General features: G+C 38.9%; 5 protein-coding genes across 8 annotated transcripts; 4 read left to right on the top strand and 1 right to left on the bottom strand.

Annotated features, from left to right (window-relative positions):
- The first annotated feature begins 767 nt into the window (after positions 1-767).
- On the top strand, positions 768-3004 carry LOC114455179 (protein BTG3-like). The gene is made up of 5 exons (XM_028436232.1): positions 768-850; positions 1468-1643; positions 1861-1998; positions 2696-2837; positions 2933-3004. The coding sequence occupies exons 2-5, from the start codon at positions 1471-1473 to the stop codon at positions 3002-3004; spliced, it is 525 nt and encodes a 174-aa protein (XP_028292033.1). The 5' UTR covers positions 768-850; positions 1468-1470.
- Positions 3005-17984: 14980 nt separating this feature from the next.
- Positions 17985-21597, bottom strand: LOC114454771 (uncharacterized). Of its 4 annotated transcripts, none has more exons than XM_028435523.1 (6): positions 21456-21597; positions 21065-21354; positions 20244-20428; positions 20050-20143; positions 18358-18542; positions 17985-18261 (listed from the first exon to the last, which is right to left on the bottom strand). In XM_028435523.1, the coding sequence occupies exons 1-4, from the start codon at positions 21549-21551 to the stop codon at positions 20061-20063; spliced, it is 654 nt and encodes a 217-aa protein (XP_028291324.1). In that variant the 5' UTR covers positions 21552-21597; the 3' UTR covers positions 17985-18261; positions 18358-18542; positions 20050-20060. The 4 variants fall into 4 exon arrangements, with proteins under 4 accessions (XP_028291324.1, XP_028291325.1, XP_028291326.1 ...); XM_028435524.1 differs by having other exon boundaries at positions 18358-18539; XM_028435525.1 differs by having other exon boundaries at positions 20055-20143.
- A 1324-nt stretch (positions 21598-22921) lies between these two features.
- On the top strand, positions 22922-25183 carry LOC114454785 (protein BTG3-like). Its single transcript, XM_028435552.1, has 5 exons — positions 22922-22991; positions 23680-23855; positions 24001-24138; positions 24833-24974; positions 25070-25183. Exons 2-5 carry the CDS (start codon positions 23683-23685, stop codon positions 25139-25141), a joined length of 525 nt encoding a protein of 174 aa, XP_028291353.1. The 5' UTR covers positions 22922-22991; positions 23680-23682; the 3' UTR covers positions 25142-25183.
- Positions 25184-28142: 2959 nt separating this feature from the next.
- LOC114455178 (homeodomain-interacting protein kinase 1-like) lies at positions 28143-30097 on the top strand. Its single transcript, XM_028436231.1, has 6 exons — positions 28143-28155; positions 28724-28899; positions 29009-29185; positions 29317-29535; positions 29871-29949; positions 30075-30097. Exons 1-6 carry the CDS (start codon positions 28143-28145, stop codon positions 30095-30097), a joined length of 687 nt encoding a protein of 228 aa, XP_028292032.1.
- A 22920-nt stretch (positions 30098-53017) lies between these two features.
- Positions 53018-56210, top strand: LOC114455175 (cysteine/serine-rich nuclear protein 3-like). The gene is made up of 5 exons (XM_028436229.1): positions 53018-53233; positions 53517-53667; positions 54916-55175; positions 55310-55402; positions 55830-56210. The coding sequence occupies exons 1-5, from the start codon at positions 53189-53191 to the stop codon at positions 56208-56210; spliced, it is 930 nt and encodes a 309-aa protein (XP_028292030.1). The 5' UTR covers positions 53018-53188.
- Positions 56211-71672: the final 15462 nt, after the last annotated feature.

Genomic DNA, 71672 nt, shown 5'->3' with positions numbered 1-71672 from the left:
TTTCAATACTGATCAGTGTTTTTTTTCTTTCTGTAAGTTCTAAACACTAGTCCAAATAAAACAAAATATTATGAACAGAAATACTGTCAACCTCCTATCATTTATTCTCACCAAAACAAAACTGACATATGTACCAATCAAAAAAAAAAACTCAGTAAATGCAAAACAAAAAAGCAAAAAAAGATTCAAATCCAATAAGCTTGTGCTTATATAGTCAATAAATGATATTGTTTCATAAAAATATAGTCCTTAAAATGTTTTTTTGTTTTAAATAATAAAAAAAAAAAAAAATGAAAATTCTGGCCTGCAAAACTAAATTATGAAGCTCTTTGTGTACAAAAATAAATTACCATCCTTTCTGAAGCTACTTAGCACAGCAGCTAACTAGCGATTAGCTTAAACAGCGATTAGCATGATAGTAACATTCCCTCAGAAAATACAACTTAACAAGACATTAAAACGTATATTCCATGACAGTCAATTACAGTACAGTCAGTGTTACACCATGAATATTTTCAGCTCACCTAGCAGGGAATATTTAAGTAGACTGTATGAAGCAGGCACGGATGGAGACGACAGACAACACACGTGTCTACCACAGCTAGAACCAGCTGAGCATGCGCAGACTCTGCGCCGGTTGCCATGGTTTTTAACTGTCGTAAACACAACTAATCAGAAGATGAAAGCAGCTTCTGAAGTAGTTCTAAGACAAAGTCTGGTGATAAACTACATGTTTTATTCTCCCCATTTGAGTCAATAACTAAAGACGGACACAAACAAATAAAGTAAGTGTAATATTTTAAATATGCATTTTACATTGTGACCACCAGAGGCTCCCCGTGAGCAATGTGTGAGTTTTTACAGCAATATGACTTTTTTTTTTCTTCCAGGATTGAATTACTTGAGTTTTGTCAGATTAAGTTTGGTTTTAAAACAAAGGATAAAATTACTTTTTTTTGTGTGTGTAAGTCAGTTTTAATGTTGGCATAATTTTACATTCATAAGTGCAGACAATGAAACTTGTAGCAACGTTTTTCAAAATGTCTAATTATTTTTTTTTAATGGATAAAAAGTAAATTTAATAGGCAAGTGTTAAATTAGAGTTTGTTTCTCTTCCTTTGAAAATAAATGATATTCTTAAATGTATCTCACCTGAAAGATATGAAAGAAGATGTGTGTGTTTGCTGATCACTCAAAAGACTAAAGAAATGTTAAATAATATCTAACTATATAATGATTTCTTACATCAAACTTTTGATATTTATCTGATTAACTGTTCAGTTTGTGATATTCATAGTAACTTTATGTTATTTACATGTAAGCAAACAAAAATGTTGTGGATTTTATTATAGGGTTGGGATTTTAGGTCAGGATTCTGGTTTTTTATCTCTTGATATTTTTACACTAAGTTTGGTTTTATTTGTTTTATGTATATCATCATATAAGTTTTTATTATTTTACTTATAGAGGATGAGGAACGAGATTGCAGCGGTGGTTTCCTTCTTGAAAAGGCTGGTGAAATTAAAGAATAAGGTGGAGGTGGAGAAAATGGATTTGTTTGCTGAGAGGCTAACAGTGGCGCTGCAGGAGAAGTTTGAGGGACACTGGGTCCCTGAAAAGCCCAGCAAAGGCCAGGCGTACAGGTACGCTCAGCGGGACACCCATGGTTTGTGGGTCATTCCGTCTCTTTAAAAGTGAGATAGTTGAATAATTAAGGAACAATTGGTAAACATTTCAGAATTCTTTAAGACCAAAGTGCATGTGATGTCCTGAAAATGTGTTGAAATGACATGGAGTGACCCTAGCTGTCCTCTGGTCAGCCTCAGCAGCTAAAAGCGCTGATCCTTGTGTGTTTTTCAGGTGCATCAGAGTGAACGCGTTCCACAAATATGACCAGGAGCTGCTGCGTGCCTGCAGTGAAAGTGGGGTTCACTACGGTGACCTGGGGCTGCCCTGGGAAATCACTCTTTGGGTGGATCCAGGAGAGGTTTGTGGCAGGTGAGGAACAAAAACACACAATTATTCTTCACTCTGTTTTTTAGACTTTCTATTGCTAGGTTTAGTTTATTGGTTTATTCAGAGCATAAACACTATACACTCTGGTCAAACCAAGCTTATGTTTAGCCCCACCCACATTTGACGTCTGTTTTACAAAATACAATATTAGTTGATAATCAAGAAAAATTACATACATTAAAGCCTCTGATTATTTGTGATCATGGAATTCATGTTCTGAATCAGAAAATTCAATCCAAACCTTTTTAGTTTTTGCTTTTTATTTAAAATCTGGTCCCAATATGACATGGAAATGCCTCACATGCATGTTTTGGGACAATATCATGCATATACATGCAATTATTCTTCCAGCGAGTGTTACATACACAATCTTGATCATAATCTCACTCTATGTAAACACATGACTGGGTGGGATTTTGCGCAAAACTTGAGTCCAAATGAAAACAAATGACACAGACTAAACCCTCATGTTTTGAGACCATAACAAACATTTCCAAGATATTTTTCCTGTAAAATGGGAGGCTGGCCGTTTTAACATTTATTCTGATATGTGGGAGGGGTCAGATATTGGTATGTTCATGTCAGATATGTGTGTCTGGGGTCATACTATTAAATTAAATGGTTTGTCATTGAACTGACATGTTTTTTTTGTGTGTGTGTGTGTGTTATTGTTGCACAGGTACGGAGAGCAGAATTTCCATTTCTCAATTGCCACATTTTCCTCCGATAAGGATGAGATGACATCGGACTATCACTCGGGTTCATCTGATGAGGGGAGCACACGTTCCTCCCCCCTCACCATCACCAACAGGAAGTGCCAGGTAACCCAGGGAGCAGAAGCCACACCCCCCTCACTTATTCTTAAACTGTTGGTGCTTCTGTGTTTGAACTGATCTTCAACCTTTTCTTTCCCCAGGCGTTAAATCCAGATGCTCCAGCTTGGGAACCCAAAAAGAAGCTGTCAGGAATGGTTCATAAAATTCCATAGCCTCAGCACAGCTACCGGTGCCTCCTCCACCAGAGCCAAGGCCCCCCTCCTTATCTTTTGAGGGTCTTTTTTATTTTCTTTTTTTGAACAATATATCAATGTACAGTAAGGGTCTTTTTTATTTTTATTTTTTTTTAAACAATGTACAATAAACATATGTCCAATTTTACATTTTCTTTGATTTTACTTCATAAACATTAAACAGAAATTTACTGAAAAAAAACTACACAGACAAAACATTTCAATAAAATTAAAAAATAAAACTCATATGCCTATAAATAAAAGTAAATAAGTGAACAAAAATAAAGAGGGTTTGAGGAGGAGAGGGGGTAGGGGGAGTCAGTGGGGTATTCAGAGGCTGTAGTTGTGGGTCTTTCAAAGTAATCCAGGAAAGGGCGCCATAATTTATCAAATTTATCTTCAGATCCATGAACTGTGTAGTTAATGTTTTCCAAATCCATACAGGACATAACATCTTTTATTCATTGTGAATGTGAAGGGGCCGTGGAATCTTTCCACTTAAACATTATAAAATCTCTGGCCTATAATAAAGAAAAATGTAGCACTCTGAGCTGCTTTTTTAGCAAGTTAAGATCCAGGGCTACACCAAAAATAGCACAGGTTGGATCTGGCCTAATTTGGTGATGCAGGATATTGAAAATTGTGTGAAAAACTGAGTTCCAAAAATTGACCAATGAAGGACAGGACCAGTACATGTGAAGCAATGTACCAGGTGCTCTACCACACTTTCCATTAGTTGGGTCCACATCCGGATACATGCGTGCTAACTTAGCCTTGGACAAGTGCACACAATGAACTATCTTGAATTGAATGAGTGTGTGTCGAGCACACATTGATATAGTGTGAACCTGGCCAAGGATAGACTCCCACATATCATCTGTAATGGTAGTATTTAAATCATGTTCCCATTTATATTTAAACGTATCAACAGAAAAACATTGTAAATGTGAAATTAAGTTGAACAGAACCGATATTGCTCCCCTAGAGGTTGGTTTGACTGATAAATAGTTGTCGACAGAATTATCTGGAGGTTTTTGAGGGAATTGTGCTGTCATACTCTACACATAGTGTCTAACCTGTAAAAAATGACAAAAGTGAGTAAAGGCAATACAAAATTTGGTTGAAAAAAAAGAAAAATTTGGAAATTGTCCATCTAAATATAGATCAGCGAAACATTTTAAACATTTTCTGTTCCAAATGTGAAATACACTATCCGTCATTGAAGGAACAAATAATTGATTTGAAACAACTAGACTTTGAAGTGAAAAATAATTGAGACCAAAAATCATCCTAAACTAAAACCAAATTCTGAGAGACTGATGGACTACTATATTATTACTAGGTAAAGACAAGACAAGAGGAAATGATGAACCTATAGTTGCAGGTAAGGAAATATTATTGTCCACATGAGACTCCATGGTGACCCAAACGGGGGAAGATGGTTCCAAGTAATAGTGTTTCCAATACAGCATCGACCTGATATTTGTGACCCAGTAATAGTATTAAGAAGAGTTTTCCTCAATCTTGGATGTTTAACATTCCAAATAAAAGGCCTTCTTAACATCAATGGGAACATTTTTATCATTAAATACAATTTAAAAATGGCTGATCTATGTCTTTTCTTTTTTAATAAGTTTTTATAGCTTAGATACTGGTCGTTTTTGAAAAGTCTTTTGCAATTTAGACTGTTATAGTTTGTATCACCTGAATTAAATTGTGTATTTAAATAAGAATACCACACATGGTTAGAAGTAGTGTATTATTTTTTTTTTTATTTTTTTTTATTTTTTTTACTTTGTCTGCACGTGCTGAAGAAGGTCAACTCCACAAAAAGTGCAATCTTTTTAAGACAGCAATGCATGTTTTGTTTAATATATTTATTGCATAACTGAGACCATCACCAGCCCTCCCTAAGGAAGGGTAAGAAATACTTTATTAAAAGGAGGATATAAAAAGAGAGGGCAGTGTTACACTTAGGTGAGGGAGAAGAGAACAGGGAAGAGGGAGTCAGGGTAGGAAATGGAAAGGGTGGGGAAGAGTTGACTGCTTTAAAGTGAGAGTGAGATGTGATGTTATAGTTGTGCATATTGTGCATATTGTGTTGTATAATCAGTTCAGCCAGTCTGGTGACCAGTGTGAAGAAATTGAAGCAGGTGACACAGCACCCAGCTTAAATATAATGGTGGTGGCCGTGAACAGTGGTGGTTATACCTAAAACTGGTATTTGGGATCAAAGTGTCTAAGGTTAAGCCCAATATGAGCTTATACCACAGCCCAAGGCATGCCAGTGCATCCATAACCAATGTATGTGCAAGAACCTGGACCCAAAGATGACGTCAGGCCGGCAAAAAAAAGTGGTTTTTGTGTTTTTTAATCTTTTAACTCGTTGGACATTGAAGGAAAACATTAAAATGCTATAAATTATGAAAAAACTTAAGCATAAAACAAATGTCTAAAGGTGAATCATAAAATTTAATTACTAATTTGTTTAAAAAATGTCTTAGAAGTCATTAATGTCAACTTTTAGCCTCAAACAATAATCCGATTAAATTTGGGCGTCGCCATTTTAGACGCTTCTTACAATTAACATTTACATATTTGTCAACTCAGGACAACTCTGTATTTCTGCTAGCATAGAAAGTATGGATAAATTAGATTTAAATCCAACGTTTTGGTCCTTAGGTGTCATCCTGTGCCTTGGACAATATGACATTTTTCCCAAAAAGAGCAGAAACATTACAAGGGAGGGATTTTGACGTTGCACTTACAAGGAAAGGAGAAATTGGAATATGGGAAAATGCCATTAGAAAGCCAAATTACATGCATATTTTTGATGTCCTGTCTTTAGAACTTAAGTATATTCTGTATTGATACACACACAGGTACTCAGTGTATGTATTAAACAGATTATATTTAATACATACACATTCTAAGTATAATTAGGCCAGTGGTTCTCAACCTTTTCAGCCCACGACCCCCATGAAGATTGAAGAACAGTCATGTGGAGACAGGGCCGTCTATAAGAAGGAATAAAGGGGAGAGATTTTTGGTGTTCATCCATAAAGTCAGCAAAATGATGGTCCATTGTTCTATGAATCTAACTACATTTATTTATCTATCTGAATTATATTTACTGTTATCCAGAAAGTTTTTCATTATTTGCACCATATTATATAGTCATCTTAAATATGTAAATCCTTGTTTTAATCCAAAACAGCTGACGTATCTGACACACACACGCACGCACACACACGCTTTTTTTTTTTTTTCCTGCTTGCTCTCGGAGGAGACGGACACTATTTTTCCCTCTCCCTCATTTTCCCTGCTTGCTGCTCTTTTGTCTTGTTTTGTCTTGTTTAAATCTAACAGGAGCCTCTATCAGCATCCCAATCCTGAATCTAATCATGGAATTGATTATCTGGTCTTTCTTCGCTTTTGGTCAAATTTCTCTACTAGAAGGACAGGCAATGGGAGAGTTCACAAGTCCTGAGGATGTGGAAGACGTCCACCACCAGATTAGAATGTATGATATCGGGTCTTCTGCTGATTGGATCTGGCATTTTCCTGAATTATCGCAAAATTGGATTACGTTGGCAGCACTATTGGAAGCCGCAGTTAACGACGAAAGGAGCCAAACTCTCCGAACTCTCTCAGATGGATTCCACCGTGGAACTTTAAGAGGAGGATAGTTTGTCACAAAGGATATGGCCACACTATTGAATTACTTATCGAACTGACCAGGAACAGTCGGGCTGGCAGCCATGTTATGGCTAGCTCGTCTCAAAACACCTTCTCCATTCTCATTCTCCCCCCCCCGGTCCTACACCTGGACCCAGCTCTGCCAACGAACTCTGGAGGTCATCTCTATGTGAGAGTCACTTTCACTCCCCCTACATCACTACATATCCTGTCTTTGTCACCTTCTCCTCTGGCTCCAACCCTCCTCCCTCTCAGAGATTGGGCAGTAGGGGGCGCGCCATAAGGGCAGCGCCCAACTGTGGCTGACCTGCGAACTACCCATCCTAAAGATCCATCCCCTGTGCTAACGTGCTGTTGTACTGAATTGAATGTTGTGTTTGTTGGTTTCTGTCGCAATGTTGCTGAAGAGTTTTTTTCATGATCCCAAACTCTGCCCCTCTCTACAAGGGCCTAGTTTGAGTTTTGCCTTTTTTATCTCTTCTTCCTCCCCATCGTTGTTATCCCATTTCTCATCTAAATAAGGGGCGCCGCCCTTGTAGCGAACTGCAGTTTTCCCGCTCTTGCGCTCCCATGTTATGATTGTCTTTTCATGTTTTCTTGGACGGGATGAAACTGAAATGTAATTTTGTAGCTTTGTAACATGTGCAACGACAAATAAACTTAAGTCTAACTCTAACACACACACGCACACACACACACACACAGGGATCCATCCTGCTCTCAGGCCTGGGGCTGATTCCGGGAAACGAGGAAGTGTGTGGGAAAGTGAAAGTGAAAAGTGAAAGCTCGTGAGGAGAGGATAAAAGCTGAGCTTCACAGCATCAGAAGATCAGACTGAGGATCTACAGCCATGATTCCTCCACCTGCTGCTCTGCTGTCCACAGCCCTGGCTCTGATGGTTCTGATGGTTCTGATGGTCTATGGTGCTGAAGGTACCAGGAGTCTTATTCATCTGGTTTATATACAGCTTCTATTACCTAATTATTGCCTTTTTCTTATTTGTTTGCTCATTTGTTTGTTAGAAGGATTACGTGAAAAATATTAGATTTTGACAAAATTTTCACCAAAGTTAGACCTTAGGACAGTGCTTCTCAAAGAGTGTTTTATTTGTATTTTTTTTAAATAAAAAAATACAAAATTAAAAAATGCCACCTGTGATCATTGGGGAAATTCCAAAATTCCTCTCAGTTTGTTTTTGACCAAAGATTTAAAGCTCTATGGAGGATGTTTGACTCTGAGTGATCTTATTTTAAACATGTTATCATCAGATGTATCAAACACATTCTACATTATTATTAATTAACGTGATATTTAAACTCCCCTTTGCAGGACATCCAGCCGCTCGGTCTGAGAGGTGTCTGTGTACGGGGAGGAGCTTGGTAAATACGGCTCAGATGATCCACCAGAAGGACTTAGAGACAGTCCTCCAGGATTCTGTCCTCCATCGACCCAGCATGTTCTGCACTAAAACAGAGATCACCATGTGAGTGCTGATGCAGGGAGAACCTGCATACCTCTGCCAGGGTTGGGGTCAATTATAATTGTAATCGTGTAATTGAGAATTAATTACAATTTTCGTGTAATTATATTTGGAATTGGAATTATAAAAATGCATTGCTCTCGTAATTGTAAATGAATTGTAACTGAGTTCAGATAATTGACTTTGTAATTGAAGTTGCCATGAAAATTCTATAAAAATTATCAATAATAATTTAAAGCAAAACTGGGATTATTATAATAAAATTACAATTAATATTTAATTATTAAAATATGTTACAGATCAAGCTTTCCCACATTTCACTATTTAAAAAAAAATTCTAGCTTAATACTCACGTAAAAAAAGGCTCAGATGCCCCCACCAAAAATATTAAAACCTATGTTTTCATTGATTATTAAACCTAACAAGGTTACCAAGCAGTAGGAAACATATTAGATGATAGATATTTGTTTTTAGTGTATTTTACAGCTGATTTAGGACGTTATCATAAGAGATGCTAACAGAAAGCTAACACAAGAGGAAGGTTAACATTTGTTAGGTTATTTATTTCAGGCTTATTAATTGTGATTCATTATAATTGTACTTTAGCAATTGAGAACATAATTGTAATTGACTTTCTGAGGATAAAAATAATGTCGTATTTGAACATGAGAAATTAAAAATGTAATTGTTACTGAAAAATGTAATTGACCCCAACCCTGACCTCTGCTGATACACACAGAGACAGGTCACACATCAGTGTGTGTGTGTTTATTTGACATGCCAACGTCTCTCCTCAGTGGAAAGAAATGCGTCTCTTCTTCGTCTCCGTTGGGAAGGTTCATCATCAGGAGGAAGGACGGGCGAGAGCCTGGGTCGAGGTGAGGCTCAGCCTCTGATTGGCTGTGACCTTTGGAGTCTCTACCCAACGACGCCCTGTTGTTTGTTTCACCTGTAAATATTGCTGTTCAAACTATGATGAAGAATAAAAACCATTTGAATGAGTCTGTGTTCCTCATTCTGTGCCTGCAGCTCCACCACACGGCCAACAGAGGGCGTCCTAAACATTTCCTTGGATTGAACACCACCTCAGAGAAGTGGTGGGAAATAATATCGCTTTATATTTAAAGCTTTGTTCATAAAGATAATAAATATACCACAGAATCGATATAAGTTTATTAGTGGTGGTACTCAATGGAAAAAAATAATCTAATTAATGAATCTTGATTCATCTAAATTTGAGAAGCTATGTTTTTCCATTTTAAATGGGTTTTGGTTTATGACTGAATCAATGAAAACAATAAATGAGCTTAAACAACAAAATAGTGTTTATTATTTCCATCACTGAGTGCTAACATGATGTGCAATATGAATAAAGAATATTATGATTGCATTTATCACAAAGTTAATTTAACTGGCTTTATTCATGCTTTTTTAGATTTTTTGGTAAACTTTCTAAAACAAATGTGTTTTTGTGTATTTAAATAAAAACCTGCACTTGGTAGAACATTCCAGAGAAGTGGAAACTGAACAGTGCAAAATAGCCATTTTGATACCACAAGACTTTTTTATATATATATCATTAGTTTGTGATCATTATTGATTGATATTATGATGTGTAACAAACACAGAGTAGCCAGGATTAGTGCACAAAAGTGACAAGATTCACCAGCTCAGATATTTTTATACTGCATTTTATTTATTTATTTATTTTTCTTCTTATTTCTCTTGATTTTCTTTAAACTGCATTTCATTTGAACTAGATTTATATTTGACAAAGTGAAAGTATAGAATACAGTTGTTTAAGATTTTGTGTTTTTCTTTATTTAAAAAATAATAATTTAAAATTTTAAAATATATTTTAAATCAGTAATGGTTATTATTTATTTATTACTTGACACTTCATGCGACCGCATTTACATTTCAGGCGTTGAAAAACACAGAGTTAGAATATCTGTGATATGAAATAAACAGAGCAACTGATGAAGCTGATGAATTTAGTCTGAAATAGTCTTTCTACATAACAGTTCATAAGTTGGGTCAGACAACGCTATCTGTAGCACCGCTTCTAGCCCCGCCCACCACCGAGAGTGGTTGACTGGCCATTACAATAATTTATGCAATTTAATTCAATTCAACTATATTTATATAGCGCTAACTACAACAAATGTAATCTCAAAGCACCTGAAACAGAAAAGAGAGAGAAGAGCGAGGAGAAGGTATAGACTGCAGAAAAACATGATACAGTATTAGCAGGTCTGCCTGCATGGAAACACCTGGTGCTAAACTATGTGTGAGTGGAATGAGAATGAGCATGGGGTGGACATCAGTCAGTGTAAATGGTATGTAAGCAGTGTGATGGGTATACATTGAGGTTCAGAAGTGGGAGGTTGACTGCAACCCGGCACTTGTCTGACTGGACTTCACCCATTACAGCCCATTAGAGCTATGTGTAGATGGTGGATTGTGTTTGAATATAGTGTTAGTGTTCTACTATAGAATCTTAGTTTTTAGTTTGCTCATTTTTTAGGTTTAGGGCTTTGATCCGAGCTGTTGGGTTAACGCTAATATACGGTATATGCTTTAGCAAATGAGGATAGTTTTGAGTTGATCAGTTAGCAACACTGTAAAAACAAGCTAATGTTAGCCTGAAAGTTACAAAACATCTTCAAAATAAAACCCATGACAAAATTAATTTTGTATACTTTTCTAGTTGTTTTGTGTTATTGTTGTCAATCTGTGGGAGGTTTTGTTGTTGTAATTTTTTGTATCCCAATTGTCATATTGTGCATTTTTGACCTAATTGTGAATAGTTTTCTAGTTGTTTTGTGTGTTTTTGTAATGGTTTTGTGTATTTTCGTATCATATTCCTGTCCAAGTGCTGTACATTTTTTGTCAAACTGGATGGATTTAAGCCGAAGACGAAAAATAAACCCAAATAAAAACATTTTGCTCAGATTTAAGGCTGGTTTGTATGTGTTTTGTCTAAATGGGAGGATGTGATGTTTCCTGGCTTTGTTTCTAATCAGACATGGGGCCAAAAAGACACAAAACAGCAAAAAACACAAAATTACTCAAAACATATAAAAATTTGAAAAAAATTGCACAAAAGCACAACAGATGAGATGCACACACATTTACTCACAAAAAACAAATAAGACAACAAAAAAGAAAAATAAACAAAATGAGAACAGAAATGACTCTGAAACACAAAATGACAACAAAAATACACACGATTACTCATAACATCCAACACAAAATGCACATACTGACTAACAACACACAAAGCAAACACAAAAACTACAGACATGGCGTAATTTTTGGCAGCTACCAAAATGACAGAGAACTATACAAAACAGCCAAAAATATGCAAAATTACTGCTAATACGCAACAAAAAAAAAATCACAAAATGAGAGAAATGCATACAAAACAGAAATACTAGGGCTGTAGTCAACAAGGGGAATCAAGGAAATGGTTGGTCGACGAAGACTATGGCACACGTAGCGGTTAGTCGACCAAAAAAAAAAATAACTAAACTAAATATTTGACAATAATGCTTTTTCTCCAACATAATAAACAATAGAAAATGAAATACAATAAACAGGAACTGATTCCCTGAGAAAACTATATTTGTATGCATTTTATGACATCACTGGTGTTTTATGAGATTGAATGTGATCTCTCCTTTGTATGTATATAATTTGTAAATATTGTTTGTACATTGTAAATATCTCTGTAAATAAAAAATAAAATAAAAAAAGTATTCCCTCCTTTGGCTCCTATAGCTGGTGACAGCGCCTACACAGTGAATCTCCTATTGCTTTCCCGTCTCTGCCTCGTTTAAAGCCAAAATAGTTCCAAATGGACTTTTGGAGTTTGGTTTTTTGAGCAAAATTAGTGATGCCACTGACGACAACGCCGCCGCGGCAAACTCGGGACAGGAGCTTCTGCCATGAGTTGTGTCGTGTTTGTGACTGTAAGCCATGCGCGTGTCCAGGTGAGACAGAACTCTAGCTTGTTGTTTGTTTTGAAGCAAGTTCCTGTTGAAGCGGAGCTGTCTTCAGTTCCTTCATGCCGGCAGAAACACATGAACAGCCAATCAGCTAACAGACGGCCACACCCAGCATGCAGAAACAGCCTATCATAACTCCGGACGTCACCAGAAACAGGCAAACAGCCAATCATTCAGCAGCTGTGGAGTTCGGTTGCAATGGTTGCCATGTTGGGATGTTTTCAAGTGAATAGTGTGCAGTGAGCTTAGACTGTGCAGTGAGAAGCCAGAAGGAAAGTAGAGGCAGCCACTATGTAGCGAAACTGGCACCAGTAGTATCGTAATCCACGATAATACCATTGTGTAGAATTTATAGTATAGTAGGAACCGCTACAATTTGGCACCGCTGGGTACCGTGGGTATCGTGAGTATCGAGCAACTGTATTTATAGGCCAATCTCCTCTTTTGGACACCGAACATACTCATTTTTTCCAACGCTGGATGGGTTCACTAACAACAACAATCCAGGTTGATTGACAGGACGTTGGGACCAGAAGTCCTTGCCCACACAAACTGTGACAGGAAGTTATTAGACTCCATATTGTGCACGTAGCCAATTACCAAAACATTTATAACATAAAAAATGGCACAACTTTAAGAAAGTGCACCTAACAACTACAGAATAAGACAATCTGTTGGGGTTTAATTAAAGCAATGGTTCAGTGTTTTGTAACGTGTTAAAGGATGTTTAATTACTCCAAAATGTTGCACTGTACACTTAACATATTATAATAAGGCCGACTGTATGTTAAAGCAGCCGGTTTTAAAATTTTAAGGCTCCAAAATACTACTGTACCACATCGTCCATCCAGCCATACTGTACATATACTCTGATATATATATATATATAGAGAGAGAGAGAGAGAGAGGGTTTGGTGCAGTAGTAGTTTGGAGCCTTAAGACTTTAAAACCGGCTGCATTATATATATATATATATATATATATAATATATATATACAATTTTTCTACTGTATTCCATGCCTTCTACAGTAAATAACTGACCACAACAGAGGCCACGAACCTCAGTTTTAAAATATAAACTTTCAATGAAAATGTATAATTCAGTATGACACCATGCAGTAGAGGTATGTAAAAAATAATAATTAAAAAAAAAAAAAGAGAATGAATAAAAGCTTTGCATTATTTCAATACTGATCAGTGTTTTTTTTTCTTTCTGTAAGTTCTAAACACTATTTGTGTTTGTTTTATCAACATGATCTCAGAGCGGTTGGCATGGTGATGATGATGATGATGAGAGTAAAAATCCCTTTTTTAACCTTCAGTGTTCAGTCTGCAGCTCTCAGGCTCAGGACGAGTGGTTCAGAGCTTGTGATCTGACTGGTCTTTTTTTAACCACTGGAACACGTCACACATCCAACCAGCCAACATCCAACCAGCCAACATCCAACCAGCCAACATCCAATATCCACTGATCCTTCTCTTCTCCCGTTACAATCCTGCTCACTTTGTTGTCTCTGCGTTAATGTGTGTAAATTATTCCTTCCAACTTTGTGCTTCACATTAACCAATTGACTGACGTTGTTTTTTTGTTTTTGTTTTTTGTACATGCGTTTGTTATTAATGTCTTTTCCTGTTATTGATGAAATGTTAACAGGAAAAATGATTGGCTGAAAGAAAAGGAGAATGACTGTTTCTCTGATCTGATCTTTTTTTGTTTTTACACAAGATTTAAGAAAAAAATGTATGCAAACTGGTTTCTTGCTTGTTTTTGTGTGTGTGTGTGTCAACTGAATATCAAATGTTTGGGATTTTTTTTTATTTAGGGAGAAAGAGGGGACATTTCTGTATTTTAAACCATTTTTTATTCATTTAATGTTCTAATTTTCTGAGATTTTAATTTGGGTTTTTATAAGGTGTAAGCCATAATCGTCAGAATTATAACAAATAAAAGCTTGAAATATCTCACTTTGACTCCAGCTCAGAACGTAGTTTTTCTCAGCATTGGTTATCTAGTGTCCCTCTTCTATTTAGCATGAAACACGACTTAGAATGTGTCTTTTTTTGTTAACGCACGTAATTATGACATAATTGCATTTTTTATTTTTTTTTAACTGTTGCTGGCGTAATTGCAATTTAATTGTTATTGAGTTTGTAATTGCAATTGCCATGAAAATTCTATAAAAATTGTCAGTTATAAATTAATGCAAAACTGGGTTCTACATCAATGTAGTTAACAATTAATAAAATATGTTTCATATAAAGCTTTACCACATTTTACTATTAAAGGGGAAATATTATACTTATTTTTCACCTTTTAAAACAGTTCCCTGAGGTCTAAATGACAAATCTGTGCTGGAGTTTAAACAAAACATAACATGAATCAAGCAACAGCAGAGGTTTATGACCCTGTATAATCCAGTTCTTTCTGAGTGCTCCATTTTGGGAGGTGTGTCCCTAGAATTGCAAAGACCTCCCACTCGGGGAGGGTATTTTCTTTCCAGATTTAGCTTGTGACATCACAAACTGAGAAAATTTAAAATAGGGCACTTTTCTCTGTGTTGTAAGACTTACACAAACCACAAACAAAGGACTGGATGGTTTATTTGGTCCGTGTACTTCGCGGACATCCGATTTTTGATTAGTAAAAATGAAACGGACAACGGAAAACAAACCGTTTCCCATGTTTCTATTTGTAATAAAACACCAAAAAAGAAAAACAAACTGATTTCCCGTTTTTTATTTGATGATGGAAAATAGATAATGAAAAACGGAAAATGGATCCGTCATCCGTTATCTGATTTTATTTGGGAAGGACCAACACTTTTTTTTTTTAATTCTTCTTCTCTGCAGCCAACCGTGAACCGGAAGTGTTACGCGAAGAAGACGAGAAGGTGAACGTCGGCGGGACAAGGCTCGGGATTTAAAATTATTATGTCTTTGGATGAATATCCGAGTTTTATTTTGGAAAAAAGAAGATATGGAATGTTTTGCGGGGATATTGCGGCTGCTTTATGTACCCATTTCGGCACAAGACGGGGGTTTTCTCAGAGGAACGTGCGGAGATGGTGTGCTGAGCAGGGGCTTGTTAGGGACTTCTGTTCTGATAGCCAGCTTGCAGCTGAAGTCACCCAAGGTATTGCAGAGGTAAGGCTATTTTTCTAAATCATCACCGTATCTACTAAAGGACTTATGCTTTACCATTCATATAAAACTGTAGCTTTTGTTGTGCCATCTTTTCCTGGACGAGTCATGCGAAATTTAATGTCCCTCAACTCTCACCTGCTCCCACAAATGGGAAAGCACAGCAGGTCTGGGGTGAATTTAATCCCAAACATGAAATATGTCATTACCACTTGTGACTAATGCTTCATCAAAATCATAACCGCCTTATCTTGTTCTATGTGGGACCAGTAGTATTTATATAGAATTATGGATACTCCTTGTATTTGCATTCAATATTACTTGAAAATTATATACATAATAATCATGTGTATATAATATATATCCCTTTGCAGAAAACCCTTTAGTGTGTTTCAACAAAGGGTAAACAAGCTTAAATGCTATCCAAATGTGCAAGAAGTGTGGGGAAAATATCCTTCTTTTTTTTTTTTGTATATTTGACCTCTCCCCTAGACCGGAAAATCCTTTGGCCGCAAAATGATGACTGGCTATCTGTCTTCTAAAGGAGTGAAAGCATCTGAGGGCAGAGTGGGCAGGATGCTGCAAAGTGTTAATCAACCCTACCACACTGAAAGACAGCAGGTAAGGTCACAATTGTATTGTATTCAATTAAACACAGTAATACCATTAAGAAAATTAAAAATATATATTTTATATTTTAGGGTGTGTTACGGCTGAATTTACGGTTGACCTCATTTGAAGACATGATTCATTGCTCTGGCTGAATGATGGAGTCCAGGAGAAGCATTGATGATTTTATATAAAAATAGTTTATTCTAAACTAAGAAAAAAGGTACAAGATGGAACAAAATTAGCGTCCGTCCAGGCGGACGTCCGAAGGAAGTGCCGCGCCCTCTAACAGTTTCAGCTTAAGCTTTTTATACAGATAAGAAAAGGTCCCAACAGTGAGAGACAAAAGGGAGGGAGTCAGATGCCCATAGTGGAATTGTTGGAGGATGATGAAGATGTTATGAGAAGGTTCTGCTCCAGTCTTTATCTGTCTTGATAAGTGTGTGCGTCAGTGTATGTCTGCATGTGAGCAGAGATTCTGGCTTGGCAGAGACTGTGCTGCACTGAGAATAATACGATCTGTACTGTTTAATCATGATTCAGCTGTTCAAAAGTGTAAAGATTAATGGAGTCGTCATGTATTAAAACATGACAAATTGTACACATGAACATACATTTGAGGATATGATGATGAATATAAAAATGACCATAACAGGTGCCAGAAATCTGAACCCCATACCCTACAATGCAGAATACATGGGTCACAAGCTGCATGTAGATCAAAATGAAAAGCTAAACATGTTTGGAGTGACCCATGTAATGGCTATCGATGGTTTCAGCAAAAAGGTTGTCGGTCATTCTACCATGGCAATAAAAAACAACATTATCATTTATGAGGATGTGTACAGGTAAAATAATCAATCATCAACTGTCATCATTCAGTTTAGTACATTTATTTGATTTTTGTATTTTAACTGAACATATCTCAGGGTTATTATAGTTAAATGTGTTTGAAAACCAATATTTTATTCATCTGTCTGCCTGTTGTTCCACAGACCTGCTGTGTTTTCTTATGGACTTTGGGACCAGGTCAGAGTTGACTGTGGAACAGAGTTTTATTTGATGCTGTTCATCCAGGAGAAGCTGTCAGAGCATCGACACAATGTTCAAAGGCTGCCCTACCTTCAGACAGTAAGTCAATCAATCCTGGTGTCTTGCAATGGGTGCTTACTTATGAGAACATGCAGACCAACTCTACACATAATATCTACACAGAACCATGTGATCAAAAGAATGTGGGTTGAGGTGAACGCGCGTGTCAACTACCCACTGAAGACCGCTTTGGTTCAGCTGGTGGACCAGGAAGAACTGGACATGGAGGACAGTTTATCCAAGTACTGCGTCTCAAACCTAACCTGCCAGATGCTAAGATTGGCCTCACAAATGTAGTTTCAGCATGGAATGCCCACAGGATCCCAGGTATTTTTTTCTTCTTACGAGATGAAATGTACAAAATATGCAAGTTAGGTTTTTTTTAATTTGCTTTTTTTAATTCTCCGATACAGACACCATATCACTTTGTTTCTGTAATATAAAATACAGTTTTTGCTGTTGAGATGGATTCTGAATGGGAACACATTTACAATGAACTTTAGGTTTAGAAAAATAACGGATCAAGGTTAAAAAAAAAAATGTATCAACTCAAGGATCTGTTATCTGATTATTCAGTTTATAGATTCTGTCCTGGTGCCACTGATCCCCTGTGTCTGTTCCAAGTTTTTGACGAGAGCAAAATATTGACTGAGCATTTGAGTCATGTCCTGTCATCAAAACCTGGAAATCTGCAATTTATGTTTATATTAATTTCATTGAAATTTTGGATCCAAAAGAGTGGCATGATTATGGCCAAAATTATAATTATATTGATCAATATTGCTTTACAGTTAATCACAATTATTTATCACTTTGAGGAAAACAAACAATTTTTTTTTGTGCACTAATTTTAAACAAAGTGTGAAGTTTTCAGTGCAAAATTAGGTTTTAAATTAGAATTATATATATAAATAAAAAATATCCCACGATTTTTGAATTATTTAAAGGCTAACTGATTAAATACACTAGAGGGCAAAAATGAGATTAATAATCAGGTTAATCATGATCAAAATCATGATTACAATTAGGATGTGATTAATGGTGCAGTCCTAATCTATCACTAACTCTTTAAATATTATTGCATTGTCCCATCTTGCAGGAAAGGGAAAGACAAAGATCAGAAGTTGTCAACCACTGCTCTACACATGTTTGGCATCCAAGCAGAGACTCACAGCAGGTGGAAACCATAGGTTGCTTCATCACAGCTGTAAGGTTTAAACAAAGAAAAGAAAAAGTGCAAAAAAGAGCATCAACTGGTTATCTTTTGTACAATACAATGACCTAATGTTACATATTCTTACCTCTACAGATCATACAGGTGAAGGCGTCCTTTATAGGAGTCATAGTTAGAGATTTTGCCACTGCGCTTTTGGCCTTTGCAAGCTCAAACAGCTGGTTTACAGATGAAGTGATGTCTGGGAGGCTCTCTGCAGCTTTTTTCAGGTGGTCCATATTAGAAATGACCTCTTCTGCTTGGGACCTTCTACTTAAATGTCAGACAAATGTCAAATTAAAGATTTTAATATACATTATTAACGGTGCAACAATTAACATACAGCTGGGCAATATGAATGGAAAATGTATCATAATTTTGGCATTTTCATATTATTATGATTAATAATCAAATTTAAACTAAGATAATCAACATGTGAAACCTCATAGAGCTTGAAGTTTCACACATTTGTCATGTTTCGGTGGTATTTTGATAAAACCTTTACATATCCTAAAAACAGTGAGCAACTCCTTTCAAACAACAAGACAAAGTGTTTCCACACAGTGGAACCCAAAGGAGGCTCTATCCTTTCTCACATCTTCTACATCAGTGGTTGTCAAACGTTTTTCACCAAGTACCACCTCTGAAAATACTTTGCTCTCCAAGTACCACCATAATGAGCAACATTGAAATACAGTAGCGTAGTAGGCCTAAATAGTTATTAAAAACTTTAACACCTACTGTAACATTACACACAGTTTGAACAGTAACACTGTTTAAATATAGGAAAATAAAACACTTGAATAATGAATCAGATACATTTGAATGCATTGCTGTCTTAAAAAGATTGCACATCTTGTAGTGTGGAACTTTGACAGTATGTGCAGACAAGATAGAACAATAAATAATAATCACAATTTAGAGTACCACTAGATGGAGGCCACGTACCAATAGTCGTACGCGTACCACAGTTTGAGAATCATTGGTCTACATGCTTTGTTCATTAGCAATTGTATCACAGACAGGCTGACTGAGTTCAGTTAAGTCTTTATCATTAAAAGCACTTTAAAAACACATCCATCTAAACTACTGTGTTAGTGTCAATGTCTTATTTCCACATATCAATAGAATCCATTGACTACCTTTAAAAATTATTTTTGATTAATTTCTGTCACCCTGAAGATCAACAAGCTGAGCACAAATCGATGGGAGTAGAGCAGTGATTCTCAAAGTGTGGTCCCTTAGTGGTCCGCGAGGTGACAAGTGCACATACCATGTTTAAAATGAAAAATGGAATTATTTTTTTTTATTTCAGTGTTTCTTAAACTGCCTGTGACATGTGTTTTCAATATCAACTAAACTAGAATTTAAAATCACAAAAATATTATTTTTGTGGCATTGTCTGATTTGAGCAGTGCAGTGGACCAGTTTGTGACCCTGTTAGCATATATTTTTGGGGCCATTTTGAGGTAAGTGGTCCGTGAGTGTTTTTTATGTATTAAGTGGTCCTTGGTCTGAAAAAGTTTGAGGAACACTGGAGTAGAGAGCATAGGAAAATAAATAAATTCATCGATCAAATCCATGAATCATCACACCCTTAAAACCAACATATTACTTCAGAATAAGTGAAGTTACTGTCCTACAGTGGACTGTGACCACCAGCATACGTCACACCCAACTTTAGGGACAGTTTTTCACAGTAGAAGAATTGAAATGGAGCTCCTCTCTGTGTGTGTGTGTGTGTGTGTGTGTGTGTGTGTGTGTGTGTGTATATAATTACCTTACTTTAGGTCATCTTCCATTCTGGAACTCCACAAAGTCAGTGTCAGAGATAGCGTAGATTTTCCTGGAGTTTGAAGCCCAGAACTTGGAATCTTAAGAGTCATAAAATTTGAACCTTACTTAAATAGCAATCCATGCAAAATAATTTTAGATTTATTCCAAAACCACATATTTTGTGATCATATAACTTACTTCTTGAGCCTTCGCAGTCTTCATTAAATTGGCTGTCCGCCAAAGTAAATGGCTCATCAGAATCCAAGGCACCCTGCACCTTTGCGGTTATTCCCTCAACAGTTGCCTCATCTTCCAAAAAGCAAATGTCAACCGCCATGGAGGTACTGATCTTGCCGTTCACCATTTCACCAATACTGATTGACCTGGGGATAAATCAGATCAGATGATTTTAAAATCACTATTGAGCGGCTGGTAAAATTGACAAATAGAAGAAAGTTGAAAATTAAACAGAACATTAAACATTTAAACCTAAAACAAGTGCATGAGAGATGAACATTACAACTTCTCTGAGGTACTGCTTGATGACACCACTAGGGTAACAGGTTGTACTGTGCAGTCAGTGCATTTAAATAAATAAATAATAATAAATATATATATATTTATTTTATTTTTTTTTAAGTACATTTTAATGAAACCATAAAACATCAAAATATATTCCCTGCAAGTTTGAAAGAAAATAATTTAACAAATATTAACTGGATTAAAAAAAAAAAAGTATTTACTTATTCAAGTTTTTCTTTCTTGGCTCTTGTACATATAATTAATTTAACAAGATGACATATGATAAAGTATTTATCTTTTCAACCGAAGCAATGTTGTACAATTACAGGAATATACAACTGAATAAAAAACCATGCTATGTAGACACTATTTATGTTAAAATTAATGTCCCTCAATAAAAAAGAAGAAAAAAAGTGTGTTTTCATGGCTAATATGACCACATATCACAGGATGAAATGATAGCAGGTGGAATCAGCTGCATAACATATGAACAGTACCTGTGAAATGATTTTTGAGGAAACCTTCCACGAGCTCGTGGAGCTCCATGTGAAGCTGCACTCCCAGTAGAAGAAGATGAGGCTTGGTGCATGAAGCTGAAGGGGAAAGTGGGCGGAGGAGTGGGTGAAGGTGCTGGTGCTCTGCCTGCAGGTGACTGACTTTGCTCTGGCTCTCCGTGGACCTCGTAATGGCCGCGGTTGGACATATACAAGGTGGAAAAATGTCCTGCTGGCTCAGGCATAATGGCTCTGTTTGCATCGTCTGTAAGGTACAGACTACTGCGACGGACCTAGTTGTTTGGGTAGAAAAAAATAGTAACGAAAACGAACACCAAATATAAACTTTTACTTGAAACTCTAGCTAGCTATTGTTGAAATTGTATTACTGTACCTGAAATACTCTGCAGATGTTTTCCACAGACAAATCGCCATCCTGTAGGGTAATACGTTTACCGCCCCGAAAGAGCACGAACGTGTCACTCTCCATGTTTAAAGCACGGTTAAATGTATACTACCGGAAGTAGTTGCTCCGCTCGTGGTTCCCCAAAAAAAAAAAAATCATTACGTTAAAATCGAATAACAGATGACGGATCCATTTTCCGTTTTTCATTATCTATTTTCCATCATCAAATAAAAAACGGAAAATCAGTTTGTTTTTCTTTTTTGGTGTTTTATTACAAATAGAAACATGGGAAACGGTTTGTTTTCCGTTGTCCGTTTCATTTTTACTAATCAAAAAACGGATGTCCGCAAAGTACACGGACCTTATTTCACATGTTGTGTGTTGGTGGACACTCAAGTTACCTCATGTGTTCAAAAACACTGCAAAAGTGGATTTTTCATAATATGTCCCTTTTGAAAAACAAAAAAATGTAATCAAGAGGTATACACAAAAAGGCTCAGATGTCCAAAAATATTAAAACTTATATTTGCATAGATTAGGAATAGATAGGAAAGAAATGAGATGATAGATATTTGTTCTAAGTATTTTGTACAACTGAATTAGGACCTGTTATCATCAGAGATGCTAACAGAAAGCTATCCTCAAAGCTGTAAGTTTGACCACTCATAACATAACATAACATAACATAACATAACATAACATAACATAACATAACATAACATAACATAACCAAGGAGCAGATGACTTCCGGGTTATGACAGCAGTTTACTATCAGTCCAAATAAAACAAAATATTATGAACAGAAATACAGTCAACCTCATATCATTTATTCTCACCCAAACAAAACTGACATATGTACCAAGCAAAATAAAAAACTCAGTAAATGCGAAACAAAAAAGCAAAAAAATATTAAAATCCAATAAGCTTGTGCTTATATAGTCCCTTTCTCAGCTCATGTTATTAAAAAAAAGTAGATAAAAATATAGTCCTTAAAATGTTTTTTTGTTTTAATTAATAAAAAAAAAAAAAATGAAAATGCTGGCCTGCAAAACTAAATTAAGAAGCTCTTTGTGTACAAAAATAAATTACCATCCTTTCTTAAGCTACTTAGCACAGCAGCTAACTAGCAATTAGCTTAAACAGCGATTAGCATTATAGTAACATTCCCTCAGAAAATACAACTTAACAAGACATTAAAACGTATATTCCATGACAGTCAATTACAGTACAGTCAGTGTTACACCATGAATATTTTCAGCTCACCTAGCAGGGAATATTTAAGTAGACTGTATGAAGCAGGCACGGATGGAGACGACAGACAACACACGTGTCTACCACAGCTAGAACCAGCTGAGCATGCGCAGACTCTGCGCCGGTTGCCATGGTTTTTAACTGTCGTAAACACAACTAATCAGAAGATGAAAGCAGCTTCTGAAGTAGTTCTAAGACAAAGTCTGGTGATAAACTACATGTTTTATTCTCCCCATTTGAGTCAATAACTAAAGACGGACACAAACAAATAAAGTAAGTGTAATATTTTAAATATGCATTTTACATTGTGACCACCAGAGGCTCCCCGTGAGCAATGTGTGAGTTTTTACAGCAATATGACTTTTTTTTTTCTTCCAGGATTGAATTACTTGAGTTTTGTCAGATTAAGTTTGGTTTTAAAACAAAGGATAAAATTACTTTTTTTTGTGTGTGTAAGTCAGTTTTAATGTTGGCATAATTTTACATTCATAAGTGCAGACAATGAAACTTGTAGCAAAGTTTTTAAAAATGTCTAATTATTATTTATTTTTTTTTATGGATAAAAAGTACATTTAATAAGCAAGTGTTAAATTAGAGTTTGTTTCTCTTCCTTTGAAAATAAATGATATTCTTAAATGTATCTCACCTGAAAGATATGAAAGAAGATGTGTGTGTTTGCTGATCACTCAAAAGACTAAAGAAATGTTAAATAATATCTATCTGTATAATTATTACTTACATCAAACTTTTGATATTTATCTGATTAACTGTTCAGTTTGTGATATTCATAGTAACTTTATGTTATTTACATGTAAGCAAACAAAAATGTTGTGGATTTTATTATAGGGTTGGGATTTTAGGTCAGGATTCTGGTTTTCTATCTCTTGACATTTTTACACTAAGTTTGGTTTTATTTGTTTTATGTATATCATCATATAAATTTTTATTATTTTACTTATAGAGGATGAAGAGCGAGATTGCAGCGGTGGTTTCCTTCTTGAAAAGGCTGGTGAAATTAAAGAATAAGGTGGAGGTGGAGAAAATGGATTTGTTTGCTGAGAGGCTAACAGTGGCGCTGCAGGAGAAGTTTGAGGGACACTGGGTCCCTGAAAAGCCCAGCAAAGGCCAGGCGTACAGGTACGCTCAGCGGGACACCCATGGTTTGTGGGTCATTCCGTCTCTTTAAAAGTGTGATAATTGAATAATTAAGGAACACTTGGTAAACATTTCAGAATTCTTCAGCCTCAGCAGCTAAAAGCGCTGATCCTTGTGTGTTTTTCAGGTGCATCAGAGTGAACGCGTTCCACAAATATGACCAGGAGCTGCTGCGTGCCTGCAGTGAAAGTGGGGTTCACTACGGTGACCTGGGGCTGCCCTGGGAAATCACTCTTTGGGTGGATCCAGGAGAGGTTTGTGGCAGGTGAGGAACAAAAACACACAATTATTCTTCACTCTGTTTTTTAGTCTTTCTATTCCTAGGTTTAGTTTATTGGTTTATTCAGAGCATAAACACTATACACTCTGGTCAAACCAAGCTTATGTTTAGCCCCACCCACATTTGACGTCTGTTTTACATAATACAATATTAGTTGATAATTAACAAAAATTATATACATTAAAGCCTCTGATTATTTGTGATCATGGAATTCATGTTCTGAATCAGAAAATTAAATCCAAACCTTTTTAGTTTTTGCTTTTTATTTAAAATCTGGTCCCAATATGACATGGAAATGCCTCACATGCATGTTTTGGGACAATATCATGAATATACATGCAATTATTCTTCTATAAATAACGAGTGTTACATACACAATATTGATCACAATCTCACTCTATGTAAACACATGACTGGGTGGGATTTTGCGCAAAACTTGAGTCCAAATGAAAACAAATGACACAGACTAAACCCTCATGTTTTGAGACCATATCAAACATTTCCAAGATATTTTTCCTGTAAAATGGGGGGCTGGCCGTTTGAACATTTATTCTGATATGTGGGAGGGGTCAGATATTGGTATGTTCATGTCAGATATGTGTGTCTGGGGTCATACTATTAAATTAAATGGTTTGTCATTGAACTGACATGTTTTTGTTTGTGTGTTATTGTTGCACAGGTACGGAGAGCAGAATTTCCATTTCTCAATTGCCACATTTTCCTCCGATAAGGATGAGATGACATCGGACTATCACTCGGGTTCATCTGATGAGGGGAGCACACGTTCCTCCCCCCTCACCGTCACCAACAGGAAGTGCCAGGTAACCCAGGGAGCAGAAGCCACACCCCCCTCCCTTATTCTTAAACTGTTGGTGCTTCTGTGTTTGAACTGATCTTCAACCTTTTCCTTCCCCAGGCGTTAAATCCAGATGCTCCAGCTTGGGAACCCAAAAAGAAGCTGTCAGGAATGGTTCATAAAATTCCATAGCCTCAGCACAGCTACCGGTGCCTCCTCCACCAGAGCCAAGGCCCCCCTCATTATCTTTTGAGGGTCTTTTTTTTAACAATATATCAATGTACAGTAACAGTCTTTTTTATTTTTTTTATTTATTTATTTTTTAAACAATGTACAATAAACATATGTCCAATTTTACATTTTATTTGATTTTTTTTCCATAAATATTAAACAGAAATTTACTGGTAGCCAGCTGCCTAACAAAACAAAAACTACACAGACAAAACATTTCAATAAAATTAAAAAATAAAACTCATATGCCTATAAATAAAAGTAAATAAGTGAACAAAAATAAAGAGGGTTTGAGGAGGAGAGGGGGTAGGGGGAGTCAGTGGGGTATTCAGAGGCTGTAGTTGTGGGTCTTTCAAAGTAATCCAGGAAAGGGCGCCATAATTTATCAAATTTATCTTCAGATCCATGAACTGGTTATTTAATGTTTTCCAAATCCATACAGGACATAACATCTTTTATTCATTGTGAATGTGAAGGGGCCGTGGAATCTTTCCACTTAAACATTATAACTTCTCTGGCCTATAATAAAGAAAAATGTAGCACTCTGAGCTGCTTTTTTAGCAAGTTAAGATCCAGGGCTACACCAAAAATAGCACAGGTTGGATCTGGCCTAATTTGGTGATGCAGGACATTGAAAATTGTGTGAAAAACTGAGTTCCAAAAATTGACCAATGAAGGACAGGACCAGTACATGTGAAGCAATGTACCAGGTGCGCTACCACACTTTCCATTAGTTGGGTCCACATCCGGATACATGCGCGCTAACTTAGCCTTGGACAAGTGCACACAATGAACTATCTTGAATTGAATGAGTGTGTGTCGAGCACACATTGATATAGTGTAAACCTGGCCAAGGATAGACTCCCACATATCATCCGTAATGGTAGTATGTAAATCGTGTTCCCATTTATATTTAAACGCATCAACAGAAAAACATTGTAAATGTGAAATTAAGTTGAACAGAACCGATATTGCTCCCCTAGAGGTTGGTTTGACTGATAAATAGTTGTCGACAGAATTATCTGGAGGTTTTTGAGGGAATTGTGCTGTCATACTCTACACATAGTGTCTAACCTGTAAAAAATGACAAAAGTGAGTAAAGGCAATACAAAATTTGGTTGAAAATAAAGAAAAACTTGCAAATTGTCCATCTAAATATAGATCAGCGAAACATTTTAAACCTTTTCTGTTCCAAATGTGAAATACACTATCCGTCATTGAAGGAACAAATCGTTGATTTGAAACAACCAGACTTTGAAGTGAAAAATAATTGAGACCAAAAATCATCCTAAACTAAAACCAAATTCTGAGAGAATGATGGACTACTATATTATTACTAGGTAAAGACAAGACAAGAGGAAATGATGAACCTATAGTTGCAGGTAAGGAAATCTTATTGTCCACATGAGACTCCATGGTGACCCAAACGGGGGAAGACGGTTCCAAGTAATAGTGTTTCCATTACAGCATCGACCTGATATTTGTGACCCAGTAATAGTATTAAGAAGAGTTTTCCTCAATCTTGGATGTTTAACATTCCAAATAAAAGGCCTTCTTAACATCAATGGGAACATTTTTATCATTAAATACAATTTAAAAATGGCTTTCACTTTGTGAAATGTAAATCTAGTTCAACTAAAATGCAGTAAAAATAAATTAATCTGAGCTGAAACATGATTCTTGAAAAAAAAAAAATGTCTTTTGGGAAATTCTTGATATCAAAATGGGGTCACGATCCAAAAAAGGTTGGAACCACTGCATTAATTTTTTTTTTCAATGCAGACAAAGGGGGGACTTGGATTCAGCCCACTGCTGTAAATCACTACCTAATTTAGTTGTAGAATTTCTGATTCCCTCCAAATCAGAGTCATTTTATTTGTCACTACACAAAGCACAACAATGTAAAAAAAAAAAAAAAAAAAAAAAAAAAAATAGCAGCCCTCATAAAGAGTGAATATATATATATACACACACACAATGGCCAATGTAAAATAAAAAAGACAAGATGTGGTATGGACATGGATATTTACATATGAGCGTTCAGTAAACAACAGCTCTAGAAAAGAAGCTGTTTTTCTGGGATAGAAGCTGCAAATACACAGTCAATGAAGATGCACATTATTTCCAGAGATCAGTTTTTCCACGCCTATATCACATAATCAAAGTCAATTTAAATCTGATATTGTTGTAAGTACAGTAAATTTTTTCAAAATCCTGCAATTTTCTTCAAATTGTTCCCCAAAATTTCACCAAATACAGTATATTTTGTGCTGCTCCCGCCTTTGCCTTTCGAACCCAAACCGAAACGGTTCGAATCATGAGGCAATGTTGTGGTTTAGCGCTGGATATGAGGGTGCGATTTACAGCCCATTTTCTCTTGCAGCATAAAGTTTTACAATAATTGTTATTAATGATTAAATACTTTTAAGAATGAGAAAACCATTTCAGATGAAAAGGTCAGGATGTCTGAAGAGTATTAAATACTTATTGTTGCCAAAAGTTAGTCTGCTATGGATTCAGATATGTTGGCGTTATACATACAGTATATGTACCACCAGATTTTTAATATTAATATTTTAATTAGGAAAAAAACATGTGATCGTAAAGGGTGTGTTTCATATGTACTATACATTTTAAAATTTTAAATTTTTTTTTCTTGGGGGGGGGGTTGCAATGCGGCACCCCACCAGCAAATGGCACCCTAGGCGGCCGTCTGGTTTGCCTGGCGGCAGGGCCGGCCCTGAATATAGGAAAAACTGTCATGATGTGTTTACTTGAAAGCCAATGGTTGCCATGGTTGCAGGATGAAAGATAATGAAGAGATGAAAGAGAACCAGAACTGCAGTAGCTACTCTCAGTGCTAGTGGTTAGATTGGGAACTGTCTCTCTTCTGAGTATCAAATCGTAAAACTAGCATTTTTATAAAGTTTGAAAGCTTAAACTGTGAAAACCTAAATGAGGAATGGCTTCAACAGGTAAGACAGACTATACAGACAAAATATGAGGATGAAATTTTATCTGCTAAGATGAAAGAAAACTGTACCATTGTCATGAAGGGAATCACTACATTTAAATATATTTAATTATTATTATTAGAAAATATTTACTCGGGTTTCAAATCATGAAAAAATATTTTCCTTGAAAAAAAAAAAAAAAACAGTTCAATATTTGATATAGCTAATGCTGTTAGGAACAGTTTGAGAGAGCCTCCAGACCCAAAGGTGTGTACTTGTAATACATAAAATAAGAGTGTTTGACTTCAATGTTTACAGAATGGATGTCATATAGCATGAGGAGCTCTTGAAAACTGAGACCATGTATTACTACCTACTACTACTATACCTTTTAACTGTGAAAAGTAACATGGGTTATACTCTGAGTGTATCAACAAAAAATGAGGACGTCCTACACATGCAGTCAGTGCTGACAGGACTTCTTATAAGAAGTAATTTTCCAGGACAGGATGAGATTTCCTTGTTTGTGTGAGTCTTAATGTTTGAATTCTGAATACTAACCATGTGCTCTGTCTGTCCACTTTAACAGCACATCCTCTAATGGTAGGGCAGGTCCTCCAGAGCAACTCCACTCATTACACCATCCTCCAATTTATTGGAGAAGGCAGCTTCGGAGAAGTGGCAAAGTGCTGGGCTGATAACAGCAGCAGCGCAGTGGCGGTAAAAATTCTGAAGAAGGAGTTTTTGCAAGACATAGAGGATGAGGTAGGTGTTTGGATCTCTCCTAGTTTTTGGGCCTCCAACAGGACTTTAACTATGAACTGTTGAGGTACAGCGATATAAAGGTGATCTAATAGTGCTTCTTTCCTTTCAGGTGTCCATGCTGAAGACCATCGGCTCATTGAATGCAGACAACATCAATGTGGTTAAATTCTACGAACAATTTCAATACTTGGGCTATAACTGCCTTGTCTTTGAGTTGTTGGACGTGGATTTATCCCATCTAGTCTGTTCAATTAAAGTACACAATATCCGCCCCATTGCAGAGCAGGTAAGAATGGTTTTAATCCCATGGTAATGCTTGCTAATTGATTTATGAAAGCTTGAAGTGCAAACCTGATCTTAAAAATCTGAATAAGAGAAACTATTCTAATCACGTCTTTTCTAATTGTGTCCCTATAGCTGTTGGTGGCATTGCAGGGACTAAAGTCTGTAAGGGTCATGCATGGCGACATCAAGCCCGACAATGTTATGTTGGCTGACATAGACGAGGATCCAGTCAGAGTGAAGCTGGTTGACTTTGGAATGGCTTCTTCATTCTCTGCCATCTGTCCCGGGATGATTCTTCAGCCCATCGGCTACAGGTATGAGGGTGTCACCCTGAATAACTTCTGTGTTTTTGTAACAAACCTCTGTCATTATAGTGTTGGTAGTTAATGCTAAGCAACATTTTTCTAAAGTGTATTTCATTCATTTTGCGTCGCAGAGCCCCAGAGGTTTGTCTTGGCCTTCCATTTTCAGGGGCCATTGACATGTGGGGAGTGGGCTGTACGCTGGCCTTTCTCTACCTCAATGATCATCTCTTTCCTATCCACTGTGAATACCTCATGGTAGGTCTTTTCTTTTTTTATACATCATCCCTCCATCCATTTAATGACACGTGTTCTCTTTTCCACATGTATAGTAAGTCTTGAGTAACTGCCCCTAATGTGTGTAATTGTGTTTTCTTTCTGCAGATGAAGTGCATGGTGGAGATGCTGGGCATGCCGTCGAAATACCACCTCCGCTTTGGCATGTACAGCCAGAGATTCTTTTGTAAAGAGGATGAATTTGGCACACAATGGAGGCTGCTGGTAAAGCATAGTTTTCATTGTTGTTGAACCTTGATTGTTGCCCTAAACTTCTCATAAACCCTTTTCATTGTTGTTGTGTTTCCACAGACCCCAGAAGAAAACTCATCTAGAAACAAAAAGAAAGCAGAGGAGTGGCCCAAATCTCATGCTCATTTCTCATCATTGGATGACCTGCTCTATGTAAGTGTTCTCTACGGTATTTGAGTTCAAATACTTAGTAGAGATTTCTTCTTTAAAATGCAACCAACCTTAAAAATGCGTTAATAAACTGAATTTATTCACGGTTTCTTTTTTTTTGTTATGTCATGAGTAAGATAAGTGTGAACTTGTGCAATGACCTAACTCTTATTTTTTTTTTTTTTTTGAATCTAGATCTCTGAAGTAGAGGATGCTGAAGAAATGGAAGACAGGAAGGTGTTCATCGACTTCCTAAAAGAGTTGTTACATCTGGATGGGGATCTGAGAATCTCTCCTGTTGAGGCTCTTCAGCATCCCTTTATCACAGGGTCATACCTGAGCCAGCCCAGGAGCCAGACAGCAGAGAATAGTGAGTGACTGCACTGTGGAGACAATCACGCACATGGTGATCAACTAGTTGTTCTATTGAATTTCTAAATAATCTTTTTTTTATTTTTCCTCCTACTAAAGAAATGGATGACATTACTCTTTCATCTGGCCAAGATGGGCACAGTAAGAAACATGAAACAGAAAATGGGGATGATGAGTCCCCACTGTCTCCTGCAAACAACAAATGTGGACATTGTGAGACACATGTATCAGAAGATTGGATTGAGGATGTCCCACGTTTTCCTGTGAAATTGTTTCCCTTTTCCAATTGGACCTAATGCAGAAGACGTCTCCTTCCCCGCCTCCAACTCTATGAGGTTCTCGGGCAGATTCCTGAAACGAGTTCAGAAGTTCTTCTCTCGACTTTGGACAGGGCGTGCTGAACTTTTAAGAGAGAGAGTGAGAGAAAAAGTGAGAAAGAGAGAGAAAGCCAAAGAGAGAAAGCAAGAGAGTGAGAAAGCAAGAAAAAGCCAGAGAGAGAGAGGGAGAGGGAGTGTGTCAGTAAAGAAGTTCTTCTCTCGACTTCAAAAAAATTTTTCAGGTTGCTTGTCTTCCTCTGTGAAGGAGTAATTAGTTTTTATTCTTTGTTTGTTTAGTTCTTTGTATAATTGCATGGTACATGTATATTTGTAAATAAATGTATTGAATGAATAATCTAGATCTCAAACCTTCTTTATTTCCACACTACTTTTCGTCATTTTGACCCTTTTCAAAATATATTTAGCCACTGATACAATAATAGATCATATATTTCATATATTTAGAATTGGTAAAACATTTGAATGGTGGCAGAGGGAAAGAAGTTGTTTTTGTGTCTGGAGGTTCTGGTCCTGATTGACCGAAACTTTCTTCCTGAGAGATTGAAACAGTTTATGACTGGGGTGCACTGTAAAAAAAATTCTGTCAAAATTACGGTAATTCACTGGCAGCCACAGTTGCCATTTTTTCACCGTTAAAAATACAGTAATATGATCTGTTAAAATTTTTACAGAATACCTTACCGTATTTTTAACGGTGAAAAAATGGCAACTACAGCTGCCAGTGAATTACCGTAAATTTTACAGAATACCATACCGTATTTATAACGGTGAAAAAATGGCAACTACAGCTGCCAGTGAATTACCGTAAATTTTACAGAATACCATACCGTATTTATAACGGTGAAAAAATGGCAACTACAGCTGCCAGTGAATTACCGTAAATTTTACAGAATACCATACCGTATTTATAACGGTGAAAAAATGGCAACTACAGCTGCCAGTGAATTACCGTAAATTTTACAGAATACCATACCGTATTTATAACGGTGAAAAAATGGCAACTGCAGCTGCCAGTGAGTCACCATAAAAATGACGGTAACAAATGCCATCTTATTTACAGATAATTGCCTTTAAAACTACATATCTTCTGTCTGGATTAATGTATTTTCCTGTAATAAACACATTACAATTGTATTTAGCAATACAGGGAATTTTATTAAGTTCAACAGAAAAATACCTGTAGCTTAGCTGCCAAACTTTCACTGTAAAAATATTTACAACGAACGAGTTGAAAATATAGGGCAATATGGCAAAAAATGTATAACATGGATGATAACCCTGGTATGCATTTAGATGTTATGCTTTACAACCAATGGCCGCTGGCTGCTCAGCTTCGTGACCACGGCACTAGAGGCCGCCATTTGTCCCCCATTGCTGTAGTACCTGCATACAGTATAGTCAGCCGCTAGTCTCCCATTAGAAAGCTTTAACTTTAAAGCCTGGTGCCATTTTTCCAAAACTTTCTACAGTTAAATATTCCTCCTGTGATAATGCTGGGTTGGGCACAATTACTGGGACCAGGCTGGTTTTCCTAAGGAACATTTTAGAAAATCTCGTAAACTAATCGGGGCCGGACTTTGATTGACAGGCCGTTATCCATAGAGGCTAGTTAGCGAGTGTTAATGACAAGCTCTAACTTTCCACATGACAGGGAGCTCATATACATAATAAATTTACACTGCACTTGAATGGTTCAGGTTGCAAATTGCAAATGTCTCTGGTACTCATCACTAGTTTGGGTAACAATTGTTGATCTGCGCTTTTAGTGTAGCTCAGTGGTGCTGGGATGTCCTGGACTACGCTGCTGGTTTGTTGCCTCTGGGTATTCTTCCAAAAGTGCTGGGGATGCTTTTCCAGTCTGAGAAACAACAGAATACATAAACCTTTGAATACTTATGAGATTAACAAATGACAATTTATTCTTTATAGGGCTGAACGATTAATTGCATTTGCAATTTTATCGCAATATTACACAAAGCGATTTCGTTATCGCAGGGTACGCGATTTTGAAAGTGAATGGAGGTGCGACATATGGCAGCAAAGTCCGCTCCGCCGTGTGCTTTTGTTTACGTCTCTTAAGGTGTGTGGTAGATTGTGGATGTACAGTGAAAATATCAGCGTTTATCATGCAGCCACCGCGAAGGACTATTGCTTTCTTCTCCGTTAGCATTGCGTTAGCCGCAACGCTCATCACGCCATTCTCTCGCTGCTACTACACTCTCTGATGATCACAGAAACTCCTGTCTCACCTGCGGATTCACACATCTCTGCCTCCACAAAGATATAGGTGAGCCTGTGCTGCTTGTAAAGAGTAAAGAATCGTTTGTGGCTCAGTTTAGGAGGCTTATATTTGGGAATGTCGTGGATAAAGAACTTATCTCAAAAGCATAATTACGGTTCATGACCATAAAGTATTCTCCAAGGCGATGTGCCATGTGCCTTTATTTACCTTTGCATCTACCGCATATGCGTTCCCGTAGGTAGAACAGACGCTAGATATAAACACTAAACTGCTGTATGAAAAGGGTTTGAAACTACGATCCGAGGCAGGAGTCCATGTCATGTCTTATTTTGCTGAGGAAATGTGCAGTTTAGTGCTGAAATGGCTGCGAGTCAAAGAGAAAGTGAAACATGTCTGTGTTTGGCACCTCATGTCGCCGTCTCCTTGCGTCAATGTTCTTCTCTTTCTTCATATTGTCCAAAATTACATCCCAAAATCAAAATGCTGCTCCTAACTCAACTGTGTTTTTGCGTGTGCTCCATCTGGCCTCTCCGTATCAATCAATAACGCGCATCTGTAGCAACCACGAGTCGCAGCACATACAGGGATTTGATATGTATATATATTTTTTTTTATAGACTGTACTGTTAAGTTCAGACAGTTTTTATGAAGTGTGGTTCACAAACTTTGAATAGGTCAAGCAACAATTTTGTTTGCTTTATTGTTGCAATTTTCGCTTCAAATTAATCTAATATTGTTTATTATGAAAAAGACTGATTTATTGCTTGTGTTAGATGAAAAATACATGAGAAGAGGACCTTGCAACAATAATCGCATATCTAATCGCAATCGCAATATTGAAGAAAAAGATCGTAATTAGATTATTTTCCAAAATCGTTAAGCCTTAATTCTTTATATTGAACAACTAATAGCAAATTATGTTTTGACGTCATACAAAAATTCAACTTATGGTAAAACTCACTCTCACCAGTCAGAGCAGGTTCTGCACAGCCATTGATCTATTAGCACGTTCTGATGCAGAGGTGGTGGGTCGACACTGAAGAACTCAGGAGGAACGTAACTCTACGAAAACACAAGATAAACCCTGAATAAAGTACATTATAAAATAGGGTTACGAAATATTAGACGTTTTGAACAGTTTGTACTCACCAAATCCATCTTGAAGGGGAAGACCGTTATCTTATTGGATTTTTGAAGGATGGCTGGCAAAAGGCAAAGATAAAGAAAAGCACAATTAACTATCAAACATGGTCAGAATTCTTACTAGAATGTTTTTAATCACACAAAAAAGAACTCACAATACTCGCTTTTTTTTTTTTTTTTTTTAGAGACTATCTGGAGACTTGCCTTATCTCAGAGAAAATGCTCTCAAAATCTCTGCTCAACCTGCTGCCGAGTCGGACGATGCTCTCGCGTTTGACTGCACACCTAACTCTGAGCTGAGCTGTGCCTCGACTGTGTGCACACGCCCATCCCGGGCACTTCCGTTTCCCGCTCATTTGTACGTCACTCTTTTGCGTCGGTTTTGCGCACGGTCACGCTTGTTTTATAAAACAGGGGGAAAAAAGAAAAGAGAAATAAAGAAATTAATTAATAGATCAAACAACTACATATTCTATTTTATTTTTTGTTATCGCAATTAAATAAATGAATTTATTTCATTGCATAATTGTGACCATCACTAGCCCTCTCTAAGGAAGGGTAAGAAATACTTTATTAAAGGGAGGATGTAAAAAAGAGAGGGTAGTGTTACACCAAAGTGAGGGGGGGGGGGGGGGGGGGGGGAGGGAAACAGGAGGAGGGAAATGGAAAGGGACACTTCACTTCATCCACCTTCAAAATTCTCACTTGAATGTTTTCAAGTGAGAATGAGATGTGCAAGTTGTATCTACAATTACATTTTTACATGTAAATTATATTACAGATATCTACAATTGAATTCCCACATGTGAAATAACATTGTAGATATCTATAAATAATATGGTAATTTGGACTACATATCCGAACACAACGTCATTATCCCGCCCATATATCCGAAATGAATATGGTAATTTGGAGTACCAGACATATCCGAAAATGACATCATTGTCTCGCCCACATATCCGAAACGCATTTTCCACACGTGGAAATTCAATTGCAGATATGTTTAATATAATGTTACATGTAAAATGTAATTGTAGATATCTGTAATATAATTGTTACATGTAAAAATGTAATTGCAGATATCTGTAATTCAGTTTCTACATGTCGAAATGACATTTTGACATGTAGAAATATATTTGTTACGTGTGAAAATGGCTTTACAGATATCTTGAATTAACATTTCAACATGTCAAAATTACATTTCAACATGTCAAAATTACATTTCAACATGTTCAAATGTAATTTCCACTAGTGAAAACTAAATTGCTACATGTCAGCCAGACTTTTTAAATGTTAAAAGGCTTGCCATAGACGGCTTGTTAACCAATTATCCAATCAGAGGCCGAGAAGCGAGGTGAAGAGTTCAGTGACCTGCACCTGCACCTGCACCCCTGTCTGAGTCTCTGACTGCAACACACACAATATAACATTGACACATTTGAAAGAAAAGATGGGCAAATAAAATAAAAAGACTTGCAACTTTATGGAATCACCACTGAAAGTGTGATGAGAGATTTGAAAATGCTAGTATTTATTTTCTTCTTTGTGCATTACATGATTGCTTGGTATAGTTTAATGAACAGTGAATGGGCCCTGCTTAGTTCTGGTTTAGTCCAGGTTCCTGATTTAGTCCTGCTATAGTCCAAATGAACTTCTTTGGGATAGTGACCAGTGCACCTGTGAAAGCACTGTGGGAAAATCATAACACTGCACGCTTTAGTTGACCTTTTCTTACTGACGTTATTGCTGTTGTTTTTAGTTGTTTCTTCAAAGAGGAAAGTCTTTTGATGCCACACACGCCCCCAAATAAATCCCCCCTCACTACACCACACCCACACCCTCCGAACTTTTATCTTATGCACAGTCATCCCAACTTGTATAAAAATATACCCACATTTGTAAACTGCTCCTGAGATAATCCCCCAGAAGACAAAATTTCTATGGAACATTTGTATTGATTTTCAATGGGATGACAGCATTTTGTTCATTTTAGTGTGCCACAACAGAAAAATTTTAAAACTGTTCAAAACAAGGTTACTATCATTGTATGACCAACCCTTAGGGCAAATGAACAAAGAAAGCTCATTCAGTTTGGATCCCATTTATGAAGGTTATGCAAGTATTACTGACTCTTCAAGAGCAAAAATGCGTTTAGAATGCATACGGGTCAATAAAGGGTTAACTACATATAAGTTATGACACATATTTGGTATGTTTGTGTCGAGCAGAAGTGGTTCTACAAGTCTTGAGTTTTTAAAGTATAAAAAAATATTAAAATATAGTGATTTTATAGCTGCTAAAAGTAGAGGCCACTTTCCGGGCCTTATGGGTGTTGAGCGTGATTTTTTTTTTTTTCCAGTCCCAGCTCTGGGAGGCTATGGAAAACTACTGAAATAGCCAAAATGAACTTCTCCAAAATGATTATCCTTAGGCAAATTTGAGGAACATCCAATAAAAACAGAAAAAATGCCATAAAATGAAAATGTCAAAGTACACAAAAAGTCCTTAGGGTGCTGTGAGGGTTATATTTATATATATTTATGATATCTATTAAACATCTGTAGTTGTAAAATACTACATATAAATTCAAACAATGATAATTTTTATCATTGTTTGACATCATTCATTATCATGAATGTCAACAGTGATAGTGGGTTATTTGTAGAGAGGTCAGTCACTGGTCATCAAACACTCGACATCTCTCCTCAGACCAGCTGTGTCTTACACCTAATTTAACCTTTTTGTCAAATGTGACGAAATGGGTATTTTGGTCATCACGGCCGTAAAGTATTATACTGTTACAATATTGACAGAAAAGAGCTGTATTTCTTACAGTAATATACATTTTCTACTTTTACAGGCAAATAAAATTTCTTTTTATAAGTTTTTTTCCGTAAAATTTGCCAACTTTCGACTGTTATTTATATGGAAAATAATCGTAAAAATAATTACAATGAAAGTATGTTGAATTAACAGAATTTAGTTTTTTTATCAGTAATTTTCTGTGTTTTTATCAAATTTTAACTGTAAGTTTTAAAGTATTATACTGTTGCAATATTGACAGAAAGAGCTGTATTTTTTACAGTAATATACATTTCTACTTTTACAGGCAAATAAAATTTCTTTTTATTAGTTTTTTTCCGTAAAAATTTGCAAACTTTCGACTGTTATTTATATGGAAAATATTCCTAAAAATATTGACAATGAAAGTATGTTGAATTAACCAGAATTTAGTTTTTTTTATCAGTAATTTTCTGTGTTTTTATCTAACTGTAAGTTTTAAAGTATTATACTGTTGCAATATTGACAGAAAAAAGTTGTATTTTTTATAGTAATATACATTTTCTACTTTTACAGGCAAATAACATTTACTTTTATACGTTTTTTTTTTTCCGTAAAATTTGCAAGCTTTCTACTGTTATTTATATGGAAAATAATCGTAAAATTAATTACAATGAAAGTATGTTGGATTAACAGAATTTAGTTTTTTTTATCAGTAATTTTATGTGTTTTTATCAAATTTTAACTGTAAGTTTTAAAGTATTATACTGTTGCAATATTGACAGAAAAGAGCTGTATTTTCTTACAGTAATATACATTTTCTACTTTTAAAGGCAAATAAAATTTCTTTTTATTAGTTTTTTTCCGTAAAATTTGCAAACTTTCGACTGTTATTTATATGGAAAATAATCGTAAAATTTATTACAATGAAAGTATGTTGAATTAACAGAATTTAGTTTTTTTATCAGTAATTTTCTGTGTTTTTATCCAATTTTAACTGTAAATTTTAAAGTATTATACTGTTGCATTATTGACAGAAAAGAGCTGTATTTTTTACAGTATTATACAATTTCTACTTTTCCAGGCAAATAACATTTCTTTTTATACGTTTTTTTTCCGTAAAATTTGCCAACTTTCGACTGTTATTTATATGGAAAATAATCGTAAAAATAATTACAATGAAAGTATGTTGAATTAACAGAATTTAGTTTTTTTATCAGTAATTTTCTGTGTTTTTATCCAATTTTAACCGTAAATTTTAAAGTATTATACCGTTGCAATATTGACAGAAAAGAGCTGTATTTTTTACAGTATTATACAATTTCTACTTTTACAGGCAAATACTGTCGTTGTTTAGCAGTATATCACTGTAAAATTTACAGATTTTTTTTCGAGTGTAAGATTAGATTTAATCAACATTAACAGCACTTAATGATAAATAAACACACTTTTTTGGGGACAAAAACATGCCACAGTTGATTGAATTGTATGAGGAGGAGTAGAAATATTTAAGGTTGACAATCAAACTTGATTCATTTTATTACCTTAGTTGTCAAATCTTAGATCTTTAAGGATTTAAGAGCCATCGAAATAAAGACAAGCCGGAAAAAGTATTGTTTACCAAAATGTGTAAATCTCTGATATCTGCTCATCCAATGGGAGAATGGAAAAAACGTATTGCTTTATATACTGCTGTATTAGTATAGCTCTTAACCTGGAGACATTTGCTTTTGGTCAACAAAGGGAGTTTAAAGGCTGCTTTTAATCAATCAGTGGCGTCATTACGGCCTGTAGTACAAATGGTGCCAAGCATAAAGTGTTAGAAGTCTAGACACAAAACATTCTCAATCTGGTAAGGAATCCTTGATTTCATCTTTTCATTATTTATAATTAATATGTATTTATTGTGATTTTCTGAAAAGTCTGTAAAAGTTATAAAGCTTTGCTCTCTCAAAGTTCTCTTTTGTTTAAATGCTGTGTGATTTTAAAGCGTAATGTGGCTGATTATTTTTCAAACGTGGGTTTTTGTTTTTTAAGAAATGCATACATTTTGCCACAAAATGCTACAATTTAAAAGTGTTTGAATTTTAAAGAGTAGATAAAACCAACTGCATTTTTTGTCGATTTTCATTTTAACATGATTTTAAGAATAGAAAGTATTAAAATTGAATTTGTGTTTGAAAGAATTTTGTTTTAATTTTCACCAACATGTATTATAAACTCCCTCACAGTACTAAAAGACTATAATACAAACACTTACAACACACAGCCAGGGGGCCTCATGCAGTCCTTGGTCTGATCTAAATGACAGTAAAATACACAAAACAAGGACAAAAACATACACAACATGTATATACACATAAGAAACAAATATGGAAATGAAATACTCAAAATAGATAGAAAAACACAAAAAACAAGAGCAAAATGTACAAAAACAAATAATAAAACTATGCACAAATATAATACACAAATATAAAAAATAAAATATACAATAATAAATTAAAAAAATATACAATAAATAAATTAAAAAAATATACAATAAATAAATAAAAATTTGCACACACAAAAAACCCCAAAATGACTGAAAAAACACAAAACAACAAAATCACAGAATAAAAAAAATTGCAAAACACATACTGTATCTACCTATAAAAGCTGTGATGACCCAAGTGTGTGGGGTTGCAGGTGTGTTTGTCTCTGTGTTGTTGTCTTTTTTCTTGTTTTCACAGAGCTAACGACCCTATTGGACTCAGGTGTGCTTGAAAGGCGTGGCCTAACCATTAAAATCACCTGAGGACTCACCCTCCAGCTCTCTTTAGCTCCCTGCTTGGCCTGGCTCTGATTGATTGTGGCAGGATTGTTGTTTGTCGCCCCAATATTTTGAGGAATAAACACAAATGCAGACATTTATCTACCTCTTGTTGTTATATTCCTGTTATGGTCCTGAGCCAATCTGTGACAAAGCAAGAAAGGTCTGTGCGTGTGTGTGTTTTAAGAGCGAGTATCTCCCCGACGGGCCAATAATAAAAACGTTTTTGTACTGCTAAAAGTTATTGAAGTTAATACTTCATCAGTGGTGGCTGGTGCATTTTTCTCCAGGGGGCTGCAACTCCAAAATAAATAAACACCAAAAACAGATTTTGTGTAGCTTTGAACAAATAAACAAGGACAATTGCAGTCACAGAACTGCTTTCAAACGAACCACATTTATTGTCATTGAACCCATAAACAAGTAAGAACTAATACAGTATATGGTAGTAGTATAGACCAGTGGTTCTCTAACTTGAACCCCCTTTCTCTTTTTTCTGAATCCAAGTCCCTCTTTATATCCAACTGCCACATTTTGCTCAGAATACTATATGAAAAAACAACTATAAATCATAATGATGGAATGAATGAGTGATAACACACATTTTAAAGAATCTCATTTTGTAAATAAGTGGAAAATAAAGTATTTAGTGCCTTATGAATAGAATTATTTCTACAGTTTTTATCATTTATGGTCATCTCCCTCTTGATGTGGGACCAGAGGGTTATTCCATAAAGCGGGTTATGTTCAAACTATGAGTATGTTTGGGCTCAAATGACAGAAACTCTGAGTATCCCATTCCTAACGCAAGGTATGTTCTTCTCTGAGTATGTTACCATGGCAACATTGTCCGTGAACTAAACCTGGTCGCTGGCATGTTTTATCAAAGAAACCCTGGGTTTCGACCTGGCTCCGCCCACCTGAACACCGTTTTTGAACACTTTAATAAACCTTAACACTCTTCTCTGAAACACATTATTAACATCACACATCACAGACGTGCTCACATCATTACTAATGTGTTGCTTTATGTTTTTTTTGTGTACAAACGGTAGTTTTCTTTCTAACATTGTGGATACAGATCATTAAGTGAAAGACACTGAGAGGTTGATCTGCATTAAAACATCTACTGACATCTGTAGTAAAGTTCCCTGAATACAAACCTGTGGATAATATAAAGGAGATGAACATTTAAATGAATCCACTTTTAAGGCTTGATTGTTGTTTTAAATTGTTATACAGTTAAATCTGTAATTCATGTATCTTTGAAGCTATGATGGCGCAGTGAATTGTGGCGCTGTGCTTGGGAGTGATGGTTGTGGGTTTGAGATCTGCTTCAGTGTTTTTCATGACATTTTTTAGGACGTTAAGATGACTCTGGCAACAATATTACATTAAAAATCAATATAATTGTTTCGATATCAAGCGGCAGTCACTGTCTTGATATCCAGTGTAACAGGAGGACTCTCTATGCAGCCATTTTATGCTGCTGACACGTCTCCTCAGACACATTTTATTCATATTATTCACCACTCGTCACGTCACTGAAGAGATAAAGTGATGAAGTGACCAAAAAGTGTAACTAATTACGGGTGATTTAAGCCACTATAATCACTGAAGACTGAACGCACCTTTAGAACAGGCTCATATTCCTCAAACACTGTCTTATTTCACCCATTAGGTTGAATAAATCATTATTTTCCGTTTGGTTGTCATGGCAGTTTGAGTATTCTCTGACCAATTGATGATGGCTTTTTGTTGCGCGCGTGCACATCAGTAACCCAAGGTTTTTACACTCAGTTGATTGACCCACTTCATACCAGCTGTAATGGAATCAAACCCAGAGTTTCCCATCGTGGGGTATGTTGACCCAGAGTTTATGGATAGACTCAGAGTTTGTTAACCCTCCTTTATGGAATACCCCTCAGGAGAATGATCCTTGTTTTTTCAGTAAGTGTTCTAATCAATATGATTTGTATCATCATTCTGTGGCTTTTCTTTGTCAATGTGTGTGTTTCTGGTTTCATTTTGTGTATGGTTGGTATTATTTAAATTATTTCATCTCAGTCTGTTTCTTATGTCATTTTGAATTTTTTCTGTTATGTTTGTGTAATTTGTAGCAACGTGTCTTTGTTGTTGTTTTTAAACTAAAGAAATAAACTTTACAAAACCCCATATTTTTAAGGCTTTCATTGTTTATTTTCCTTCTTTCTCTCTCTTAAGTACCCCCTGTAGTGCCATTGCATACCATTAGGGGTACACGTACCCCAATTTGAGAAACTCTGGTATATACAATAGAGTGAGTGTGTGTGTGTCAGGGTTATTATCCATCCATCTATTTCCTTCTGCTTTATCCCGGGCCGGGTCGCGGAGGCAGCAGTCTTAGCAGAGATGCCCAGACCTCCCGATCCATGCACACCTCCTCCAGCCGTACTGGGGGAACCCCGAGGCGACACCAGGCCAGCTCAGAGACATAGTCCCTCCAGCGTGTCCTGGGCTTTCCACAAAACTTCTTCTCAATAGGACATGCCTGAAACACCTCCCGAGGGAGGCGACCAAGAAGCATCCGAAACAGATGCCCGAGTCACCTCTGCTGGCTCCTTTTGACGTGAAGGAGCAGCAATTCTATTCCGAGCTCCTCCCGGGTGACTGAGCTTTTCACCCTATCTCGAAGGGTGCGCCCAGCCACCCTGCGAAGGGAACTCATTTCTGCCGCCTGTATCCGCAATCTTGTCCTTTCGGTCATTACCCAAATCTCATGACCATCGATCGGTAAATTTAGAGCGTTTCCCCCCGACTCAGCTCCCACTTCACCACAACAGTTCGATACAGCGACCGCATCACTGCTGACGCCGCACTGATCCGTCTATCGATCTCATGCTCCATCCGTCCCTCACTCTTGAACACAACCCCGAGATACTTGAACTCCTCCACTTGAGGCAAGGACTCTCCACCAACCCGGAGAGGTAAAGCCACCTTGCCTCGGTGGAGAACCATGGCCTCAGATTTGGAGGTACTGATCCTCATTCCGGCCACTTCACACTGCGCTGCAAACCATCCCCAGTGCAGGCTGAAAGTCCTGATTTGATGAAGCCGACAGAACAACGTTATCTGCAAACAGCAGTGATGAGATCCTGAGGTTCTCTGGCTGTGCCTAGAAATTCTGTCCATAACAGTAATGAACAGAACAGGTGACAGGGCTGCCCTGGCGATGACCAACATGCACTGAAAACAGGTCTGACTTACTGCCGGCAATGCGAACCAGGCTCCTGCTGCGGTCATACAGGGAACATACAGACTTTAGCAGAGGGCCCCAGACCCCATCCTCCCGGAGCACCCCCACAGGGCACCATGAGGGACACGGTCGAATGACTTCTCCGGCTCCACAAAGTACTTGTGGACTGGCTGGGCGAACTCCCATGAACCCTCGAGCACCCGATGAAGGGTATAGAGCTGGTTTAGTGTGCCACAACCGGGACAAAAACTGCATTATTCCTCCTGAATTTGAGGTTCGACTATCCCCCTCCTCTCCAGCACCCTGGAGTAGACCTTACCGGGGAGGCTGAGCAGTGTGATCCCTCTGTAGTTGGAGCACACCCTCCAATCCCCCTACTTAAAGAGAGGGACCACCACCCTGGTCTGTCAATCCAGAGGTACTGTCCCCGACTGCCACGCGATGTTGCAGAGACGTGTCAACCAAGACAGTCCTACAACATCCAGAGAATTAAGAAACTCAGGATGAATCTCATCCACCCCCGGAGCCCTGCCTCCGAGGAGCTTTTCAACCACCTCGGTGACTTCAGCCCGGGTGATGGGTGAGTCCGCCTCTGAGTCCCCAGCCTCTGCTTCCTCATCGAAAAACGTGGCAGTGGGATTGAGGAGACCCTCGAAGTACTCCTTCCACCACCCGACAACATCCCCAGTTGAGGTCAGCAGCTCCCCCCTGCACTGTAAACGGTGTTGGTGAAGCACTGCTTCCCCCTCCTGAGGCGCCGAATGGTTTGCCAGAATCTCTTCGAGGCTGACCGATAGTCCTCAACCATGGCTTCTCCGAACTCCTCCCAGACCCGAGTTTTTGCCTCTGCGACCGCGCGGGCTGCAGCACGCTTGGCCTGCCGGTACCTCTCGGCTGCCTCCGGGGTCCTACCAGCCAAAAAGGCCAGGTTGGTCTCCTTCTTCAGCTTGACGGTATCCCTTACTTCCGAGTACCACCACCGGGTTCGGGGATTGCCACCGCGACAGGCACCAGAGACTTCACGGCCACTGCTCCGAACAGCCGCATCGACAATGGAGGATGAGAACATGGTCCACTCGTACTCCATGTCTCCCACCTCCCTCGGGATCTGGGAGAAGCTCATCCAGAGGTGGGATTTGAAGACCCCACTGACAGAGGGATCCACCAGACGTTCCCAACAGACCCTCACCACATGTTTGGGCCTGCCAGGTCTGACTGGCTTCCTCCCCTGCCAGCGGATCCAGCTCACCACCAGGTGGTGCTCAGTTGACAGCTCAGCCCCTCTCTTCACCCGAGTGTCCGAGACAACTACATCTACAAAGCTGACCATCGACCTCTAGCCTAGAGTGTCCTGGTGCCAGGTGCTCTTTTGGACACCCTTGTGCTCAAACACGGTGTTCGTTATGGACAAACTGTAACTAGCACAGAAGTCCAATAACAAAACACCACTCGGGTTCAGATCGAATTATTAATTAAATCATTAAAAATAATTCATGTATTTGTATTTATCATGTATGTTTATGCATACATTGATTTTATTTTTGATACTGACTTGGTTATTTCAAGTGTAATACTTATGTGTATTTTTGGCCATTTAGGTCAGTTTTTTTTTTTTTTTTGACCAACTTTAGAGTTTCTTTTCATGGATTTTGATTCATACATCCAAGGTCGGCCCTAAGCAAAATCAGTATATGGGGCCCATAGTGCGCAAGTGCAATTTCTTTTTGTTGGTAAAACAAAAACATTTTAGAAAGTAAACACCTATATTTTATTTGTCATTCCTGTTAAAATGTGTCAAAAGTCAAGTAAAATAGTAAAGTGCTTTTAAATTCAAGTAAAGCAAACAAAGAACACAGGTAAACACTCCAAATGTAAGTATTGAACAAAAAGTTAACTGAAATATTTCAATCTCACTGCAGACCAAACACACCTGAGTCAATAAACAAACACAAAGTCTGTTTCGTGCATACAAAGTCAAACATAGACTAAAACCAATCTACTATTCACAGTCAGTAAAAGCAAAATACAGTGCAATTGTGCAAAAAAAGTAAACAAAATCAAAGTGTTAAAAGAAATAACACATAAATCTACCTATAAAAGCAAGGGAGGTCTGGATGTGTGTGTGTGTGTGTGTGTGTGTGTGTGTGTGTGTGTGTGTGTGTGTGTGTGTGTGTGTGTGTGTGTGTGTGTGTGTGTGTGTGTGTGTGTGTGTGTGTGTGTGTGTGTGTGTGTGTGTGTGTGTGTGTGTGTGTGTGGTGTGTGTGTGTGTGTGTGCGTGCGTGCGTGCGTGCGTGTGTGTGTGGAACAAATATCTCCCCGACAGCGGTGCCAGTTCGACCTGAAACTCGGTCGACGGGTTCCAAATACCCCGAGTGTGTGTATCTGTTATTTTGGAGTCATTTGGTCATTTCAAAATGTTTATTTAAATATTATTTCACTTCTGGACGGCCCTGAAATGAAACCTATTCAACTTTTGACCTCAGGGTGTGAGGGGGCGCTAGCGCACCATCTTCCCTGCACAGCTCAAGAGTAAGAGTAAGAGTCACGTGTGCAGCCAGAGCCAACTTAGCCAGCTAAGCAGCTGTAAACACACGAGCAATAGAGAAGAAGATAGTTTAGACCGAGACACTTTGCTCTCTGAATAGAGTGAGTAATGAGTCTTTTAGAGTTCACTGGAAAACTGCAGATTCTCTGTGGTGCCGTGCATGGAAGCTAAGCGCTGTCCACTCGGTTCAAAGGTGAAAAATTAGTTTTGTGTTTTAAAAAAAGACAGCCGAATTGTAGATAATACTTTAATTTACTAACTCATTCATGTAGTGTGGAGCTTTACGTTTTGTTTTGCGTAGTTTTGTTACTTTTCTGATTGGCGCTACAATGTCTATGGAGTTTGGTTATCAGCGTCTCAAACATTCACGGGAACACACAATGTATTTATTTATTTGATGCGCGTTCACGGAGGAGATGGATGTAGACACAAACTGTTGAGCTCTCTGCTTCCATGTTTATAAACCAAATGTTCTCTTCATTCATGTCTAGAAATCAATAAACTTGTTGAAGTTGCCCATTGGTGTTTATTTCCAGTTTTTCCGTCTTTACAATCCCGTTTTTCAGAAGCACACACCGTGGCACACAGTTCACCATCATCACGGTCAGGGGAGAGAGAGTGAATCACTCCGCGCGCAGCATACATTGCATCACACATTATACGTGCGCGTAAAAAGAAAATAGACCACTCATCAACATTGTAATAAACAGATTATCCTCAACTCACAATCAAAAAAAAAAAAAAAAAAGAGAAGCTAAAACATAACATGAGATGAGAACACATAATCCAACATCCCCACTTGTTCTCATCATATGAAATCACCTGTCAGTGGCATCTTACATCTCTATTCATTTCCAAACAGAAAACCTTTGAACTTCAACATTCTTACTTTTGACACAGGTTTTGTCAATATGTCAGCAACCATCTCTTCTGATGAACAATATTCAATATTTATTTTCTTTTCATTCACTGCATCCCGAATGAAATGGTACTTAACGTCAATATGTTTTGACCGCTTTCTGTTAACAGGATTCCTTGTTAGTGCAATCGCTCCCTGATTGTCACCACACATTTTAGTGCAAGTGTAAATCTTGTTATCCATACCACTCAGCAACTGACTCAGATACATGCTTTCTTGGGTGGTATTTGCTAGGCCTATATATTCGGCCTCACATGTGGACAATGCAATGACTGGTTGCTTCTTTGACTTCCAGGAGATTACCGGACCTTGTTCTGTCAGGCTAAAGCAATACCCTGAAGTACTACGTCTGTCGTTGGGTGATGATGCCCAATCAGAGTCACTGAATGCTAGTAGACTCAGATCTCCAGTTGTTTTCTGAAAACACAACTCATAATCGCTTGTGCCCTTTAGATACCTTAGTACGTGTTTGGCAGCCACAAAGTCTTGTGCTTTTGGGCTTGAAAGGGTTTGTGATAGTTTGCTTACTATCCAACTAATATCTGGCCTGGTACAAGTCATGGCGTAGATAAGACTACCCACTATCTCTCTGGGATTTGGAACTTCCCTGCTGCTGTCTTGATCATTCTCACTACTCTCTACCTTTAATTCGCATGGAGTAGTCCTAGGCTTGCAGTCTGACATTCCATAGCGTTCAAGCATTTTCGTTACATATCCTTTTTGGCTCATTTTGATTTTCCCATTTGTTTGCTCAAATTCAATACCCAAGAAATGTGAAATCCTTCCCAGATCTTTCATATTGAATTCATGTTTCATGCTGTCCTTAAATCTGTTAAGTTCTTCGTTACTGCTTGATGCAATGATCAGGTCATCTACCCAAATGATGACTATAGTAATGTCTTTTCCGACTTGCCTCCTATATACACAGTGGTCTGACAGATTTCTCTCAAAATCATTTTGTTCAAGGTGATCAGTTAGTAGTTTGTACCAGTTCCGACCGGATTGTTTCAAGCCGTACAGGGATTTCTTCAGTTTATACACCAACTTTTCCCCTGTCACAGATGTTGATTCGAAACCCTCAGGTTGCTCTAAGTAAATGTCTTCATCTATCGGTGCATGTAAGTATGCCGTCTTGACATCCATTTGATGAACTATGAGTTCATTCTGCACAGCTATCTGCATTAATGCTCTCACTGATGTCAGATCTGCTGTGGGTGCAAAAGTCTCATGATAATCTATACCTTCAGTCTGGCTATAGCCCTTTGCCACATATCTTGCTTTTAGGAGTTTTCCCGTCCCACCATTTTCTTTAACGGTGTAGACCCATTTTCCTCCAACAATCTTCCTACCCTCAGGTGATGTAGTCAATTCGAAAGTGTCATTTTCTTTGAGTGAATCCATTTCCTCCTGCATTGCACGCTTCCACCCAGATGCATCTGGTGACATCAAAGCCTCTCTATACGTCTGGGGAACACCACATACTGCCCTGTAACAATAATCAATGTTCACATTTGTTACATCACTCTTATTTAGATCTGATATGTAATCCTCTAAATATTTTGGAGGTCTCTTCTCTCTCTGTGATAACCGTTGCTTTTGGTTAGGAATAAGTTCTACATCTGTTTTGTTTTCATTCTCATCTGATATTTCTTCCCTCATCACCTCATTAACCTCATGATCATCTTTGATCTCATTATCATTTAGTGTATGTTCATCTGTGATGTCTTCACCATGTGACCTGTCAACCTTCTCCCCACCAGCATTTCTGTCTCCACCGTCAACTATTTCTATATCATCCTCGCCTGTTTGTGTTGTTTGTTCACTACGATCTTTCCTAGTGAATTTTACCAATCTGTGCTTGATCACTTTTCTTGTCTGACGGTTATAAACCAAATATGCAGGGCTATTTTTACTGTACCCCACAAAGACTCCTTTATCACACCTAGGATCTAATTTCTTCTGGTCATGCTTGTATGCGTAGCAGTCTGAGCCAAATATCCACATTTTTGAGAGGTCTGGCCTCTTTCCGGTGATCATGAAGTAAGGTGTGTTTTGTGTTCTGTCATTATAGCAACGATTTCTGATGTGGGCAGCAGTTTGAACAGCATATGGCCATAACGCCTTCGGTAACTCTTTCTCTAGCAGTAAGCATCTTGCCATCTCAAAAATAGTCCTCCACTGCCTCTCAGCTGTGCCATTTTGATGCGGAGAGTAAGGACACGATGTCTCATGTCTAACCCCTTTACTTCTCAAGAGGGACTGGAACGCATTACTCGTGTATTCTGTGCCATTATCCGATCGTATGCACTTCACAGTGCCATAGGGTGCACTGTCTGCAAAAAACCTTTCGGTGGCTAATGTTGCATCACTCTTATTTTTGAGAAAGTAAACAGATATGGCACCCGAATAGTCATCTGTGAATGATATGACATATCTATATCCTTCTGAAGTAGTTGGTTCAATGGGACCCGCCAAGTCAGTATGCACCAGTTCAAGAGGAGCATTTGCTTTTGCATCAGCCTTTCTACTCCTATAGTTTATGAACTTTCCTTTTGTGCATATGTTACAGTTTACTTTAGTTTTATCATTTATCTGCATACCCTCGACTAGTTTAGGTAATTTCAACAGATCATCAAAGTTGCAGTGCCCCATGATTTCATGCCATGTCTTAACATCACATGCTAAGTTTACTTTGTCTCTAGCACACATATCATTTGCATATTCACAATCACATTGATCAGGTTCATTTACCGTTTTCAAGTAGAATAGTCTCTCGTGTTCTTTGATTGGAAATGCAGTCCCATCTTCATTTATGAGTTCGTTTCGGTCCTTTTGGAAGATCACTCTGGCTTCATCTGCAGTGGCAGCTTGAACGGAGATGATGCTCTGCGGGTATGACGGTATGAAGAGAGCCCTCCTCAAAATGGTCTTGACCGTTTTTCCTTCCCCGTCTTGTAAGAACACCTCTGCATCTCTGCACTTTAAAGCTACGTTGTTCATTCTTGTTCCATCTGCCAACTCCATGTAGTGCGATGCAGGGTCGAAAGATTCGTCGAACCGCGTGAATTTTGCTTTCTCTGTAATGATGTGGGATGTTGCTCCACAGTCCACCATTAGTCCTCTTCCTTTAATACTTTCGGGGAGTAAACGTTGGCTAACTTTGAAAACAAATGTTTTCTCATCATCCTCTTGCTTTTCAGCTGTCTGTTTGGCGTCATCTCTTTGTCGGTTGCCTTTTCTCCTGCACGTCTCGTCGCTGTGCGTTGAACTCCGATGGTAGTTACACCACTTCGATGTTGATTTCTGGCGGCAATCTCTGGCTATGTGTCCGCGGTTACCACAGCCATAGCACGTCACAGTCGAGGCTTCTACTTTCATCACGTTGTCCAATTTCGTCTTAGGATCAAACTTTTCTGTCTCCTCGTAACTTCGTAGTCGGCTCTTGAATTGTGTAAACGTCAATTCTTCGCTGCTCTGCGTGGTGTGGATGGCGAAGGGTTTGTATGATTCTGGCAGTCCCTTTAAGATCATAGCTATAATCAGCCCATCACTCAGCGTTTCCTTAGCATTTCTGAGTGACGTCATCGCTCTTTCGGCTCGGATAATATAGTCCGCAATGCTTTCTTCTGGTTCTTTCTTCAGAGAAGTTAGCTCTGTATAGAGGGCAATGATTCTCGGCTTACCCTGGCTGGCGTAGTGGTTTCTTAGGATTTTTAATGCTTTTCTTCCGTCGTCGGTTGCCTCCCTCATCACTAACGACAGGCTCTTGTCGTCGAGAAACTGAATTAGCTCTGCGTAGCATTCTTCATTCTTCTCTCGGTCGACACTGTCGTCGGTGGATAGCATTGTTTCCTTTAGGCCGAGCATTCTCATGTGGCCTAAAAATTTTACCTCCCATAGTTCGTACTTTTCTTCGTCGCCATCGAAAACCAGTCTCTGCCATGCTCCAGCACTTCTCCTGGGCCCATAACCTGTTGAGCTCTCTGCTTCCATGTTTATAAACCAAATGTTCTCTTCATTCATGTCTAGAAATCAATAAACTTGTTGAAGTTGCCCATTGGTGTTTATTTCCAGTTTTTCCGTCTTTACAATCCCGTTTTTCAGAAGCACACACCGTGGCACACAGTTCACCATCATCACGGTCAGGGGAGAGAGAGTGAATCACTCCGCGCGCAGCATACATTGCATCACACATTATACGTGCGCGTAAAAAGAAAATAGACCACTCATCAACATTGTAATAAACAGATTATCCTCAACTCACAATTAAAAAGAAAAAGAAAAAGGAGAAGCTAAAACATAACATGAGATGAGAACACATAATCCAACACAAACACACGGCTGATGCGCGTGCACGGAGTAGATGGATGTAGACACACGGCTGATGCGCGTGCACGGAGGAGATGGATGTAGACACACGGCTTATGCGCGTGCACGGAGGAGATGGATTTATAATAAAAATATACTAAATGAGTAAAATAAAAACTAAACAATATTGATACAAAAAGTACAGAAAACGACAACAGAAATGCATAAAAATACACAAAAAACAAAACATACACTACAGAAAAAACACCAAACAACAACAAACATATGAAAATGACTCAAAATACACAAAACTAAATATTTATACAAAAATACACAAAACAACAATAGAAATGCACAAAACTACACTAAAAGAGATACAAAAACACACAAAATGATTCCAGAACCACTACATTGGCAACAAAAAACAATAATTAAACAAAAAATGCACAAAAAGAAAAACAGAAAGATACAAAAATACACAATGACTCCAAAAACATACATTACAGAAGAATACATCAAACAAAAGAAAAAATGTAAAAATTTTGTATGACAAACACATTTGTCATACACATGTCCCATAAAATTAAACCAGGGAAGTTGCACACACTATTTCACTTTGCACCTGCAAATAAATCCCTTTATAATACTACAGAGTATGTACACCTCTTTGTACATCCATTCTTCAAACACATTCTCATTTGGCCATAAATGACAACTGTACTTATTCTCCCACTGTACTAGATGGATGTAGAGAGAGACACACACAGTATTTATAATAAAAATATACTAAATGAGTAAAATAAAACAAAAACTAAACAATATATATACAAAAAATACACAAAATGATTCCAGAATCACTACAATGGCAACAAAAACGATAGTTATACAAAAAATGCACAAAAACACAACAGAAAGATACAAAAATACACAATGACTCCAAAAAACATACAATGCAGAAAAATACACCAAACAAAAAAATATAAAAGTGAGTAAAAAAAAACAAAACAACACATTTATCATTCTCATATCCCATAGAATTAAACCAGGAAAATTGCACCCACATTTTGCACCCGCAAATATAACCCTTATGCTCCCACATAAATGCATACTTCCGACGGGCACTGTACTGGTATATAATAATGTAAAATAGTACACTACAAATAGTAAACATTATGACATAGGGGTCATTATTCACTATATTTAGCTTTTGTGTTTCAGAATTTTACATTCTTTTGGTGCATACATAGTTGGACACTTAACCAAAGGTATTGTAGAGCTGCAATACCCATTACTTTAACAATAAACATACTGGTAAAAGCTTCTTCAAAAAAACAGTGCAAACAATGTTTTTAAACAAAAGATGTCAAAATAAAGAATGAAAAATTAAAATAAAATGGATATAAATATGGTGCAATATTTGTTCAATGCTTTGGTTAGGTTCTTCAAAATTGTATCTTTCTTGCTTTCTGAGATGAAAAGTCATTTATGACATCATTGTAAGTTATCTCTTTTCCTACCTGATGGTTAATACTTATTATTGCTAAACCTGTGAGGTGTTCTTGTGCCATTGCTGGTCACATTTAAAAGTAAAATAAACATGACCAAGGGGTAAAACCAGAAAACTCAGAAGCTTCAGTAATTAACAAGCCTACAACATGAAAAATGTGAAAGATATTAGTTATTTCATAATAGATATTCCATTTTAAACAGTGTACTGTATTTACGTCAATATATGTTTCATCCAGCAGATGGCGCTAGGAACCCAGTGGTCGGTTGGCATGCAGCATATCTAGCAGTGAAGAAGATATACTAAGCTAGCAGACAGAGCTAATAATAAAATGTAACTTTTACAGATATTCACACAATATTACAGATATTCTTTCAGTGCTAAAGCGGTAAAGAATCATTTATGAACATGTTTAAGAGTATTAGGTGATTGTAATTACAAACAAATGCATGGCTGGATAGATTACTGGAAATTTGCCCTGCAGTTGATGCGCGCATCAACACTGGCACCCATGTCACTAAGAACATTTAAGGAAGAGACAAAAGACTAGATCTTCATCGGTAAAGATGAAAGCGCAGAACATGAAAGGAGGAGGTAAAAAGGAACACACTACCTTGGGAGAAAAGGATTAAAGCGCACAGAACAAGTGTGACTGGCTAGAAGCAGCAGACAGGAGAGAGCAGGAAACAGTTTTGGGACACAATCTCAGGCTTCATCATCCTTTAGCTGGCCACCTTTAATGAGTGTGTCTAGTGTTTAAAAGACCAAAACACCCACTGATTTTGATTTGATTTCATTTATTCATTCAAAGGAACATTACTGATTATGTTTCCCATATTTAAGAGACAGCCCCCAAGCCATTCTGAATTGGTAAATATCATGTTACTGCCATCTTTTGACACAAAGGACAATTAACATCTCATCCCATGTTTAATGATTGTTATTCTAGCATTACAAGACAAGCTGCTTCAGTTTTTTTTTTTTTTTTAACTTCTCAATCTTAATTTTAACTTTCCTGTAAGGCTGATGTATAGTGTGTAATTATCAGCATTCTGCTTCTGTTTTAGCTGCTAATGTGTGTGCTGAGGATTATGAAGGCCCTAAACTGTATATTTAGATAAAGTGTGGCCCCTCTGCTCTCTCTTGGTTTCAGATTCGGAGGCTAAACGCCGTGAGTGGAACACGAAAGAGGGAATTTGAGGAGGTGGAAGCCTCCTCCTCCCCGTGTTCCTCCGTGCGGGAGTCTGATGATGAGGTATCCTTCAGCGAGAGCGTCAACCCGTCCACCTCAGACCCATTTATCCGTGAGTGTCTGAGTCTATAGTGTGGCAACGTCAACTATTGACAACAAGAGAACTGTGTCATGATTTCTTAAGGAAAACAAATCCAAAATACATGGTAAAAATGGAATAAGTGGAATAAGTTTGCTTCAACTAAGTGAGCAACAAATGCTTGTTTGGTGAAATTCTAATCTGCATTTTTTTATATAAAGAGTCCTAATGCAAAAGCAGATAACTCCGTTAGATGATACGGGTGAAACAGACCGCAAATTGTGATTTAGTTTTAGTTTAGTCTGTTGACCAAAATACAATGTAGTTTTAGTCCAAATTTAGGGTAACACTTAACTTGATGTTTTATAATTAAGGCTGACATTACGATGTCATTATCTCTCATTAGCATGAATAAGGCTGTTGTTATTTGTCGTTCACTAAATTATGACACCTTTGGAGCTATGTTGGCATTTTTTGTATTAGGTGGAGGATCTAGTGGGGTTAGGTAGGGTTAAGGTTAGGGGTTCGGGTCAAAATAATGACATCATAATGTCAGCCTTATGTATAAAACTACAAGTAAAGTGTTATCAAATGTAGTCATCAGGACTATGATTTCAGTTATAGTTTTAGTAAACTAAATGACATTAAGATTTTAGTCTATTAAATCTGTTACAGATACTGTATAGTCGACTAATATATAGAGGATAAGAGTTTATGTATTTTTTAAAGATTCAATTATCATCGATCAAACTGATATGAGATGGAATAAATGTTTGTAAACACACAGACAGATTTGATGTGATCAATACATGAGACCACATGATCACGTGAGTTTTGATTACATTTCAATCCATAAAATCTAATCATATTTTAGCACATTGCATTGTGGGATGTGGAGTCTTGTAAATGGATGCATACAGATTTTTAGTGGGGTTTCTTGTTTTTCTTCACCAGACAAGAAGGACAGGGATTGCTTGGATTTTTTTGTTTGAGTTTGTTCCCTGTATTCCTACGTGATATCAGAATACTCCGCGACTCCATATCCCACAATGCAACGCATGAAAATGTCAACAAACGTGTGTTTAGGGTCGAAATAAAAACAAACTTTAAAGAGACAATTTCGACCCTTTTCCATTTATTTTTATAGTAGACAATGTTTGATTCATTGATTTATGAGGTACTCACAATGATTTTATCTAATAACACATTTTTGGGGGTAACAGCCTTAAGTTAATCGAGACATTTAATTAACAGTGACCTAATGCTTCCTTTGCTTTGCAGCTGACTCCATTCTGAAGAAGGAGAAGTGCCGGAGGACGAGGAAGGTGCATTTCGAGAATGTGACTGTTTACTACTTTGAACGCCAGCAGGGATTCACCAGTGTTCCCAGTGAGGGCGGCAGCACGCTTGGCATGTCTGACAGGCACAGCTGGATCAGACAGTACTCACTGGATGAGTTTGCCCTGGAGCAGGAGCGGATCCACAAAGAAATGCTGCGAGAGCATTTGAAGGAAGAAAAACTCAACTCAATCAAACTCAAGGTAAAGGTTAGCTTTCTATGAACAGTTTGATTTATAAAAAATAGAAATAATATTGTTGAGACATGCTGGCAGGTTAAAGCCCTCTACTGCATTGAGTTAGAGAGTACTTGAACAATGTTTTGTCTGGTTTTCAGTTGACTAAGAATGGTACAGTGGAGTCAGAGGAGGCCAACATGCTCACAGTAGACGACATCTCTGATGATGAGATTGATGTGGACAACACAGAGGTGGACGAATACTTCTTCAGTGGTTCTCAATTTTTTTCTCTCAAGTACCTCCTTTTATATTTTTAAATTCATGTACCCTCTTTCTCTGACTACAATATTTTACTTAGAATACAATGAAAAACAACTTAATGGGATCAACAAGTGATGAACATTATAAAGAATCCTATTGTCAATAAGTGGAATGAAACAGTATTTATTGCCTCCTGAATTGATTTATTTCTATAGTTTTATTGTTTCCAGTCATCCCCTGCCTGGTGTGGGACAAATTTTCCAATATTTCATACCCCGTGTAGTGCCATCACGTACCCCCATTTGAGAAACTGCTCTATATTACACATAAATGCGTCCCTGTTTTAAAGGAACGATCACATAAACTGAATGGATGTTAAGTGTGGTTGTTATATTCTGAATATTTTTGCTTCTTTAGGTGACTCACACGTCTCTGTGCGACTGCACTAAAGAGGGCTGCAGTAACTCAGCTGGAAGGGTAGATTTCAATCACGACCAGGCCCAAAACCACTTTTTGGACACCATCATGAAGCTTGAACTGGAGAAGAGCCGCGAGCAGCAGCAACCCACCCCGACCAACGGTTTCCACAGTGAGACCAGTGACTTGGGGCCTCCAAACCTGTTCACCCAGTCCCAGCACACATTGGAGTATTCCCTGTCTGACACCGTTCCACAGACGACCAGCATGCACCTCCATACTGCAGAGGAGATGGAGGAGCCGCTGGATGATGATGAGGAAAAAGATGAAGATAATGAGGATGAAGATGAGGAGGATGAGGAGGAAAGTTGCTTCATCTAAGACTGAAGCTCACTCAGTTTTCAGTGTTTGGCTTTTAAAGAGTAGATAAAGCCAACTGCATTTTTGTTTTCATTTTTACATGATTTTAAGATTAAAAGTTTAATAATGGATTTTGTTTTTGAAAGAACTTGTTTAATTTTCACCAACGTTGTATTACAGTTTTTCTCAGTCGCTTTGCTTTTCTCACATCACTATTAACATTTGCGCAGCATTTAGTGCATTTCTCAAAACAATTAGTGTAAACTGCAAAACCTAGTGGATAACCTGCAAAGCATGTCACTTGCTCAAAATGGATAGTCCATTCCTCAAAAGCAAGTCTTCATGTCAATGAAACTGCCATTGTCATCAAAATGAGAAGTCTTGACACCATCGTTTATGAACAAGTTAGTTAAATGACTTTGTCATGTTTTCATTATGACAGTTTATTCTCAGTGTTTTCCAATGCAAAAAATGGTCAGGACTCAGTGACACTGCAGTACACGCTTTATCAAGAGAGAGAGAGAGAGACATGTAACCACTTTTCATGTGTAACATAAAACTAGAGTATACATAGAAGACACGTTTTACCTATACATACTGTTGACAGATCTCCTTCACTCTTTCACTATTCCATTCAAATGGCACTTTGTACAATTGTTTCATGCACATTTCATTCATTTTGAGCACTTTGTCATTTGTTGCATTTGACATGGATTCAATATTGCCAAATACATTGTTGTCCTCTATGACAGCGCTTTGCATTTCTTTCAACCTTATTGCATTGTTTGCAATCACCATTGAAAAAATGGCTTCCTCTTGCTGTGAGGTAAAACCTCTGCGAGGTTGTCTTTCAATCCTATGTGGTGCAGAGTAAAATTACAGTAATGCACAGTAAACATGAGATATTACGAGATGTTGGATTACTGTCCAATACTATACATACCTGATCTCCCTACAAAATGTTTGAATGATTGAATTCACAGTGGTTCTTCCAACATTTGGTTGCAGCCTCTGACCAGCCTCAGCCATTGTGAGGCCGTGATTGACAGCATGGTCCACAACTGTAGCCTGAGTTTCATTAAGAATCTGCCAATATATTTAGCCTCTTCTCCCTCTTCCCCTGTTTTATCCCCTTCCCTTTCCTCCCCTAGCTTGTCATTGGTTACAACTATACTTCACACACCTCCTCGTGAGTGAAAGCTGAAGTTCACCTGAGCGCAATTGTTCAATTTAGGAGACATTTCCAGAAAAAATTATGAAGAAAGGTATAAAATTGGCTTGATAGACTTTGATAAATAGTTCAACAATTGTGTATGTAATGAAATGAAGACTATTAGTTTTTATTGGGAACGACAATTCAACATCCATAAGTATAGTTCATTTTGATGGACATAACATAAGCAAACAATAATGTTATAAAACAGCAGATAATTGTATTAAAGCAGCTGATACATGTCCAAAAGCATTTGCAGGAAGGAGAAATTGCTACTATGATGTACACAAATGACTAAATGTAGTGGAGGTTGAACTAATAGTTACTGTATGAGAATTTTCATTCTGATCTGAGAAAAGCACCAAAGCGACTGAAAAAAATTGTATTAACTCCTCACAGTACTAAAAGACATTAATACAAACATTTACAACACGCAACCACGGGACCACATGCTGTCATTGGTCTAATCTAAATTACAGTAAAATACACAAAACAAGAACATACATGTATGTGTATATACACATACAATATAATGCACAAAATATATTACACAAATATGATAATAAAATACACAAAAAATATAGAAAAATACACAAAAAATATAGAAAAATACACAAAACAAGAGCAAAATATACAAAAGCAAAAAATATAAACATAAAAAGTATGCACAAATATAATACACAAATCTAAAAAATAATTGAAAAAAATACAATAAATAAATAAAAATATGCACACACAGAAAAAAACACAAAATGACTGAAAAAACGCAAAACAACAAAATCACAGAATGAAAAATATACGAAAAGAAAAAAAAAAAAAAAAGAAAAATTGTGTGTGTGTGTGGGTGTGGACGGCACATTCATGTTTACCCAAATTTGAACCTATTCAGCTTTTGACCTCAGTGTGAGGGGGCGCTAGCACGCCAATCTGTTTATTTACAACCTCTAATAATCAGTAGATGAAGACCCTCCTCCAGTCCACAAAAGAAGGTCAGTATTGCAGTGTCTGTTCCACCTGAAACTTTTTTAACTTCCACATGGCCCCATGGTATGTATCCATTATTTTGGAATTATTTGGTGTTGCAAAACGTTTATTTTTCATGGTACTTCCAGGTCCAATTTCCCCCCCCCCCCCCCCCCCCTCAAGTCTCATGTTTGGGCGTGAGAGACATGCATTTCAACAACCTGTGACAGAGTATGTGCATGCACAGCCGCGTGTGAGAGAGAACCTACGGAGGAGATGCAAAGAGTCCCACACGGCAACCAGGAGGACAGGTAGCGAGTTACACACACACACGCAAAACACGGCCTCACCACACATAAGGTATTTATAATAAAAATATACTAAACGAGTAAAATCAAACAAAAAACTAAACAATGTTTCTACAAAAAGTACACAAAACGACAACAGAAATGCACATATAATACAAAATGACTCCAAAATATTATTGATTTTACATGACAGAAAAATACACCAAACGACAACAAAGATATGAAAATAACTTAAAATACACAAAACTAAATATTTATACAAAAAATGCACAAAATGACAACAGAAATGCACAAAACTACACTAAAAAAGATACAAAAATACACAAAATGACTCCAGAATCACACTACAATGGCAACAAAAAACTATACTTTTACTATATACTATACTATACTAAAAAATGCACAAAGACAACAGAAAGATGCAAAAATACACAAATTGACTCCAAAAAACATACATTACAGAAAAATACACCAAACGTGAAAAAACCAAAAAAAACAAACAAACATTTATCATGCGCATGTCCCATAGAATTAAACCAGGGAAATTGCACACACTATTTTACTTTGCACCTGCAAATATAACACTATAGAGTATGTAGACCTCATTGTACATCCAACCTTCAAACACATACTAATTTGGCCAAAATTGATAACTCCTCTTAAGCCCCCACGACTACATACTTCTGACGTGTATGTATGTGTAAAGCGAATTTCTCCCCGAAGCGGTGTCTGTTCGACCTGTTGTGTGTGCGTGCATTATTTTAGACTGATTTGGTGTCGCAAAACGGTTATTTTCTTTTTATTTAGAGATTACGGCTCTCAATTTTGATCGTTCGCGGCACTTCCGGTTCTGGTTTTAGGACGTCACGTCACTGTGTTGCAGTGTCTTTGCAGGTTTAAAGGAAAAGGCCAATATTAAAAACATTTTTGTACTGCAAAAAGTTATTTAAGTTAATATTTCATGGTTATTTAAAATGATTCCTGTGACCCCAAACTTCCTTTAAATCACGGTTAAGGAGTTCATTTCCTCCTGTGGTATGCTATCGTCAGCGTCTCAAACATTTGACTAGAGCTCTCTGAATAGATCATTTGAAACCGTCAGCCACTGGTGAGTCTTTTGCTGACAAGTTTTCGATTCTTTAAACCATATAAATGCTGTTGCATTATTGAACTCAACCCGTTCAATACTCTATTTGGAAAACTCTGCGTATTGCCTGTGGGGCCGCGCATGGAAGCTAAGCTCTGACCACTCGGTCCAAAGGTAAACAATGATTTTTGTTAAAAAAAAAGACAGCCGAATTGTAGATAATACTTTAACTTACTTACTCACTCATGGTGTTTGGAGCGTTATTTTTGTTTTGAGCAGTTTTGTTACTTTTCTGATATGCGCTACAATGGCTATGGAGTTTGGTCATCATTGACATATTGATGTGAACGCAGCTGCGTTTTGAATGAATGAATATTGGGCAATTATTTAAACACTTGAGTCTTATTCTGCTTGAGTAGTTTGATATTCAAAAGGTGTGCTTTGACTTTAACTTTGATTCTGACTGTGAATATGAACATGATACTGGGGTGCTAGGTTATGGTGTCTTGGTTACTATTGTAATTTTGATTTATTAATGACAATTAATTAAATAATTTCTTAATGTATTTGTATTTAGCATGTATGTTTATGCATACATTGATTTTATCTTTAATACTGACTTGGTTATTTCAAATGCAATACTTATGTGTATTTTTGGCCTTTTAGGTCAGTTTTTTTTTTGTACTAACTTTGGAGTTTCTTCTAATTGATTTTGATCCATACATCTCAACCACTATGGTGAGCTACATCAACGAACTGGTAGGACAAAGTCTGTCACCTATAGAGATGTCCCAATACAACTTTTTCACTTCCGATACGATATTGATATTGCAGCCTTCAATATTGGCACGAATCATACATACTTTGATGACTTATTTTGTAGTGTGGAATGTTAGAAAAGGCTTGATCAAGTGATGTTACTCAAACAAAGAACAATAGTCAGCAACAGTAGAGATGAGAAAAACTGACCCATTTATTATTATCCAATTGGTTGCATAAATTTTAATCTTCAACATATTATCTACAGTATTCTATGGGGTGTCCTGATCCGATATTAATATCGAAGATTTTAGATGCAGTCCGATGAAATCCGATATTCGTTTTCTCGCTGATATCGGACCATTATCCGATATCAATATTGGATCGGGACACCTCTAGTCACCTACCGCTGTGGACAAACCTTTCTTTGGATTATAAGGACAGGAACTGAAGGCTTGAACTGAACTGAGCATTTGGGTTATTGTGGGTAATCCATATTTTTGTCTTTGGAATAGTGTATTGTTTGTAATAGTTGTTCTTTTTGTAAATATTTCTGTTAATACTCACACTCAAACTGCACTACTGCCTGATGTATTCATTCACAATCCAAGCTCCTTTAAAGGGCCCATGTTACGCTAAATCAACTGTTCTGTGTTTTAAACATCATAAAAGTGCTATATGGGCTTTATTCTCTCAATCGTTAGTTAGATGGTGATTTGCTCCTTTCTTACTGCAGGGTGAGCCCAAACACCTCGCTCCAATTTGATGACGTGTTCCCACGTTGATGACGAATTTGACGCGGCACTGAGCTGGAGAAGCCACGCCTCCAGGAATCTCTCTGCCGTGATTGACATGTAAACAGACACGCCCACGAAGGTGAGCATTTCAGCGTCCCTCGCGCAGTGTTATGTATGTATTTTCTACAGTCTATGTATGTACCAATGAACGCCCAGCCCCCACGCTCTGTCTCGTGTTTATAAAGCAGCGGGTTAAAACTCTGGAAAATAGGCGAGTTTGGGAAAATAAACCTCAAATACTATGTATTTGGGGTTCTTAGAACAAATGGAGATGGGTGAAAAATAGCATGACATGGGACCTTTAAAGAACATTCTTCTGGTGCCGCTATTGTAGCCGTAGTCAACCGCCTTGCCCAAATGCGCTACAACAGCATTATAAAAGCTGGTATTTTTATCACGTGTTTATAACCTAACGCGCACTTTGGATGTACATGTCGCATGCACACAGAGCCGTTTAGAGAGAGAGAGTTGCGACAATGGAGGTTCGAAATAAACTCAAATAGGAAGTTATTGCTGGGCAATGGCAGCGGCTGTGCACAAAGCGAACAGCGAAAACATGTTAATTCCTCCACAAACACAGCATTATAAACGCTGATATTTTCACCACGTGTTTATAACCTAATGCGCACCATGGATGTACATGACATGCTTGTGTGTAATTTTTTTTTTTTTTTTTTTTTTTTAAATAGAAAAGGTGGGGAAGAATAGACTGTTTTGCAGTGAGGGTGAGATGTGAGGTTGTAGAATATATTGTGCTTATTATGTTGTGTAATCCAGCCAGTATGGTGACAAGTGTGAAGCTTAGCAATAATGGTGGTGGCTGTGAACAGGGGGAATGAGTGAATGGTAGTACCTAAAGCAGGTATTTGGGATTAACGTGTCTAAAGTTAAGCCCAGTATGAGTTTTATTACACATCCCAAGGCGTGCCAGTGCATCGTATACCAGAAAAAAAAAACAAAAAAAAAACGCTACTGCAAGCCCAGGAACTGCCCTGGGCCCGCAGATGCAGCCAGGCCAGCAGAAAGAGCGGAGGCCAGGGAGCCCCAGGCAACCCCCCAGATGCCCCCAAGATCCCAGGCCGAGAGGCAGCCACCGCCCCCCATACACACATCCGAGGAAGCCCCAAGCAACCGAGCACCCAGCGCATCCCCCCACCGACCCCAACCCCCAACCCCAAGGCCCCCCGCCAGCATCCAGCCCACCCACACCCACCCACACCCAAGCACCCAACCCCCCGAGGGAAGGGCTCAGAGAGCCCCCCGCCCGAGACCCCAGCAGAGGAGCCAAGGCCCCCGCCCAGCAGACGGCCAGAGCCGCGCGGAACGGGCAGCTGGCGGGCACATGCCGGCGGGCCCAGAGCCAGCAGGGTCCGGACCCCAGGCCAGAAGGACCCGGAACGGAAGCTGCACCGAGAGCAGCGCCCCCAGGGACGACAACCACGCCCATAGTCGCCGAGGGCACCAAGGGGATGCTGCATGCCGCCCCGCCGGCCCCCAGGCGCACCAACCAGGCACCCCAGAGCGCGCCAGATCGCCCCTCCCCCCCCCCCGGGGCCCAGCCACACCGCGGAGCCCGGCTCACAGGGCGCCGCCCAAGCCGGGGCCGCACCCGCATGTATGGTAGGGCGCGGCCCGTACCGCCAGGACCGGCCCAGCCAGCTGGCCAGACCCGCCGGACCCAAAGGGCACCACCGCAGGACAGGGAACCCCCAAGGGCGAGCCCCTGGGCCAGACCTCCGTGGGGAGCACCCCCCCACCCCCCAGCCCAGGAACAGGCCACAACCCAGCAAGACCGCGCAGCCCCAGATGGCACAAAGACAGCTGCCCAGGTCCCGCCCCCCACCGGACAGCGCAGGCCAAGGGGCAATGCCCCCCCCAGCGCAAGAGCGACCGGCGGCCGGCACCACAGGAGAGAGGGACCCCAACGGCACACAACCGATGCGGAGCAGCAGCCCCCAGCCAAAGGCGCAGAACCCACACACCCGCCAGCCCGCAGATAGCAGGACAGACCTACCAAGTGGCCGATACCGACCTCAACCCCCGGAACAGCTAAAGCCGCCCCCCAGCAAAGAGCACCACCCCGGAGCGCCAAGGAACCCCACCCCAACCTCGGCGCAGACGCGGGCACCCCCCAGCGCGCCCACCCCCCACAGCGGCGCGGCAAGCCGCCCCGGACCCACACGTCGCGAGGCACGCCCCCAAGGCAACCAGGAAACAAGACAAGCGCCAAGCCCCACCCGCAGGGAAGGGGCACCCCCACGCCCCACCAGGCCGGCACCGCCCGGAGAGACCCCGCAAAGGGAGTCCCCAGCAACACCCCTCCACAACCCCCAGAGACCCACCGCCCCGCCACGCCCGACCGCACCCCCCGATCCCCACAATGTAGCCCAGCCATCAACAAACGGGCCGGGCCCCAACCCCACAGGCCCAGATGTGTGAATTTACCCACCACCCTGTTATGGTGCCTCTCCATTCCCCAATAGAGAGGCACTTGCCTATCCCCTGAGTGAATGTATGTGCTTAGTGAATGCATGAAGTGCTATTAAAAAAGGGTGGATGGAGGGGAGCGGTGCTCCCCATCCAGCCTATGTGTATATATGTGTATGTGGTGCAATAGCTCCGGAGGGTGGAAGTGGTGGTCCCACCCACTACTTAGTAGCGCAGGCGGCAGCCCCCTCCACCCTCAGCCCCACCATCCATCCCCCCAAGGGTTGGGTATGTGAGTGTGGTGCAACAAGTGGGTGAGCCAGACCAGCTGGGATTGAGCGATGTGAAGTGTCCATGTAGGAGGCCTGTCTGTAGGAGGCCTGTCCGCACCGCCGGCCACTGGAGAGGGCAGACGGCGCAGACGGGCACACGGCACCGCGGGCCCCAGAGACGCGCCAAGCGGCACAACCGGAGACCCCCCGCGGCACCCCCCCGAACCGCGGCGGCCATACGGAGCACGGCGGGACCCCCTCCCCCAGGCGGAGCCAGGCACCAGCCACATCCCCCAGCAGTCCAGGAGGCGACCCCCGCCGCCAGCCGGCCCAGAGCGGCTCGCCCCGCCTATGCAGGCGGCGACCGCGCAGGAGAGAGGCCAGCTCCCACACCAGGGCCAGCACAGGCCCGCACAACACCACGACAGAGCACCCTCCACAGGTGGGTGGCCCCGGCCCCCCCGACGAGAGAGGACGCCACCAACCACCCAAGCAGGGCCACCCCGCCAGCCACGGACCGATAGGTAGGCGAACCCATGCCCCCCCAGCCAGGCACCGCAACCCCACATCAATGTTGCCAGCAGAGCCCCCCACCCACGGAGACCACCCCCAATCACCCCCGCGCCGACATGAGACACCCCCGACGCCAGCACAGCCCGGAGGACAGCAGGCCCCAGCCAACAGCCCCACCCCGCCCAAGGCAGCGCGGCACCTCGCTGAACCGCAGCCCGTCCCCGGGCAGACGGCGGGAGGGCGCACCCCGAGACGCCAAACCCAGAGACCCACCCCCGGGGCACCCCCGCCCAGACACGGCACCCACGGGGCCCGGCGCCTCCAGCCAGCAGACCAACCACCCCGACGCGGATCCGCCAGGACAGGAGCCACCGGCCGCGCCCCCACACACACCCACCAAGCACGGCCCAGGGGAGGCCCCAGCGTGGGCGAGGCCCCACAACTCACCCTTCCCTCCCCCCGAAGCCACACAAGCCGGCCACTGAGGTCCCCCAAGTGAGCCCCCGAGGAGGAGGGGGAGGGGGCGGCCCGGCCTGGCCCACCGCGCCAGCGGCACGCTCAGCGAAGGCGCGCACCAGGGAACCAGGCCAAGGCGCCCAGACCGGCCAGCGGAGCAACCCACCGCACCACCCCGCCACCCGACAACCCAGGACGCAAGTGCCGCCCCCAAGAGCAGCCGCCCCCAGCGCCACCCCCATCCCGGACCCCCCCCGTCCCGAAGCCACGAACCCCACCACCCCAGGCCCCCAGACGAGCCAACCCCGAGCCACCCACCCAGCGCAGCAATGCCCGCCCCCCAAGCGAAGGCCACAGCCCCCCCCACCAGCACCCCGGGCCGACAGGAGCCCCCCACGCCAAACCCAACGGGAGAGCCGGCACCGAGCGAAGGCGGAGGAGGGGGGGAGGACGAGACAGGGGGACAGAGAGCAAGAGGAAAGAGTGGCAGAGAGACACGCAGGCCCCCGGCACCAAGGGCCACCCAGATGTGCACGAAGGGGGCAGGAGAGCAACACCCAACCGCCCAGGGACCACAAGAGCACCCGAAAGGGACGCACGCCCCCACAGAGGCACCCAAAACACCCCAGCAACCCACCCAAGCCACCCAGGTCAAGGCCACCCCACAAGCCCATGGAGGTCCAGGAATACAGTTAGATCAGTGTGTTAGTAAAGAGTGGTGCTGGCAGTTGCTTGCAGGCTAGATCATCAGGCTAAAAATGAAAAATCAAGATTCAATGCAATTAGAAAAGGAGTCCAACGCTCCTCAAAGCAGGTTATTTTTTTTTTCTGAGAGCAGACATCTTTTCCATGAAAATAAATTCTATGAGGAGATTTCGCCATTGGTTTATGTTTAAGGATTTTTTATCTTTCCAATTCACTAATATTGTTTTTTTTGCTATGGCAAGTGCCGCAAGGATGGATTATGATTGGTTTGCTGGAATATCAAGCATAGTCAGGTCTCCTAACAGACATAGATTTGGAGATAGAGGAATCCTGTAGTCCAAAATGGAGGACAGTTTTTCAGTGATTAGAAACCAAAACTGTTGAACTGGCGAACAAAGCCATACGGCATGTAAATAGGAATCAGCTGTTCCCTGGGTGCACTGAGAGCAGATGTCTGTTGGGGAGAAGCCCATTTTATACATTTTCTGTTGGGTAATGTGGGATCTGTGGAGGACCTTGTATTGAATTAGCTGAAGATTTGTGTTTTTAGTCATCTTAAAGGTATTGCAACAAATTTCTGTCCAGAAATCGGTGTTCGTGGTGATTGAGAGTTCAGCTTCCCATTTAGCGATTGGTAAGTGATTAGAGTTAGTGTTCAAGAGTGCTCTGTATATTTTTGAGAGTTTTTTTGTTTTTGTTGAGATATTTTTCATATATATGGCCAGTTCTGGAGGTTGCAAGGTGATTAAATCTATTGCCGTATTTTTCTTAATTGTCTCTGTTACTTGTAGGTATTGAAGAAAATTACTTTTATTTATATTAAATGTTTGGGTAAGATTGTTATATGTCCTGAGCTTATCATTTTCGAAGAGGTCTTGGAGATGAATAATTCCGCTATCTTCCCATGTTTTTAGATAGAGCGGTGTTCTATTTCTAAAGGGTTGTGCCAGATAGGAGACAGCATGCTAGTTTTTAATTGAACATTTGTAATGTCCAGGGCTTTCCACCACGCAGTCAGGGTGGAGGCAATCAGTGGGTTTTTAAAGCAGTTATGACGTTTGAGGGTCACAGTGATAAAAGGGAGATCAGAGAGTTTAATATGTTTGCAGTCTAGCTGTTCTATTTCTAGCCAGGTGTTGTGGTATTCTTTTGGTTTTAGCCATTCTGTTAAATATAGAATTTGGTTTGCTAGGTAATAATGCGTGAAATTAGGGGCTTCCAACCCTCCCTCGCTTTTATTTTTTTGAAGAGTTGAAAGGCTTATTTTGGGTTTTTTATTCCTAGCATAGAATTTTGTAATTGCAGAATCTAATCTTTTGAACCATTGCGTTGGTGGTTTCAGTGGGATCATAGAGAACAGATAGTTTATTTTAGGTAAGATTTTCATTTTAACTGAGGCTATTCTGCCAAGGAGTGAGATGGGGAGATTGTTCCATCTCCGCAGGTCTTCTATGACTTTATCCAACAGAGGGTCTAGGTTCAGTTTAATTAATTCATTTAGGTTTGGTGATATATTTAAGCCTAGATATTTAATTATATTTGTGTGGGAGGGGTATTGTGGGTTTTGGGCTGCTGGGTTCCATGAATTTTTCGTTAAAGGAAGGATTGATGATTTTGACCAGTTAATGGAATAGTCTGATAGTTTAGAGAAGCTGTTTATTAGTTTAAATAATTCTTCTAATGAGGATTGGGGTTCTTCCAAATAGAGTAAAATATCATCCGCATAAAGATTAATTTTGTGTTCTGAGATGGATGAGTGGATTCCTTTAATAACAGAGTTCTGACGAACAGCTGCTGCGAGAGGTTCAACAAATATTGCAAAAAGCAAAGGTGAGAGTGGGCAACCTTGTCTCGTTCCCCTCTGCAGTGTGAAGCTTTGGGATGTTATTTTGTTTGTGGTTACTGAGGCCTTAGGTTTAGAGTATAGGGTGGAGATCCATTGTATGAATGAATCTCCAAAGCCAAATTTGCCAAGGACAGCAAGGAGGAATGACCAGTTGACTCTATCGAATGCTTTTTCTGCGTCTAGTGACAAGATTATTGTTTTCCTTTTAGAGTTCTGTGCCATGTTGATCAAATTAAACAGCCTTCTAACATTGTCTGTGGAGTGTCTATTTTTAATAAATCCTGTCTGGTCTTGGTATATAATTGACTGTACGACTTTCTCTAACCTGGAAGTGAGTGCTTTGGAAATAATTTTTATGTCTGTGTTAATAAGTGAGATGGGACGATAACTTGAGGGTAACATGGGGTTTTTGTCTGGTTTAAGTAGTAATTTAATGTTTGCTGTATTCATGTGACCTCCTACATAACCTTTATTTTTAATCTCTGTTACTACTCTGAAAAAGAGCGGAGCCAGCATTGACCAGAAGTGTTTTAGGAATTCAGCAGGGAACCCATCTGGACCTGGTGCTTTGCCTGTTGACATGCTATCCAAAGCATTTTGTAGTTCTTGTAAGGTTAATGGTGAGTCTAAGGTGCTTTTCTGCTCTATGGTGAGCTGCGGTAGGTTTAAGTTTTTGAGGAAGGTTTTCATATCTTCAGGGTCAGGGTTTAAGTTTGATGAGTATAGGTTTTGATAGTAATCATGAAAAACCTTATTAATATCCTGAGGTAAGTTTAAAGTTTGACCTGAATTATCAGAAATTGCTGCTATGAAATAGTTTTCTTTGTTGTGTTTAAGCTGATTTGCTAAATATTTGCCTGATTTATTGTTGTAGTAAAAGTTTTTGTACCGTAATTGCTGTAAAATAAAATCCGTTTTTTTAGATAAAATTATGTCCAGATTAAGTTTTGTATTTTGGAGTTTTTTCCATAAAAGTTCAGACGGGTTTGCTGCGTATTCTTCCGTAAGTTTCTTAATTTTTTCTTCAATCGTTTTTTCTACTTTCTGTTCCTGTTTTTTCTCATAAGAAGAGTATGATATAATCTTCCCTCTGATGACAGCCTTGCCGGTTTCCCAGAGTAAGGACGGTGACACTTCCAGAGAATCGTTTGTTAATAGAAAGTCCTCCCATTCTTTTCTTATCATTTTACCAAATTCACTGTCATTAAGTAATGAAGTATTAAAGCGCCACAGAGAGGATAATTTCTGATTAGAGTCACTTCAGGGTGAGGGATATCGGGGCATGATCGCTAATGATTATAGGATGTATTTTAGAGGAAATCTTATGTGCAATGGATTTATTTGAGAGAAAAAAGTCAATTCGGGAGAAGGATTTATGCACAGGGGAGAAGAAGGTGTATTCTTTTTTAGTTGGATTGTTCAGTCTCCATACGTCACCTATTCCAAGATCATCCATGTAATTCATGAACACTTTAGCAGATCGAGACGGTTTTGTCTTTGGGCACTTACTGGATCTGTCTAATGATGTGTTGAGTGTCAGATTGAAGTCACCTCCGATGATTACAGATGAATCTGCAGATAGGTCCGATAGCTCCGAAAAAACTCTATGGAAGAATTCAGGGTCATCGTTATTGGGGGCATAGAGGTTTAGAATTGTGAAACATTTATTATAGATTACCACTTTGATAATAATATATCTACCCTCTGGGTCTATGGTGGAGTTGATTATGTTAAAGAGCAACCTTTTGTTGAAAAGAACCGAGACTCCTCTTTGCCTGGAATTGAAACACGAATTATATATTTTGTTAAAATTTGAGTCTGTCAGAGATTTTTCTTCTGATTTAAGTAAGTGAGTTTCTTGAAAGAAAACAATGTCTGCATTTATTCTTGATACATAATCAAATATCTTGATCTTTTTAGCCTGCGAGCGAATGCCACGCACATTCCAAGATGTTACTGTAAACTGAGACATAGAAAGGAGTGCGGTTTAGTCCTCATGAATGTGAGCATAACCAAGAGTCTGTGAGCATTTGTGCACAGCTGTGTCGTGATAGACTTCAATGCAAGAAAGAAAGAGAAGAAATGCTTATCATGCGATACCACCACAGGGTAAGGGTCTGGGTTGAGAAGGTTAGTGAGAAGCACAAACATACAACAACAACAACCAGTACCAAAAGAATAAAACATGCAACGGGTAATTATATAAAGCGTAGGAAGGGGGGGGGTATTGAGTGGATGTGAAAGAAAAAAAAAAAAAAAGGGTAGGGGTTGGAGAAGAAAGAGGTGACATGGGGGTAGAGAGTGTCCTGTGAAACTGTATGAGCCTATACGTGTTTACCAACATCTGAGCAAGCATACACACACATACATACACACACACTTAGTATATATACACATATCCATGATTTTATTTTATTTATCTTTTGAATTATTTCAATTATTTTAGATATATATATACATACATACATATTTAATTATTATTGTTTATATTTCATTTTTTATTTTTTGAATTTTGTTAACATACATATATACATACAGTACACATAGAATACATATATACATATACAAACACACACACACACACACACACACATTTTACCTTTTAAATAGTGCTACCTTAACTACACCATGAGTGGAGAATTATCCTTTCAATATTAACTCATAAATCACCTGTTTTTTTATTTTTATTTATTTATTTATTTATTTTTTTATATGTTTTGTTTTATTTTTCTTAGTAGAGCCAGGGGGTGATGTTAGAATCCCTAAATAGTTGGCCATCAATGTAAAGCTTGTCTACGACCAGTTTGGAATTACGGCCTCTCTGTCGGTTTTCTTTGAAGATAGGATATAAGGTTTTTCGGCGTTCATTTATTTCTCGAGGGAATTGATCATTCATGCCGAATTGCATACCTTTAAGTTCCCTACCTTTACTTTTAACCTGGATTTTCTGTTAAAAGTGTTCAAATTTGGCAATGATAGGGCGTGGGTGGTTACCTCTGCGTGGACTGAGACGATGGACACGGTGAAAGGTGATGTTTTTCATGGTTTCTGCTGGGATTTTAAGCGCAGACGACATGAAGTTTTTCAGCAGAGCCTCTGGGTCGTCGTTGGGGGTTTCTGGAATACCTGAGAATATTACGTTGTCTCGCATACTGCGAGATTGGATATCCAGGACTGTCTCTTTAAGAAGCTTGTTTTCATTTTTCAGCTCTTTTACCTCCGTGGTCACAGCAGATAAAGCCAAATGGATGTCTTGATTGACTTTCTGTAAGTCCTGAATTTGTTGGTATGCAAATTCCAGGCTGGTTTTCATTTCCTGAAAATCTTGGTGCAGCAAGTCGACCACACCCAGCCTCTTATTGATGGATTTTAGAACCTCGGTGTGGGATTCTGCCTCCAGATCTGACGTGTCTGTTGATGTTGATTCGTTTTTTCGGCGTTTAGCGGACTTACCTGATGTGCTCGCGGCTTTTGGTCCGGATTCCATTACATACTCGGCGTAATATCGGTCGATGAAGTCTTCGAGGTCCTCCACTCTGGCTGGTGAGAGGGCGCGTGGTCGGCTCTCGTTTGTGGCGTGGATTTAACGGTAAGAAGTGTTAATATGTGCAAATAAACAAAGTTGGTATGCTAGTCAAGGCAGCGAGCCGCCATGTTGAATTTTCACAGACTGTCACGTGACTCTCAGAACATCTCGCGTGACTTACCCTGTGACTTACCCTGTCTTTCTGTTTGATCTTGGGAGGAGGAGACACAGCTTGATCATTCACACCTAGGATTAGTGTTTAAGTTGTCGTTTATTTTTAGTGCCGACATATTCATTCTTTTTTATTACGTTTTTCAAGTGCAAAAAAATAAGTCAAATTTTGTTCTCCATTTTTGAGCCATTTAGCTCTAGATCGTTTATAATTTGACTGCATCATTATATAATTTATCTATTTCTTTTTAGAGTTGTATTATTTTTGTTTGCTCACTTATAGAAAGATTCTCTTTATTTAATAAGGGCTTTAAACTATTCATAACTCCTCTTTCTTTTGCATTGTTTATTTTCTTTATTTCTTTGCTACGATGAATAGCAGTTTCTCTAATTTTGAATTTGAAATACTCCCATTTTTGAATATTATTTAACTTTTCATT

This window comes from Gouania willdenowi, chromosome 21 (assembly GCF_900634775.1).
Source record: "Gouania willdenowi chromosome 21, fGouWil2.1, whole genome shotgun sequence".
Classification (NCBI taxonomy): Eukaryota; Metazoa; Chordata; class Actinopteri; order Blenniiformes; family Gobiesocidae; genus Gouania; species Gouania willdenowi.
This window is presented reverse-complemented; position numbering and strand designations above follow the sequence as displayed.

Bases quoted from the DNA above. Each gene is read 5' to 3' on its own strand.
- LOC114455179 (XM_028436232.1), top strand. From the start codon at position 1,471: ATGAGGAACGAGATTGCAGCGGTGGTTTCCTTCTTGAAAAGGCTGGTG. The intron at 1,644-1,860 runs GTACGCTCAGCG...TGTGTTTTTCAG, and splicing joins AGCAAAGGCCAGGCGTACAG to GTGCATCAGAGTGAACGCGT. The intron at 1,999-2,695 runs GTGAGGAACAAA...ATTGTTGCACAG, and splicing joins CCAGGAGAGGTTTGTGGCAG to GTACGGAGAGCAGAATTTCC.
- LOC114454771 (XM_028435522.1), bottom strand. From the start codon at position 21,551: ATGGAGAGTGACACGTTCGTGCTCTTTCGGGGCGGTAAACGTATTACC. The intron at 18,540-21,064 runs GTACTGTTCATA...ACATTTAAGTAG, and splicing joins CCTCAAAAATCATTTCACAG to AAGGTCCCAAGCAGAAGAGG. The intron at 18,262-18,357 runs GTAAGAATATGT...TAAACCTTACAG, and splicing joins CACCTGTATGATCTGTAGAG to CTGTGATGAAGCAACCTATG.
- LOC114454785 (XM_028435552.1), top strand. From the start codon at position 23,683: ATGAAGAGCGAGATTGCAGCGGTGGTTTCCTTCTTGAAAAGGCTGGTG. The intron at 23,856-24,000 runs GTACGCTCAGCG...TGTGTTTTTCAG, and splicing joins AGCAAAGGCCAGGCGTACAG to GTGCATCAGAGTGAACGCGT. The intron at 24,975-25,069 runs GTAACCCAGGGA...TTCCTTCCCCAG, and splicing joins TCACCAACAGGAAGTGCCAG to GCGTTAAATCCAGATGCTCC.
- LOC114455178 (XM_028436231.1), top strand. The intron at 29,536-29,870 runs GTAACAAACCTC...TTCTTTCTGCAG, and splicing joins TGAATAACTTCTGTGTTTTT to ATGAAGTGCATGGTGGAGAT. The intron at 29,950-30,074 runs GTAAAGAGGATG...GTGTTTCCACAG, and splicing joins GTACAGCCAGAGATTCTTTT to ACCCCAGAAGAAAACTCATC.
- LOC114455175 (XM_028436229.1), top strand. From the start codon at position 53,189: ATGTTTCCCATATTTAAGAGACAGCCCCCAAGCCATTCTGAATTG. The intron at 55,176-55,309 runs GTAAAGGTTAGC...TCTGGTTTTCAG, and splicing joins TCAACTCAATCAAACTCAAG to TTGACTAAGAATGGTACAGT. The intron at 55,403-55,829 runs GTGGACGAATAC...TTGCTTCTTTAG, and splicing joins TTGATGTGGACAACACAGAG to GTGACTCACACGTCTCTGTG.